This window comes from Acartia tonsa, chromosome 12 (assembly GCF_053477335.1).
Source record: "Acartia tonsa isolate MP-2025a chromosome 12, ASM5347733v1, whole genome shotgun sequence".
NCBI classification, from domain to species: Eukaryota; Metazoa; Arthropoda; class Copepoda; order Calanoida; family Acartiidae; genus Acartia; species Acartia tonsa.
Genome location: NC_137271.1, coordinates 17914367 through 17986455, shown reverse-complemented (window position 1 = coordinate 17986455; position 72089 = coordinate 17914367). Strand labels below are relative to the sequence as shown.

Here is a 72089-nt window from a genome sequence, read left to right as displayed (position 1 = left end):
ATTAGTAAAGGGAAAGAAAAATATAAACTTTCAATGATAAATTAAAACATTACTTGGTATAACAAGCTTTAATTTTATTTTCAAACAATGTAACCAAATATTTTAGATTTTATTATCAGCACAAGAGTCATAAATGTAAGTAGCCATATTGAACTCATGTTGATATGCAATTTTAATTGTTTATGTCGACTTTGTGGCTTTAGTAAAAAGTGTACTTAGCTGACATAATATCGTCCTATCATTATTCAACTTTACATGGGTTGATAACGTAAATTACTATGTATATTACTATTTGCCTATCTCCCAGCTTCTAGGGGACGGTGAAAGAGAATCAGGAAAATATTCCAAAACCACCCCAAAACATTTAAAAATCTTCCCTAAAAAGTCCAATAAAGGTTTTTAAACTTCAGACAAAAAAAACCTTGTTTTATTATAGAATGGGATATACATGAATACTAAAACCTTATTATGTTGTAACGTATGCCAACTATTTTGCAGCAACTGTAAAGTTTAAAACCTCCAGACAAAGGGTAATTGTAACGACAGTTTAATTTATTAGCCAGGGTTACCAGAAATTTATTTACCAGGGTTGTCAGAACATGTATAGTTATAGTGGCCAGGTTATAGGGTTACTAGAAATTTATTTTGGCAAGGTTTCCAGAAATAATTTGATCAGGGTTGCAATAGTTTTCATTTACATGAATTTAGATTATATTAACAGAGATCCTTTTATTTAGTTTTTGTTACAGCATTTCCATTTCAGTTTAATTTATTAATATCAGAAATTTTAGAGGGTTTCATTGAAATAATATTCTATAATTTTTATCAACCTTAAATTGTATTAAGAAAAACTAACTGATAATTATGACTGGCTGTAAAGGTTTAGGCAACAATCTTTAAACATAATATTCTAAAATATTCAACTTGATATAATTTAGAATATATCATAATTCCCTTTTCATCTATCTTTTTTTGCTTTACATTTATAATTCTGTGATAATTTTTGCCAATTTTTCAAAATATTTAACCTTTAATCAAAATAAATAACATAGAACTTAAAAATAACGGAATAGGTCTTTTTTAACAAAAAACAAATTTGAAAGCAATGGTCATCTTTTTTAAAGTTAAGACCTTCTGACCTAAATATTAATCATTAAAAAATTTTAAAAATAGATTTCTAAATAAAACGCTTTCATATATAACTGACATAGAGCTTTTAGGCTAGAAATTATTAACTTTTAGAGGCATTAATTAAGCTCAAAAACTAACTATTATAAAAGTATAAAATATTTAGGTTTATGTATTAATTAATTAATTAATGTTAATAGTCTGATAATTAATTATAGAACTGAAAAATTAACATCACACACATGAAATGATTAAATAAATATAATTATTATAATAATGCTAATTTCTAAATAAACTTGCATCATTAATTTGTGTTCTTTGTAAAAGCGAAGCTTTTCTATATATAGGGTCGGTACGTCCTTCATTAACGAATAACTCAGATCGTTAATTGAAGCATATTCGAATTGGAACTCGCTAATTGGTTAGTTCATCCAGAAGGATGGGAGGATATAGGGTAAAGGGGGAGGATGGGGGTTATTGTTATTTTAGCCAGCTACAAGTAATATTATATTTATTATTATTGGTATTATAATTGTCCTAGCTCATAATTGTAATGGATTTTAAGCAGTTTGACTTTGTAATAACATTTGACACAATTATACTAGACTAAATAGATTAGCCAATAGTAATGTACATATTATTACAGATTTTCATGTTCTCTAATGAGGTATATAAGGTGCGGGTTCAAATAACGACATTCCTTTTACCCCAATGAGTTCCATTTAAGCCACCTTAATTGACGACAAATTTTCCCCTGTTAATGTATCCACGATTCAATCTCGATACGTAATTATTTGTAATGGATTTAGAGCAGTTTGACTTAAGAATAACATTTGATATATTTATACCAGATTAGCCGATAGTTTTTGTGTGTGTGTACAGAAAGATCTCGGGAACGGATCGAATTCCCCAAAGATGATAATCCTCTCTCTATACTATTAATTAAAATCTAGGACTCTACTGTAAGTTAGGAACCAACCAATCAAAATTTAGCGATCAAACTTTGGGTACCAGTGTAATTTACAGCCCATAGTCCCCCTTTTCTGGTTTTAACTAACAATAATTGTAGAGAAACCCAATGTTTTCCCTTTTTTTTTTTGGATAAAACTGTTTTTCAAAGCCAGCTTATAAAAAACAATTCCGTAAATAGACGCTAAATTACATTGAAACGTTTAAATAAATATGAATCAGATATATATGAAAACTTTGCAGGATAAAAGAAAATTTATTACCATATATATGTATATAGCGCTCTAGCTAAGATAAAATATAATCAAATTCAGAGAATACCTTATATACCTCATTAGAGAACATGAAAATCTGTAATAATATGTACATTACTATTGGCTAATCTATTTAGTCTAGTATAATTGTGTCAAATGTTATTACAAAGTCAAACTGCTTAAAATCCATTACAATTATGAGCTAGGACAATTATAATACCAATAATAATAAATATAATATTACTTGTAGCTGGCTAAAATAACAATAACCCCCATCCTCCCCCTTTACCCTATATCCTCCCATCCTTCTGGATGAACTAACCAATTAGCGAGTTCCAATTCGAATATGCTTCAATTAACGATCTGAGTTATTCGTTAATGAAGGACGTACCGACCCTATATATAGAAAAGCTTCGCTTTTACAAAGAACACAAATTAATGATGCAAGTTTATTTAGAAATTAGCATTATTATAATAATTATATTTATTTAATCATTTCATGTGTGTGATGTTAATTTTTCAGTTCTATAATTAATTATCAGACTATTAACATTAATTAATTAATTAATACATAAACCTAAATATTTTATACTTTTATAATAGTTAGTTTTTGAGCTTAATTAATGCCTCTAAAAGTTAATAATTTCTAGCCTAAAAGCTCTATGTCAGTTATATATGAAAGCGTTTTATTTAGAAATCTATTTTTAAAATTTTTTAATGATTAATATTTAGGTCAGAAGGTCTTAACTTTAAAAAAGATGACCATTGCTTTCAAATTTGTTTTTTGTTAAAAAAGACCTATTCCATTATTTTTAAGTTCTATGTTATTTATTTTGATTAAAGGTTAAATATTTTGAAAAATTGGCAAAAATTATCACAGAATTATAAATGTAAAGCAAAAAAAGATAGATGAAAAGGGAATTATGATATATTCTAAATTATATCAAGTTGAATATTTTAGAATATTATGTTTAAAGATTGTTGCCTAAACCTTTACAGCCAGTCATAATTATCAGTTAGTTTTTCTTAATACAATTTAAGGTTGATAAAAATTATAGAATATTATTTCAATGAAACCCTCTAAAATTTCTGATATTAATAAATTAAACTGAAATGGAAATGCTGTAACAAAAACTAAATAAAAGGATCTCTGTTAATATAATCTAAATTCATGTAAATGAAAACTATTGCAACCCTGATCAAATTATTTCTGGAAACCTTGCCAAAATAAATTTCTAGTAACCCTATAACCTGGCCACTATAACTATACATGTTCTGACAACCCTGGTAAATAAATTTCTGGTAACCCTGGCTAATAAATTAAACTGTCGTTACAATTACCCTTTGTCTGGAGGTTTTAAACTTTACAGTTGCTGCAAAATAGTTGGCATACGTTACAACATAATAAGGTTTTAGTATTCATGTATATCCCATTCTATAATAAAACAAGGTTTTTTTTGTCTGAAGTTTAAAAACCTTTATTGGACTTTTTAGGGAAGATTTTTAAATGTTTTGGGGTGGTTTTGGAATATTTTCCTGATTCTCTTTCACCGTCCCCTAGAAGCTGGGAGATAGGCAAATAGTAATATACATAGTAATTTACGTTATCAACCCATGTAAAGTTGAATAATGATAGGACGATATTATGTCAGCTAAGTACACTTTTTACTAAAGCCACAAAGTCGACATAAACAATTAAAATTGCATATCAACATGAGTTCAATATGGCTACTTACATTTATGACTCTTGTGCTGATAATAAAATCTAAAATATTTGGTTACATTGTTTGAAAATAAAATTAAAGCTTGTTATACCAAGTAATGTTTTAATTTATCATTGAAAGTTTATATTTTTCTTTCCCTTTACTAATTTTAAAAGAAATAGAGTGAGAAAAAGTTTGATGGTTGAAGTGTAAAGATTTTTAATCAAATTCATTTTAATAGACTTAATTACTTTATTTCAATTTAAGTATCATTGGAAAATTAAATATAAGAATATATCACCTTAGATTATAAATTAGATACGAAAGTCTGTTTAATTCATAAAGTAGTTTCTATCAACAAAGATTTCGTTCATTGTGGGTTCGCTTATATTACAACCCTTATTATACTTCTCAAAAATTTTCTAAAGCATACCTTTATTTCAGCTGACATATTATAAGAATGAAATCAACAACAAAAAACTTTCTTCATGCCAAAATGTGTTCTAAATTTCTAACAAAAACTGTGCTTGATTTGAATCTTTGCAGTGTTACTATTGGTCCAATAAGGAATTTATCATCTACACTTTCTGTTTTTATTGAATAAAAAACATTGATGGAAAAATACAATACTCTACCTTTTCTCTTTTATTTAAGGAAATTGTGTATTTGTCTGTTTATGTGTGTGTGTGAATGTGTTTATTATATATTTATGAAAGAAGGTGTATCAACTATTTTTTTTATAGCTAGCCGGTTCTTTTAGTAAGTAGTAGATGTAAAATTTTTCATAGAATTCAGATATGCAATCGGTTTTTTTGTAGACCTCTTATTTTTTAAGTAATTTAAGTTTAAAAAAAAAAAAAATTAAGTCGATTTTAAGGTACTAAAATGCAACAAAAAAAAGAAAGAAAATGGTCATTATGAACAAAAATAGTAAGATCTTTAATTTGACACCTTACTTTTTCAATTCTGTCAGGTAATTATTGAAAAAATCGATTTTTTTAAACCCACGAGAATAAAAACTTTGAACTTAATTTTATTATTTCACAAATAAAAAAATATGGGTTCATATATACCATTAGAATCAGAAAAATATTACGAATCCATTGTAAGCAAAATTGAAAAAAAAAGTTTACAATATAGTATATAAACTACAATAAAAGGAATTATATGAAAATATCATATTATGTTGTACAGGCAACGTCTTAATTCTTCAATTGAGTATAAAAATGGGAAGGGGGTAAAGAGGGGGTAAAGAGGGGGTAAAAAAGGGAAAACAATAGTGTTGTCTGAACAAAAAAAATAATTGGCCATTTCTGTAATTTTTTAATTTTTTAATTTTTTTCAATTTTGCTTACAATGGATTCGTAATATTTTTCTGATTCTAATGGTATATATGAACCCATGTTTTTTATGTCTGTTTGAGAAAATATTTAGGTCTAAAGTTTTTATTATACCGAGGTTAAAAAAATAGATTTTTTCAATAATTACTCAACAGAATTTTAAAAGTAAGGTGTCAAATTAAAGATCTTACTATTTTTGTTCTTACTGACCATTTTCTTCTTTTATTTTGTTGCGTTTTAGTACCTTAAAACCGACTTAATTATTTTTTTAAAAAACTTAAATTACTTAAAAAATAAGAAGTCTACAAAAAAACCGATTGCATATTTGAATTCTATGAAAAATTTTACATCTACTACTTACTAAAAGAACCGGCTAGCTATAAAAAAAAAGTTGATACAACTTCTTTGTAAAATATGCCCAAACTTATTGTGTTCATAATACTATTCCCAACAAGAGAGACAACATTCTTTTTAAGATAAGATAAGAGTGCAATAGGGCATAAAATGCATATATTTTTAAAAAGAAGGTGTATCAACTTTTTTTTTTTATAGCTAGCCGGTTCTTATAGTAAGTAGTAGATGTAAAAATTTTCATAGAATTCAGATATGCAATCGGTTTTTTTTGTAGACCTCTTATTTTTTAAGTAATTTAAGTTTAAAAAAAAAATTAAGTCGATTTTAAGGTACTAAAATGCAACAAAAAAAAGAAAGGAAATGGCCATATGAACAAAAATAATAAGATCTTTAATTTGACACCTTACTTTTTCAATTCTGTCAGGTAATTATTGAAAAAATCGATTTTTTTAAACCCATGAGAATAAAAACTTTGAACTCAATTTTATCATTTCACAAGTAAAAAAATATGGGTTCATATATACCTTTAGAATCAGAAAAATATTACGAATCCATTGTAAGCAAAATTGAGAAAAAAAAGTTTACAATATAGTATATAAACTACAATAAAAGGAATTATATGAAAATATCATATTATATTGTACAGGCAACGTCTTAATTCTTGAATTGAGTATAAAAATGGGAAAGGGGTAAAGAGGGGGTAAAGAGGGGGTAAAAAAGGGAAGACGATAGTGTTGCCTGAACAAAAAATATAATTGGCCATTTGTTTATTTTTATATTTTTTTACTTTTTTTCAATTTTGCTTACAATGGATTCGTAATATTTTTCTGATTCTAAAGGTATATATGAACCCATGTTTTTTATGTCTGTTTGAGAAAATATTTAGGTCTAAAGTTTTTATTAAACCGAGGTTAAAAAAATAGATTTTTTCAATAATTACTCAACAGAATTTTAAAAGTAAGGTGTCAAATTAAAGATCTTACTATTTTTGTTCTTACTGGCCATTTTCTTCTTTTATTTTGTTGCGTTTTAGTACCTTAAAACCGACTTAATTATTTTTTTTAAAAACTTAAATTACTTTAAAAATAAGAGGTCTACAAAAAAACCGATTGCATATCTGAATTCTATGAAAAATTTTACATCTACTACTTACTAAAAGAACCGGCTAGCTATAAAAAAAAAGTTGATACACCTTCTTTCCAAAATTAACCACTGCTAACCCTACCTACCTATGACAGTTTCTTTCCTACCAAATTTTGTGAAATTTTCATCCCTACAGTACACGGTTGGACCCTCAGATGTCAAAACTTTATTTTAGTGTTTGGCCAAAATGACTTTGCAATTGTATCTGTAAGTACCTCTAATAACACCCTTTGCTATTTTTAAAATCCTAGAAAATTTTTTTTGCAAGAAAATTGCATAAATTCGCAACCTTTTTTAGAACCACTACATAACTCGAGTTTTAAAACTTTTTATATAAAATCCTTTTTACAAAAAATATCAATAATTACTTAAAATTAAACCTGAAAGAAAAAAAATCTCATTATACGTGTTAATTTGCATGTTTTAGGTCTTTTTTTGAGGAAAGTATAACTTCCACATTTTTGACAATAATTATATTTTTTTAACATTTCAAAGTAAAATATAATAAAACTTAAACGATTTTTCTTGAATTATCAGTTGAAAATTTCATCAAACATGCAATTTAAGTGATGAAAATTTAATAAAATCATTTTTTGAATGTTTAGAATTACCAATTTTCTACATTTAAAACAAAATGTTAACAAAATTTAAAAACATTTTAACATATAACTTCAAAAATCAATAACATTTTATAAAAAGATGTTTCAAAAAATAAATCATTAAAAGGTATTAAAATGCATTTGAAATTACTTAAAATTAAAACGAGAACATCTTTTTACAATGTATTCTGTGTAATAGAGTTTAAATGACATGATTAGTGAATGAAATATTTCCTAAACTCATTAAGCCTTTTTGTGACTATATTAAAAATAATTTATTTTGTTTTATAGTGTTTTTTTATTCAAATATTTGACAAAATTTTCCCTACGTCAATAAAATAAAGTCAGTTTTTTACTGTTTCCAGGTTTTTCTTTATAATTATAACAATTAAATATAATATAAATCTTCATTATCTTTTATTTGAATTATCATACACATTAAAATGTAAAGTATAAGCTAGAATAGCACTTTTTTTAACGAATATTTTAATGACATTATATCAAAATAATTCCTCTTAAATATCACACAACATATGATTGGGAAGTATAGCCATTTCTTGGAGGTATAATATTTACAAAAATACCATTAATTCTGTTTTTATCAGAAGTTAAAAAAAATTGAACAATTCTAAAACAATGGTTGGCTGTCTAGATATTGAGTACACTAAGACTACGGCTCTGTTCTATTGAAATAACGTTGCAAAAAGAGGGGTTCTGAAAGTAATCTACCTAATTATTTTTAAAGAACCAACAAGTACTGTCAGTATCTTTTTTCTTGTAATCTAGCAGACAATCAAATCATAACACAATTTTCATGATAAAATATTCAGGTTTCTACTTTACATTTTAAAAAATATACTGATCAATAAAATGTTCAAAATTTTACTTTGTACTAATTGAAAAAATATGTTGTAATTCTTATTTTAAAGTTACATTTTTATCCCTGACAAAATCAAAAACGACTTTTAAAGGCATCTTATCTAAACTTTTTGAAGAAAAACTTAAAAACGTTAATTAAGTATTAAAACTATTTTCTTCGATTTTTCTGAAGTTATTATCGCATTCTATGGGTTTTTTATTATCATTTACTTATATCGAAAGTGCCAAACATTGTACCCTAACTTATTCATTTAATAAAAAACCAAGCGTGAGTAGCCAATGGAAAATCTTACAATGGCCTTAAATTTATACAAGGATATTTTTAAAAATATTCTCTTAAACTATAGGGATGCAGAAAGAAGAATACAATCCACCCATATTTTATTGTCATGGTATTACTTTATATCCCAATCTTTAACTTGGGATGCTTTGTTTCCTTAGATAATATTTTGAGAAAAAATCCCTGTCAATTACAATAGATCCCAATTTCATGATCTTCAATTAAGGATAGGGATCAAATTTCCCATTAACAATAGGGATCAAATTTCCCATTAAGTAAAATCCTGAAAATTTCAAACAGGCAAAATATACTATTATTGATTTGACAGCCAATGGTTACTAATAGAAAAAAGGTGGTAAAAATATTTACTAGCTTTTTTGATCTTATTTTTTATATTATCATTTGCCCTATATATGATAAAGGTGCCTTTTTCCATATTTGATCTAACATCAAAAGAAAATCTTATTACTCTCTCTGACTTCCTTTTGCAAGAAAATACAGTACTGAAAATTTCCAAGCTTCCTAATTAAAAAACTAATTGTAAAACATAATCACATAAAATATAATTTCTATTTAAAGTTAATTAATCTGCATCAATTATAAAACCAAATTATTATTACAGTATTTCGCTAAACATTCTAAAAGCAGATTTCATTCACCTTAATTCATATTTTACCAAGTAGTTGCAAATGGCTTTGCATATAGTAAAGAATAGCTGTGTTAAAGTCAATAAGAATAAATTTTTGGCCATTACTCATTAACCAATAATATCAGATCTTGTTAATAATTGTAAGATTCTATTATATATTTATTGTTCAGATTTCAAATAATAATGTTGTTGAATTTCCTACACTGTTTGCATATTGTTCTGATTTTAAGATTGATATAAAGGATTCAAACACTGCATTTCACTCTATTTCAAGAAACCCAAATTCTATTGAAATACAAAGTTTGTCCAAAAAAATATCTATGTCATATCCAAAGGAAACCTTTAGCAGTGTTTTTATACCTTAATATTTTTTTTATCATTCATGAGAATTTAATAACACTGAAGCATATCTTTGTTATTACAAATAAATATAACAGTTAGGGAGTTGAATCCATTTTTATAGAAGCAGAACTATAATCTATGATTATGGTTTGGACCCTCTAAAACTATAATCTACCCTTCCACTTTCCCCTCTCTTGGTGAAGATAACTTCAACGCTGATACGATTTTTGAAATATAAGATTCCACTTTCAATAGGGGAAAAACTGAAATCATACATTCATGTTTACATATCAGCGTATTCATAAACATTGATTTCCTTATTTATATCGACATAATAGTAATGTATCATTCTACTTTCAATAGAGCCAAAACTGGAATGATACATTCAAGATAACATATCATATCTTTGAATCAAGTAGAAATTGTACATATTAGTTAGTTTTGTTTTATATTTTTATTAGTTTAAAGTTTTTAAGAAAAAAAAGGACCTAAAAATAAAGGTTGCTAACACTTAACAATCAGGCCCATTTCCGGACCTTAATTGTTCAACGCTCCCCCCCCCCCTCCCCACATATCATCTCGGCTCCTATTAGAGTTAGATGGCAAAAAAAATTGTGCATGTTCCCTGTTTAATACTAAATTTCCGACTTTAAGTGAGACAAAGTCATTTTTTGCTTACTTCACCCTTTCATTTAACAACTTTTTTTTAAAGGTTAATTAAAATGTTAAATGGATGTAATTTCCTTATTTTTGAAGCTAGAACAATTTTTTCAGAAAATGTTTATCTTAAAGTAAATTTTATATTAGAAATCTCGAAACATAAATTTTCTTATTCGTTGGCTTAACAACTTTGGGGACTTTTACTAAATTTTGATTGGTTGGTTTAACCACTACTATCTATAATACAAAGTAGAACGATGTCTGTCTGTCCATCCGTCTGTCCCTTAAGATCTTGGTAACAACTGAACCGATCGAATACTACTCTTCAGGGTATATACCTATTGGTCCTGTTGTGGTTTTAAGCTTTTTTCTTGGGGGGTGGGACAACCCCCCCCGCAAAAAAAAAATGAAAATTCCTCCCCCCCCCAAAAAAAATTTCTGGTGATGCCCATAAATTATGGTCGCAGCACCAGATTTTTTTTATATTTTTTTTTAAATTACCTCATGGGGCAAAGCCCATAGAGGCCAGGGGCGAAGCCGCTAGTACTTAAAAACCTAACCATTCAAAATCCAATAAAAGTCCCCAAAGTTGTTAAGCCAGCCAATAAGAAAACTTTGGGGACTAGTGTAATAAACAGTCCATTGTCCACCTCTCTTTCTGCTAGTTCCCAAAGTTTTATAATAACGTTTTCATTTTTGTTTGCTTAACATCTTTGGGGACTTTTACTGAATTTTAATTGGTTTGTTTATTTAGTATAGTGTCGAAACGTTTCAACCACTGATGGCAAATTACAGTAGGGGTATTTTTGGGAATGTACATCCATTTATCGGCTATTGTCTTATCCCTTTAGATCCCTGGTGGCGATAAACTTGAATTGAGGTTTTGGACCAGCTAAGAAGGTAATTTCAGTCCATTGTTCCCTACCTCCTTGGGTACAATAAAAAATGTCTACAGGGAGGGAAAAATGAACGAAAAATTAAATAAATTCTGTCTATAATAACATGAGAAGGACAGTAGCACCCTGTAATCGTTATCAGAAAGTCCTGAATGTCCATTTAAAACATTTTACAAAGCTTTTTATATTAAGAGTTATAACAATATAAATTGATAAGATACATACAAAATGTTATTGCATCTAAGCGACGTTTTCTACAAAAGGGTTGGTAGAAGTCTGTATGTCTAAAAAAAAATGACTCTTATGGTTTGCAGGTTTCTATAACTATTAAGATATATAAGTTTTCCGGAATTTTAAAGTTAGGGGGAGATTTGAAATCTGCATCAAATTTTGAGGATATTTTATAAAATTCGTTTTTTCTATAATTCTTTATCTAAAAGCGGAAATGCAATTTAAGTTAATTAATTTTGGCATCTGTGATTGGTGGAATTAAAAAATCTGCGCTCTGATTGGATGGCGTACATCATTCAACCAATTAGAGCGCAGGTAGTTTAAAATCCACCTATCCTATTGGTCAAAATTAATTAACTTAAAATGCATTTCCGCTTTTAGATAAAGAATTATACAAAAAACCAATTTTTAAAAAAAATCCTTAAAATTTGATGCAGATTTCAAATCTCCCCCTGACATTAAAATACCGGAAAACTTATATATCTTAATAACTATGTCTTTTTAATATGTTATTGTTCACTCTCAGCAAAATAAGAGAGGGTTTGAATTTCAGTAGTACCCAAAGTTTTATAAACATTTGTTAGATTTATAAATTTGTTTACTTTTATTTAATCTTAATTGGTTGATGAAAACTGGCATTGTCAAAACTAAACAGCCAAGATTAATTGTTTATTGCATCTGTTTTCCAGTTTTGTTAGTCCCGAAGGGGCGAAGGTCCAGTCTAACAAAACTGGTGTTCATATTACTACTTTTTACTTTATTATTTGTAGAAAAATGTCTATAATATAATACAATACATGGTTTCAAGTATGGATTAGACGGGTCTGATACAGCGGATATTAATTGGTTTCGTAGCCATACTGGAAAATCATAAAAAATCAGGGACAGAATGACGGACAGGCAGAAAAGTGAATTGTAGAGTACCATCGCATTTTACTCTTTCTTAGTTAGTATTTGTTTTCAGAGAGGGAGGAGACAATTGACTACTTATTACAATAGTACACAAAGTTTTACAATAACGTTTTCTTATTCGTTGGCTTTGATTGGTTGATTAAATTGTGTTTATAAACGTTTGAACCACTAATTTTAATCTACAGAAGGGGTTATTTAGTGCGTCATCATTATGGATGTGCATTTATTTATCGGCCATTGTCTTATCTCTTTAGATCCCTGATATGTTCCATAATTTTATTTGTTAAAGGGTGTGCAAAAAAATGCAGACATTTTTAAAATTCAAATTGCGCGGCTTGTGTTAATAGTACTAAAATGTTACGCATATCGTTAGAACCGTTAGGAAGTCTATTTTTTGGAAATATAAAAACGATTCCTGTGCTACGTATAGTTTAGGAGCGATGTGGTAAAATGTCCCAACTGCCTTAAAACTATACTTGAGAGTAAATCATTAAAGAATAAAGTATATAAAAAAATATGTACCTTTTTAAAATTCAAATTGCGCGGCTTGTGTTAATAGTAAAACAACGTTATGCATACCATTAGAACAACTATGAAGTCTATTTTATGGAAATATAAGAACCATTACTGTGCTACTTATAGTTTAGGAGCTACGTAGTAGAATGTCCCAACTGACTTAAAACTTGACTTGCAAGTAAATCATTAAAGATAAAAAAGGGTGTGCAAAAATGCGGACATTTAAAAAATTCAAACTGCTTGGCTTGTGTGAATAGTAGAAAAATGCTATGTATATCGTTAGAACCGTCATATGCTCTATTTTTTGGAAATATAAGTACAATTTTTGTGCTATTCTTTGTTTAGGAGCTGTATTGATAAGTGTGAAAAAAGTGAAATTTTTTTTTTTGAGTTTTAAGTTAGTTGGGACATTCTACCACATAGCTCATAAATTATCACAAGATCACAAATGCTGAGCTTCTAGAGCGCAGTGATATGTCAGACATTAACCCATTAGTGCCGAGCGCCACTTTTATGGGCCGATCGAGCTGTAAGTTTCAGGGAAGCTTTATAATGGTCAAAACGGAATTCGTATTTTTTTGTTTTGCTCTAGTGGCGTGCACAGGAAAGTTGCAAAAAAAACCGGTTCGGCTTGGCCATAAATACCAACCAGGCATTAACACCCGTTTTTGGTGCTTTCCCCCAGTTTTAAAACCCGGTTATTTTGACCAAAAATCGAAAAATGTAATTTTTGAATGCCAAAAGTGAGATGAACACTTTTTAGAACTTTGATACGATCCGTAATTGAAAACTACACAACCTCATGTAATCTAAAGAGCTACAAGTATAATACGCAGCGATTTATTTCAAATTTTGTGTTTAGCCGGCGATTTCGGGTAAAAAAACCCTGTTTTGTTGTTGTTGTCAAAAAAGATCTATTAGTGAAACCGGGTAATAAAAATTTCAGACTCAAAATGGAAATGCCGAACCGGGCCTATATAGGGCGTAAAAAAACGATAAAAAAATCATATAAAAAATTATAATTTAAATAAAACGAATTCACAAATAGATGTACTTGTCAATAAACTTTAGATTTAACGAAAAAAATCAGCGACTTTACTATACAAACAAAAAAGTTAGATGGGGTATTTTGAATTGTCATGATTTTCAAACTTTGTTGATCTATACCGGCAAACGGAAGTAAGCAAAACTGCCTGCTCCAGGGGGAAATGAAAGCCAGGGTAGTAGAGGGGGGATTCATACTGAGAATGATGCAATTATGAAGCCGGAAACCGGTTTTTTTTTACATTTTCTGGCACCGGGTTTTAAAACCTGGTTCGGCACTAATGGGTTAAACTGACAATAAAACAGAGAAAATGGAGATGGTTGGGGCACACTCTAAGGAAAGGGCATGATGATATAACCAATCAAGCCTTGACTTGGAACCCCCACATAGGAAAGAGGAACCCAGGTACACCAAAAACAACCTGGAGGAGGGAACTCTTAAGTTAACTGAAAGAAAAGAAAATTCCATCTTTCAGCAATGCCTCAAAACATGCCAAAACAAAGGAAGATTGGAGAACCATTGTGCATGGCCTATGTTCTGCCGAGAACTTAAAGGCAATGATGATGATGACATGAATAGTTCTTATATTTCCAAAAAATAGACTTCATAGTGGTTCTAACGGTATGCCTAACATTTTTCTACCATTAACACAAGCCGAGCAATTAGAATTTTAAAAATGTACGTATTTTTATTTGCATACCCTTTAATTTAATCTTTAATGATTTACTCGCAAGTTAAGTTTTACATCAGTTGGGACATTTTAACACGTAGCTCCGTAACTATATGTAGCAGAGGAATCGTTCTTATATTTTCAAAAAATAGACTTCATAACAGTTCTAGCGATATGCGTAACATTTTTCTACTATTAACACAAGCCGCACAATTTCAATTTTAAAAATGTCTGCATTTTTTTGCACACCCTTTAGCTTTGCTTAAGTGAAAGCTTTTTATTACATTAAATTTTAAGTCTTAAGTATGTGTTATAATGTGGTAGGCGGCATATGGACAAGCCTTTTCCAGAGTATGCGAAGCTCCGTGTTTACCAAATAACACCCTGACGCTAATCCCAGCTTATCACAATTCTGCCCAGCCCCTTTCTGGCCATTGTCTACACATCAGAGACGGCGGTCAACTTGGACACCGCTGATAATGGGAGGGGCGCTGCCCCTCTCCCCTTCATGCCCCCAGCAACCTACCCTTTTCTACCTTACCCCCTACGGGAGCCTACCACTCTACTGCTCACCTGGATGGGGCTTCTCCCCATCTCCCCCACACCCTTCTCTACCTAACCCATTTATAATCTATTTTGTATATAAACTAGTAACTTTGTTGTATTTGCATTCAGTTCAAATATATCTTTTAAACAGTAACTACTTGTAGTACTTTATTGATAGAATCCTTAAGGCTAGGGGCTCTTTTGAATCAAACTCGCTAAGTAGGGTTGAACTGCTTTACCCCTACCACAATTTGGTGTCAGCGTGTTCTATCTCTGGCCGAGAGATTGGACCCTTTTGCAAGTAAGGGGACAGTCAACTGACAGACTTAGAAGCACTCCTGGCCGAGAGATTGGACCCTTTGGCAAGTAAGGGGACAGTCAACTGACATCCAACAAGACTTCAAGAAGTCAACTGACAAGAGAGACGGCCTTTTTAGGCAACTTTTCCATCATTTTTGCACGCACCACGCAGGTACTTTTACCTGCTGCGGGTAAATTTTTGCCTGCTGAACGCACCACAGACAACCTGATTCTAGGGCTCAAAGGACCAAAGGTCTAGACACAACTGTAGCTGAAAGCCTCGTTCCTGAGCAGTTACACTAGCTGACACTCCTAAAAGCTTGGAAAATGCTAGCATAGTTGTAGTCCCCTCCTGCGAGTATCAAAGGACTAAAGGTCCAGACGCAGCTGTAGCTGAAAGCCTCGTTCCTGAGCAGTTACACTAGCCGACACTCCTAAAAGCATGGAGAATGCTAGCATAGTTGCAGTCGCCTCCTGCGAGAAACAACCTAGAGGGAAGTCTTGAATAGAAACGACCACATTTGCTGCAATGTTTTGCGATTACGCTTAGGAAGGAGCATATGAACGCATTGTCGGAAGTGTGGGGCACCTTCTGCGGGGTGTAACAACTGTGCTTAGGAAGGAGCATAAGTATTGCACCACAGAGGTGTCCATCATTTGCCACACTGTTGGGTAGTCACGTTTGGGGTGATACCACAGTGTTGGAAGTGTTGTCCACATACTTTTCCGCAATTACTGGGGAATTGTACACCACTTAGTACAGCATTTGCCACACCGCTGGGAAGCTGTGATAGGGGCACTGCCGTGGTGATTGGAAGTGTTAGCCCATACGGTTAGAGCGGGTTCTAACTTTGCATGTGCAGCTGGGAACAAGCCCCAGGGCACAAGTAGGCCAGACCCATGAGACAGAGTGCTGCGTAGCTGGTCTCCCCCCGAGAATCTACGAGACCAGGCAGGCCTCCAGAACCGCGGAGAAAGGCAAAATCTAACGGAGAATTGTGCGTTAGACGGCTGAAACATGCCCACTGACTGGCTGAAACATGCCCACTGACTGGCTGAAACATGCCCACTGACTGGCCGAAGCAGGCCAAATAGCTGCGAACTGGCAACGTGTCGGCTGGACAGCGCCCTGACATGAGTAAGCCCAGACCCCGAGACGGACAGCTGATTAGCTGGTCCCCCTGAGAAGGCGATGTGTGGCTGGGAAGCTCCAGCACACAAGTAAGGCCTACCCCCTGCGTCAGACAGCAGGACACGCACCCACGGCGCCTGCAGGACGAGTATTCCCTGCCACCACTGCTTCTAGATCGACCGTGTAGCTGGGACAAGCCCCAGGACACGAACCCATGGCGCTTGCAGGACGAGTGTTCCCTGCCGCCACTGCTTCCAGATCCACCTGTGTAGTTGGGACAAGCCCCAGGACATGAACCCACGGCGCTTGCAGGACGAGTATTCCCTGCCGCCACCGCTTCCAGATCCACCTGTGTAGCTGGGACAAGCCCCAGGACACGAACCCATGGCGCTTGTAGGACGAGTATTCCCTGCCGCCACCACTTCCAGATCAGCCTCTGGAGCTCTGTGCCCCCACCATAGTAGGAGAGGGCACCATAGCTGCGGCCCGGCTGTCGCCGATTTCCGCCCGACGCCAGCAGAACGCGAGAACCCCCTGTCTAGTGGCCATTTTTTACCCTTCCACATCAGGGTGCGGTTCCCCACTCACAACCCTGCCCAGCACGTGCAGGTCAACGCAATGATAGACCCCGGCAACCGTATGCCCGGGTCTGCAGTAATGGGCGTGCAGAAACTGCTGATTCCAACATGTACGCGTATCATAACTGCCAATGAAAAGGGGCAGTCCCTCCAGGTAATTGGCAAACTAAGCGAGCTCTATATGGTGGTGAGCCATTCGCTCATCCTCCATTTGTACCGCGTGACTGTGGTCAGGAATCTCTCGCACCCACTGAGCTTAGGGGGGGTCTTTCTGTGTGAGTTTGGAAGTAGGCTTTGTTTTGACATGCAGACCCCCTGCCTGTGGGTGCGTGGGGAGTTTATCCCCCTCCATGGTGTCCCAGTGGACCGCGAGACCGCCAAGGGAGAGTTAAGCTACGAGGGGCCCCCAGAGGCCGAACCCGTCGAGTCGCGGTCAGCTAAGTCTGGGACCAGGCCTGTCAAGTAGCGGCCTGATGCCCTTGGTGTTGCGCTCGGCCAGCGGAGTACAGCCACCCCCGGAACCGAACCCGTTGAGTCGCGGTCAGCTAAGTCCGGGACCAGGCTCGTCAAGTCGCGGCCTGAGGCCCCCGGTACCGCGCTCGGCCAAGCCGAGCCCGTCAAGTCGCGGCCGGCTACGCACACCTTGAACGCCGTGTTCCCCTTGAATGGGCACGCTTCCCCGCTGATCACGGCCAAGCAAGTCACCCTACCAGCCTGCAGCCTCACGATGGTCTCCGTCCAGCTACTTGGCCGACCCCTTCAGGCCGCAATCCGCTTGGCTGTCCCAGCGCAGCAGTTTGGGGAGCACTACCTCCTACTGGATGCTGGCCTCCCTGTGGCTAAGGAGCTAGTCAAGCCTGATGTTCTGGAGGTTTCCACAAATCCACCCCAACGTCTACATGCCAGGGGAGAACATCCCACCATGCAGCAAGAAGTCAGGGATGGCCAGCTTGGGACCCTCAACCACCTGGCATCAATGGCCACCGCCTGGCTGCCTGTCATCGTATTGTTAATGTTGAGTGGTTGTACCTGGCTCTTACCCCTACATCTCTTGATGTTCTTACAAATGTTCATCCGGATTGGAAAGTCAGCGACTGAGTACAGCAGCGGGGGTATATGGCAGCATAGGAGAGTCCAGGCATCCAGCCTGTTGCCATATCCGGCGCCATCACAGAAACCCAGAAGATCCCCTGACCAAGGCTCAGGGGGTTCGAACCCATGCCAGAGAATTGGTTGCCTACGAGAGAGGTACCAGACCCCCAGGACGGGCCAGAGGCCACCAGAGGTTGATCACCAGGCCAGCCCCGAGCAGCTGCCAGCCATTGCAGCATCTCAATCTGCCCTGACCCAGTGCCACCAAGGGACAAGCCCCCCAATGGGAGATGTGATGAGAGGAGAGGTGGCCCCTGTCACCACCAAGGAGAGGAGAGGAGCAACGTTCGCTGCCGCCACGGAGAGACCAGACCTACCGTACAAGCCAAGAGGAGGAGTGACCACCATTGCCCCCAGGAAACCAGCCAACGGGGATCTGCCAGAAGTTGGAGACCCTGCTTGGACGCTGGGGCCCCAGCCCAATGAACCGAAGGAGACTTTAGCTGAGGCCACCACCCCCAGCTGTGGACTGGGTCAGAGGTGCAAGGGGATAGCAGAACACCACTCCCCAAGAGGCCTAGAGGCCCCTGTGAGACGATTGGCCACCTGCCTCTGCACAGACCCAGTAGCGACCAACCTGCCTGTTCCTGGGAAGGATTCACCAACTCTACCCTCAACTGCCAACGAGTGGTCACCTCTAGCCAGACACCCCTGTCCAAGGCCAGCCAAGAAGAACTTGCCAGCCAGGGGAGACCTTCCAAAACCTACGCCACCAGCTGATGATGTTTGGGAACCAGGAATACCGACATCAGCCACCTCCAGCAAACTTGAAGACGCCGCCTGGGGAGAGAGAGGATATGCACCCAGTAACAAGTGCAATGGTCAAAGACCTTGTCCTAGCCCAGATGGAGACAGAGTGCCAGGTCACCTCCCGGCTAGGGGAGAGATCTCAGGATGTGGTACCTTTAGTCCCCTCACAGCAGGGACTAGGGAGCTGTCTGCCCAGAGGCCAGCCAGATCCCCGCCGGACCTCCAGACCGGCGCCGACCCCCAACACAGAGAACTGACCTACCCCTACACTGATGATCTAACTGCCAGTCTCCTACCTGCCCCCGTCCACGACAACCCTAGGGGAGACAAGGTGGCAACCAAATTGCCACCACCACCTGCCAGCGTTGTCCAAGACCCTAGAAGCTGGATACTCTCGGACCAGTCCAATGGTGGAACGGTTGCAGCAACCGTACCAGCTAGCAGTCAACCTGGAACCATTGGCCAACTGCCCCTGTACCAACCAGCCGAAGTCACTGTCCTGCCACCGCCAGCTGTGGACAGGAGTCTGACCAGCAACCCTACAGAAGGAGGAGAGCAGTCTGGACCTGCGCCTGCGCCGCCAGCTGGCGCCATATGTAATCCAACGGACGAACTAGAGTTTGAGATACCTGAGAACCACACCCTTCTCTACCTAACCCATTTATAATCTATTTTGTATATAAACTAGTAACTTTGTTGTATATGCATTCAGTTCAAATATATCTTTTAAACAGTAACTACTTGTAGTACTTTAAGGCTAGGGGCTCTTTTGAATCGAACTCGCTCAGTAGGGTTGAACTGCTTCACCCCTACCACAATAACATATAACATAGGCCAAAGTTAAACTTAATCTAAGAGTGATAGGACAATGGCAGATTGGTTATCATAGCTTTTTACATAAAAATGAAATGGTTTGGCAAGGATAATAAATATTCCATCGTCCTTTACCATTATCCCAAAGTTAATTAAATCTATAAGGCCTTTGAATCTAATTTATTAGGCTATTTGAAATATATCTAAATCTATTTTTACAGTTTTAAAGAATCCTGAGATAAGAATTACCTTTACATAAATTCAATCCACCTACAATGAAAGCCAAAATTGACAGGCAAAATTTCTGGATTCTATTTTGTACTTCAGTTTGAATTTTATTGGTTTGAAATAAGTGCACATTTAAAATTTCAAAATTTCAAAAAACTATTTTAGGTTAGGTTATAGGCTAGGGAGCCAAGCGCTGTGGCCAGAGATGATACAACTGATACAAGCAACTTTTACTATAAATGTCTAAGGATTTATTTACTCCATCCACTTTTAACTTACAAATCAGACTAAATTGTTCAGTAATTGATCAGTAATTTACCACAAAAATGCACAATTAAATAAGCAATTAATCTCTTAGTGCTTACTTACACGGTGAGAGATTACTAGGTAAATATTAAGATGAAATAAATTGAACAAAAAAATTACAAATATATACAATGGAATTAATTAATAAACTGTAACTACTTTTATTAGTTACATTGTTAAATTGTTTATTACTTACCCGATCGTCAGCAGTTATTTATATCACAAAACGACTTTTTAAAAATAATTTTGAATACTCATTTGATACCCTTTTAAAAGTATTTTTTTAAAATAAACAAAACATCTTTTATATACGCTCTTTGTATGTTTTGTTTATTTAATTAAGAATATACAACAATGTTTAAATTATATATTAAATCTATGCTTTTTTTCACAATTGACATAATTTTAAAATAGTATGGTACATTTCTATTATGTCGATGTTAAAAAAGGAATGGAAGATTACAGAAACATAGATATTAAAAATGTAAACCATGATTCCAGTTTCGCCTCTATTGAAAGTGGAATCTTACATTTCAAAAATCGTATTGGCGTTGAAGATATCTTCACCAAGAGAGGCAAAAGTGGAATCTTACATTTCAAAAGTCGTATCGGCGTTGAAGATATCTTCACCAAGAGAGGGGAAAGTGGAAGGGTAGATTACAGTTTTAGAGGGTCCAAACCATAATCATAGATTATGGTTCTGCTTCTATAAAAATGGATTCAACTCCCTAACTGTATAATATAGAGTATATATTAAAGCAGATAAAGTATTGTATAGCAGACAATATCGTACCAAATTATTTTCCAATACGGTAAGACTAATTATTTTAACTGATAGATAGCCTGATATCTAGTTGCCGAATGTGTACGCAGTTTCCTGGGTGTTTCCTCATCCTAGCTCAATATTTACTACTAGCTAAAAAAGCTTCAAACTTCAAAAAAAAAAAAAAAAAATTTAAAAAATTCAAATTTATAATGTATATTGTATAAATCGTTTACACATTCAAATTTTGATTTTTTAGCTGTAGCTAGTAGTAAATATTGAGCGAGGATGAGGAAACACCCAGGAAACTGCGTACACATTCGGCAACTAGATATCAGGCTATCAACTGATAACCTTACCATAGGTATCATACAAAACTGCAGAGAAAAAAATGAAAATAGGCTAATTTTTTAATTAATCATTGCTTATGTGATGTTTTTTTTTAAAATATAAACTATAACTAACCAAAAATAGCTCACCAATACCATAAACTGACGATTTTATATAAACATTTGGCAATTTAAAGACCTCTAGAAATTTCTGAGCTGGTTTTCTTATGCGAACTAACATACTACGAACAAATAAATATAATGTGAAAAATTTAAGGATGAAATCTAACAAACAGATCTATAGTATAGATATATATATACAGACAACTACCTCCCTTCCTTTTTCAAAGACCTATTTCATCTGCTTCTAAATTATTTTCTGGTACTTGGCTGTGTTGATATAAGCGACACCCTTGGTTGACTTTCAATGACCCAATAGAAAGGTTAACCCTTTCTCCCTCTTGTGTTTTCTCTAATATCTAACTAACTACTACCAAAATTCATTATTTTGATTTGTGGTTTTTAATGTACAACTTAACCTAACCTTAGATCAGCTGAAATAAATTTCCTATTCGAGCCCTAGTTTCCTAAAGTGTACAGCAGATAACCCAATTATTGCAGACCCTATTTTCAGCGACTCCGGTCAAATGGAAAAGCGATTTAATGTATAAACGATTTATACATTATACATTTAAATATTTTAATTTTTCAAATTCTGATTTTTTTAAGTTGAAGCTTTTTTAGCTAGTAGCAAATATTGAGATAGGACGCGGAAGCTACGCACACTTTCGGAAACTAAATTCAGTTCATCTAACCTTAGCTAGTTTCCTTAGACAACAAAGAAACAGCATTTGCTAAACATATGATAAATTTTTGTATATCAAATCAACTTTAGAAAAGAAAAGAAAATTTTAGACATCTCTTGTAGTTGCCAGTATAAAAAGAACCTTATTTTGTAATATATTTGATTAGAATTGATTTTTGTCAATCAATTTCAACAATTGTAACCTTAGAATAGAGAGTGGGGTTAGCTTATTTTCCTAATATATTCTTAGCAATTGTGTCCTACATTAAGTGTTAATATTCCTTAGAGCTTATAACTAAACCTAATAAAAACTAGAGCCAAACAATAAATGTATAGGTACTAGGTACCCCCACTACCCTATTATTTTAAGAGGGGGTGTATTTTTTTCTAGGGCCTTATTGATGAATAGACATTTTTTTTGTATGTTAAACACAATCATTCAACTTATTAGCATTTAAGACACTTAACTGTGACACAATGACAAAAAGGACCATGAACCTGGATTTTAACCTGGTTGGTAAAATCCAGGGATACGGGGATTAGACAATGGAGGAAACATTGATCATCTTCCTGATTCTTTGGGTGAAAATTTGCCTTTAAAAGTAACATATACTGGGGGGAAGAAAGTAAAGTAAAATGGTTTCAATTACCGTCATATTGTCCCCTCCCTCCCTGCTAAATGCAGATATGAGGATGGCATTTGACTGCATTACTTACCGCAGCACAAACTACAACAATACATCCGGGGAAGGAATAAATCCTTAAGACAGGAGGGGGGAAAGATTAAAACATCCCTAGGGAAACGATGTATATAAACAAGGAGAATTCTATCCGTAAGTAACGCAGAAATAACAAGATTGATATTGTTTAAACAAACAATACATCTTTGGGTAACAATAATTATGTTATTAAGTAGTGCATCAATTATTATATTATATAAAGTTTTGAGATTTTAATTTTAAAGATCTCACTAACCACTGGACCAATTGAGTTTTCAGTGTTTTTTTTGGAAAATTTACGTGAGTCCAGGGATTGTTTTTCGCTGGTGTTAGGCTGTCGTCTGCCTCCCACCTACTCCTTTCAATTCAGATCTTGATCTCCAAAATGTTAAGGGTAGGCCCGCTAGTAACCAGGATTCTAAAGGGATAAGACAATGGCCGATAAATTATTTTACATTCCCAATGATGTTGCACATAGTTACCCCTTGTAGATTAAAATTAATAGTTGAAACATTTGAACACTCAACTTAAATAATCAACCAATCAAAATTGTTGGGTCAATGAATAAGAAAACCTTATTATAAAACTTTGGGGACTAGTGTAATAAACAGCCACTGGGGGGAAGTAATATTTTACAATGAAAAAGGGGTGAGTATTCATCCTCTTATCCTTTTTCCTTATGTGTATTATTAAGCTCCAAAACATAAAAATACTTACATTTAGATAAATAAGCATTCCATTGCAAAAAACGCGATCTTTGGTTTGTTTAAATGTCCATTTATTTAGCATTTTTCAAGAATGTCAAGCGTGGGAAAATTTTTCGAGTGTGGGAACCATTTAATTTGATATAAATGGTACATATGATTTTCATTTAAATTCATTTTTTGGACCCGTGAGAAAATTTTTTTAATGTGAGAACCATTTAATTTTCATTGAATTTCATTTTTTGGAAGTGTGGGAAAAAATGGGAGAAAAAATATGTTTTAGTATAAAGAAATGTTCTATCAGTTTCAAACCTTTTTCATTCTATAGATCATACTGACTTTGGAAAAACTGTCAGACCGATTTTTGAAATTCAATCTGTGAAAAAAGATATTCAAGTTTAATTTTTTTGTTTTGAAAATATTATTTTACATGTGTTGACGCCATCTTGGATTGTGATAATTTTTTTTTGTTAGAAGATTTTTTTTCTAAAATGTTTTTAAAAAATTAACTTTTTACAATAAAAAAATCTTTGAACTTAAATTGACCAATAATTCAAAGATTTTTTCTCTTTGATTTGGAAGATTTTTTATGATTCTTATTTTTAATGTGAAATAAAAACACAACAGTGAAAAAAATGAAAATTAAATGAAAAAACGTTTTATGATTTTATTCAAGAAATTATTTGCTAACATCACCTTTTTGTTGCAATAGAATGTTATTTCAGATTTATTTGTTTAAACATGCAATCTCTAAAAACATAGTTAGTTAATTAGTTTAGAGTACTTGTTTAAAACTATGACAATCTGTCGAATGCATGTATTTGTATGTCCAGTATGTCCATATTTTCATTTCATCCTAGTGTTTCATGACTTTATGCAGTCTTGCTCTTTCCAATATGGCTGCAATCCGGTTAATAACCGTTTCTCAGCCATATCAAAAATTTCATGTACCGCATTGTATTACAGACAACTTTTTTTGGAAATATAACTGGAATTTATCTTATAATTTTTGTTTTTACTTCTGAAAGCTTTCTATAATATGATGCTATAATAGTCATTTATCACATTGAATTATGGAAAATTGTCTTTAATAAGATGCTTACATGATTTTTTAGTAATGTCGAGAACTGGTTCTAATCCAGCGGATATTGATCAGTATTGAAGCCTTATTGGAAATAACTATAACAATATGAAAGAATAGTTATTTCTCGTATCGTATTATAAACGGCTTTCCGCGGATATAGAATGTACAATTATAAGATTAAAACTAGTTTTTTTTAGCCCCGTGGTGCCGTGGTTATGACTATTTGCAGTCCTTTGACAAAACAAAAGTTTAAAAACAAAAGAATGTAAAGTTTTATTTAAATTGATATTTTGGTTTTATGCAAAGATTAGAGGATATGCAGTTGAAATATTACTTTCTCTAACGTTCATGCAAAACTGATTAAATTTTGAAGGTTAAATACATCGTTAACCACTAAACGAGTTTGGCTCTTCTTTCAATGGAACATCACACCACCACTTGGAGCAAAGCTCCTTTAAAAAATCATCTCTTAGTGAAAAAAGCCCCTAGAAGCTAGAGAGGTAGCCTTATATATATAGAAATAAAGATTTCAAAGGCAAAGTAACTGCTAATTTTAACAGTGCCTGCAGAGTAATAACTACGACATAAACCAAATTTTATAGCTGTAATATGTTATCCAATATCGCCTCGAAACAAAGTTTAGAACCCCTCAACAAAACCTTTGTATCATTGAAAAACAATTTTTGAGTGAAAAATATGTGTTTGGGGGGGGGGGGTTCTATGGGGCGAAGAATAATATTTTCACTCAAGCATTTCACTTACAAGCAAGATGTTATGTCCAATGCAAAAGATAAAATGATATTGATATCACTAAATATAAGTTCCACAAACATTGTCTTCACACCCTGTCATGTGGACCTAGGTCTCAAGAAAATGTCATCCAAAAGTTGGATCCTTCAAAAAAGGTCAAATTCAATGTCTAATTATGTACAGTAAATATCTTAAACTTTGGTTATTAATCACTACTAATATTTTAAGAATTTGTTTACAAAAGCTAGCGGTTTTCCTCAAAGTGCCTTATTGAGCAAACCTTTCCCCTTATTTTGGAATTAATTGAAATTATGAATGGAGGTTGTTTTGTTTCTGCTGTTAATTGTTACCTTAGACTAGGTTAGGTTAGGTTATATTTGATTGGTTTCTTAAAGTTAGGTTTCTAAAACTGTTAAACTATTCTTTTAATTCATATTTTTATTTGAGTATTGATCCCGAAAAATGCATATTATATTTTGTTTATTTTCAGCATACATGTTTTTAAACAAAACTAAATAGGTAATCATAATATTTATGAAAACCTTTAATTCTAGATCTTTTAAAATAGGTGTTGAGCATTAGCAGAGAAAAAGTAAATCTTAGCGTTATTAATGAAAAGTCGTCTTTTTGTTGGGTAGGTTGGTTTCGAATCTGAACCCCGCAGCGTTATGCTAGAGACATTAAAACTTATAGTAAACTGCTCCTATGTCTGTAATAGCAATAATAATGAAAGTAGAGAGGATTCCTTGGCTCTTTATAAGGTGCAGCAACTGATTACCATACATAGTTTGTATTTCCTTACAAAGGTAGTGCAATAAAAGGGTTGGTTGTCTGTTGGGTGTAACAATTTCATATCTGTTGTTTGCAAAGAAAAGGAGATATTTATCCCTTAGTTCTTAATAATTGGGCGTTGGACATTACAACACCTGTCCCATAATATATTTTTTTAAGCGAAGCTTTTCTTTGATTAGGGTCCGTCTGTACGTAACGGATAGCCTTTTTCGTTAATTTAGGCCTGTTAGAATTTCCTATCGATTTCATGATGATTCATGTAGTAGTTAGCTATGATTTAGAAAGCGTAACAACTCTATAATCGTTATCAGAATGTCCGTACGTCCATTTTAAACAAGTTGATTTTTACTTTTTTTTTATCAACAGTTTTTATGTGATATAATAATCCAATTGATCTGATTTTTGGAGTACTGATGAGGTGGATTCTTTAAAAAAAATAAGGCTCGCTACTCGCTAGTGAGGCAAAATTATTTTTGTGAAAAATCCTCAAAAATCGCATAAAAAATCTACTAAATTAAATAAAATCATAAAATGGTTGTTAACATAAGATTTTGTTAATTTGCCTCGCCAGCGAGTAGCGAGCTTAATTTTAAAAAAATCCTATTACATTAAGGTACAATATTATAAGCGAAGCATCTCTATATTTAAGTCCTAAAAACGTCAGTGCGCCTTAAATAGTATTATGTATTTAAAAAGTTTTGCAATAAATTTACGTGTATTTTTTTCAAAACTTATATATTTATATTTTTTATATACAGATTTGACACTCTACAAGTGGTAATGTTCGTTACTTCTACTATTTTAGAGCTTTGCTTTTATTGATGTTGGCATCCTTGTTAGATAGTTTTAAGTATGATTTAAAATGTTAGTTAAAAAAATCTTATTCATGTCTTAAAAATAATCTAGGATAAACTTGTGTGTCAGTGAGAATTTAATTTCACAGGATTAACATGTCTAAGCATTTTTAAAATTAAATTAAAAATAAAAATTAGAAAATGGAATACAAAATATATCTTTAAAATTAGACCTTAGACCTTTTTCACTTATTGCTAGTACATCATAAGTTATCTCTTTAATAATATAAATAAATTAGACGTTAAATTTTGTTTTTTAAAAGTGCTGCAACTCTAAAATTAGACTTTATCGTAAGTCATTGCATCAAAGAATAGTTATTCATCGCAACACATTATAGACAGCTTTCCTCAAACAAAACTGGTATAGATTTTGTGTTTTAGTTTCTTAATCGTAAAAAATGTGTAATAGTCCGATGTGATACATGATTTTTCAGTATACTGGAAAGTATAGGTTGTTTAGAAATTTTTAATATACAAATAGAATAGAAATTAACTGATACTAAAAGTTTTTTTTACCTATTATTATTTCTGGGCTACTTATGGATATGATTATCCTTGTTTCATAATACATAGTAACAACTTACTAGAATAAATGTTATACAATAACAAAAAAAAGATAAGCTTAATTAAATGAAAACAAATAATCCCTGATAAAAATAAACAAGACTTTTCTTATATTATTACTAAAATTTACCAGAATAAAACTATATTTTTGACTCTTTTGTGCTTAAATAAATCTTTTTGAAACATTACACGGCACTAATGTTGAAAATAGATTATCAAAAAACACATAGCTTAAAGCAGTAATAGTTAATTATCGCATCGTATTATAGACAATTTTCGGCTGATATCAAAATAAATAATTATTGGATTAAAGTCAGTTTTGTTAGCCACAAGTGGGCGAAAACCTGCTGCCAGTTTAGCTTGATTTTTGAGCATTTATACTTAAGTCCTGTAAATGAACCTGGATTAATAGAATGTTTCTCTGTACACCTATGGCCGCTAGTTTAGGTTGATCTGAGAGCATTGATACTGAAATTCTATGAAAGAACCTGGATTTATAACAGGTATGTCTGGACATCCCGTGGCTAAATAAACAAAATATATACCTGTGTACTGATCTGGGTTAAAAGCAGGATTGCTTGAACACCTTTACTGCCAGTTTCATTATATTAGAGCAGATTTGTATCAGGACTTTCCTAACACATCTGTCTGCTAGTTTAGGTTTAGAACAGGTATGCCTGGACATCCCTGGCTAAATAAACAAAGTTCCTGAGCACACACCAAGATTTATAGCAGATTTTGTCTGAACACCTCTGGCTGCCAGTTTGATTATATTAGAGCAGGTTTATAGGACTGTCTTAACACATCTGGCTGCTAGTTTAGTTTTATAACAGGTATGTCTGGAAATCCCTGGCTAAATTAACAAAATACCAGTTTAGTTTGATATCAGAGCAGTTAAACAAAATTTATCTGGACTAATAGCAGTATTGACTGGACACCTAGGCTGCCAGTTTAGGTTGATATAAAAGTATTTAAACTAAAATCCTGTGGAGGAACCTGAATTTGTGGAAGAATTGTCTGAACAACCTTAGATAAGATAAGATAAGATAAGATTTATTTTCCTCAATAGGTACAACATTTTTATTAATTGATATGCGATATAAAGGTTACTATGCAGGATCTTTGATCTTTGATTCTTCGTAGTTCAGATTCTTCGTAATTCAGATTTGGGCATAATAATAATAATAATTGCATAATAACATGTTTACAAAGTACCTAGCATGGAATTGACTGAACTTCGTCTCCTCCTCCTTGGCTACCAGTTTAGGTTGATATCAGAGCATTTATACTTAAATCCTGTGTACTTAACAAGACTAATAGTAGAATCTGAACATCTTTGATGCCAGTTTAGGTTGATTTTAGATCTTTTATGCTAAAGTCCTGCATATGAACAAGGATTTAATGAAGGTTAATTTGAACATCCCTGGCTAAATAAACACTTGGATTTATTGCAGTATTGACTGAACACCTCTGCTGCCAGTTTAGGTAGATATCAGAGCAGTTAAACCAATTTATTACAACCTTCTCAACAATATTAACAGGGAGCAGTGATGACAGTTATATTAATATACAACCCATTATTCCTCCAATCATAAATTCAAGCGTACAATTTAATTTGGGGTTATGAATAATTTGATGTTCATTGCCCTGTCTCTGGATCCCTGAATATTTCAAACTTTTTATTGTTTCCAGTTCCATCTTTTGTCTATTCATTTTGTACAGGTATCTAAAGGGATAAGACAATGATTGATAAATTAGTGTACATCCCCTTTTATGATACCCAATATTAATCCTTCTGTAGATTAAAGTTAGTGCTTGAAACGTTTAGACACTCAACTTAATGAGCAAACCAATTCAAATTCGATGAAAGTCCCTAAAGTTGTTAAGCCAACGATTAAAAAAACGTTATTGTAAAACTTTGGGGACTAATAAAATAAACAGCCTATTGTCCCCTCTCTCTCTCTCTGATTCATTTTGTATCTTTCTATCCCGATCTACAATCTTTATATTTATATATATACTAGCGGCTTAGCCCTTAGCATCTTTGGGGATCTTTACTCTAATTGCGAATGAAAGCACAAAAAATTATATAGTTTTAAACGATTCTAGGAATAAATTCTAGAATGAAACAGCCTAAAAACCATCCCGCAACCTATGTGAAGCATCCCTAAAATTGAGTATCACGTACAGTACAGTACAGTGGTTAGCGAGATAATAACGGAGAAAAAATCCTTCCAAATGGTTCCGTAACAAGCATAATTCTAAAGAAGAATCATATCGGTCCAGTGGTTAGCGAAATCTGAAGCTACAAACACACAGACAGATAAACATCTTGTTACTTTTACATAAGGATTAACTTGTATCTACCTGTCTCTCTGTTTATATATCTCTAAGTGAAATTTCAAATTAAATGTAAACTTTTCCTCGACATAAAATTGTTTAAACAGTACTTTTTATCTCAACTTTCATATTTGAATTATATAATTGATTCTATAATTTCCAAGATAAGACATTAAATGAATATAATTTATTTTACCAGTAAAGCTATTCTATAAATCTTTGATTAGATAACATAAAAAAGTATCCTTTTGGATAAATAATCATTTTTAGAGGATGGTGCAAAATGTTTTTTTTTTCTTTGGGAAAGCATTTTTGGTGTCAGTTGGTTTAAAGAAATCGTAGCTCTACGTGATGAGTCGTAAAACTATTAAAGTATAATAATAGAGCGATAAGGGGTTAAATAACTGTATGTCCACACTCCGTGGACCCTATGCTGACTTTCAATTGGGTCTTTGAACGTCAGCCAATAACGTCGTATATATTAAGCCAAGGGGCTACGAAAGAGCAGAAAGCAATTTGCTAGTAGACAAAAAAGGTTCCCACTACTGGATCCAGGTAGTTGTCTGGATTTTACTTCTATACTTAATACATTATTGGTAAACTACACAAATTTCCACACCTAGAATTAAGATTTTTTTTCGATAGAATAAAATATAACATAATTGTCCTTGTTACTTATTTATTTAACTTTCATGAATTTAAGATAATATTTTCATAGAAGCAGGTGTAAAAAATTATGTCAGTAAGGCTACAACCTACAATGTTTTCTATAGCCTGTCTTATATTTGTGATATTAAATCCTAGTTTTTCTTTGGGCCAAGAGGATCCTCTAAAAGGAATAAAGTCAAAATTTATATTGACATTTGACATTGAGTCAACTATTACAGGGAAAAGACAATGGCCGATAAATTAATATACATTCAAAATGATGATACACAAAATTAACCCTTCTGTAGATTAAAAATAGTAGCCAAAACGTTTGAACACTCAACTTAATGAATCAACCAATCAAAATTCACGAAAGTCCCCTAAGTTATTAATATAATGTCATTAATAATTACATTCTTAATCGACATAATAAATGATTTAATGACAGCTTTTGAAAAAAATTCTTCCCTCTTTTTTAGGTGCTAAACTGAATTTTAGATTTGACTTTTAAAAACCTATAGATCCTGAGTTATACCTAAAGTATGATGTGAAGAAAGGGGCCTCTTTAAATTCAGGTATACTTTTACCAAGGACAATTATATCCATAAGTAGCACAAGCAAATGAAACTCAACTACATTTCATTGAGGTCTAAAAAGTACTTTTGGAAGGGTGAATTTTACTATCAATTTTAGTATTAAGAAAAGAAGTAAAAAGGCTAAGGGAATGGTTTTTTAGGGGCGATTACTATTGGGAGGGTGCAGGTACCCTCCTTAAAAGTAGTTATTTGTTAGATGTTATCAAACTGTTGTTTCTTGAAACAGTTCTTTGAAAGCCAAGCAGTAAGGAAGGGAATATTGGACTGTAAATCATTCTGGTACCCAAAGTTTTTAAAATACGATTACTCATTCATTTTCTCAATTTGTTTCAATAATCTCGTGATTAGGTTGTACAAATTTTGAGAACTCAAACTTTTCCACCAATGATTAAAATTTTTAGATTATGAAGCTGTTGGATATTGGAATGGTTCTGTTTATGGATGGCAAGTTACAGAGGAAAAGATCTATTGATAATTAAAATTTTTAAAAAAAGATACTAGGGTCTCCGCCTTAAAGACACAGCTATGATTGTTTTTTTTTAAATATAATAAGAAGGATGATAGTATCCATGAAAGCGAAGGACAAACGGGCAATAACTTTTGTAGAGTGTCAGAACGTAAAAGACAAAACATTAATTTGTAAGTCTAAACAAAATTGAACATAAATTTGTTGCTACATTGCATAATAACAGGATACTGTATGCGGACATGCCTTCATTTTATTATTTAATTATAGAGATGCTTCTGATATTGGACCTTGTTATCCTGCAAATTATTGGCCGATAGGTTTTTCCGTTTGAAAGATCTAAATCTACACACAGAAAGTCATTCAAAGGTGCTGAAGTTTTTGTAGGTGGGGAATAAATATTTCAATGTACATACAACTTAAACATGTTGACTTCATCCTTAGTCGCAAGAGGCTTTTCAAAAACAAGGATGACAACATCCATAAAAGCGAAGCACTGAAACGGTAGGACAAACGGACATTAACACTTGTATAGTTTCTAAACTGAATAATCAGAATATAAATGTATAAGAGTCGAAGCAAAATTGTAAGTAAATTTGTTGAAAAACTGCTTGATACAGGATAATGTTTATGGACATACTTACATTTATAGGACTTGATTATAGAGTTGCTTTGCTTATAATATTGTTCTTTGTTGTTCCAGGAATCAATATACCAAAAATCAGATCAAAAGGATAATTAGATCACATAAAAATTTGTTGTAAAAAAGTAGAAAAATCAACATGTTTCAAATGGATAGGACAATTCTAACATGCCTAAATTTACGAATAAAAGCTATCTATCTCGGACGAACGTACGGACGGACGTACGGGCCGACCCTAATTATAGAAAAGCTTCGCCTTTAAAAATTGGCAGGGAAGAATCTTAAAAAATTATTATTGATCTTTAAAATTAGGAGGGAAATTCAGTCTATACAAAGCTTTTCTATTTTGAGGTGAGCTATAGTAGCTAAGTTAATCTACAAGTCAATTGGTTCAGCCAATGTTTGTTTGAAATTTATTTTATTAAGGTTTCATAAATTATTGTGAATGGTTTAATACTTATAACAATAATCTTTCGCATCGTATTATAGACAGATTTGTTTGTTCGAGGGGCCGTCTAATAAAACTGGTATTAATTTTATGATTTTCATCTTAATATTCGTGGAAATTTGTTATACGTTGCTGTACATAATTATTCAGTATGGCTGAGAACCGATACAATTGGTTTCGAAGCCATACTGAAAAAAATATATACTATTATTGAATCTTTATATCTTTATGTTCAAAAAGCATAGAGTAATACTTATATTATATTGTATCAATTTGTGATCTATACCCAGTAGTCCGAAAATGTACGCAAATAAAAAAAAGAGAAATTAACAACTAAAATACTGCTTCTAAAAGTGAATTTAATTGTATCTGGAAGAATTTCTTTGCTATGAAAATAAATGTAGAATATACGTAGATATTATGACAAGGTAAAAATTGTCGTCAATTTAGGTTGCTATTCCCCTGTCATAATTGGTCAATTCTTTCATCCAGTAGCAGGGGAGAATATGAATTAAAGGGGGAGTTGTTATTTTACCCTGCTGCATGTTTGTACTAAATTATAGTACATGAAAATCTGGTTTAAGATCAAAGTAATTATAAGCCCATTATCGAGAACCTGTTTTTAATCCTTATAATAAAGTAACAGGATGTCTGTTTGTGTGTACCGAAGGATCTCACTAAACGCTGAACATAAGGAAAAAGGATAAGAGGATGAATACTCACCCCTTTTTCATGGTAAAATACTACTTCCCCATCCCTAAATTTAGAAGCAGACGAAAATCAAAAACCGCCCAGGGCTTTTTGTAAGTCAATCATAAATAATAATGTGAATAAAAAGAAAAGCGATATTTAGCAAACAGCCATGGGCGGTCAGAATCAGCTGAATGTTTATTATGAAAAAAATTTCCCCCTTTTTAGAAATAAAAGGATTCATCTTTCATGAACAAATTTTTTTAAATAAAAATAAAATTCTATGTAATTTTTTAATAAAACATTAAAACGAAAATATCTAATCTAATATTCTTGCCCTAAATATGGAAATAGTAAAAAGTAAAAAAATATTTTTTAAAATAATTTTTAATCCTCCCATTTGAAAAGTAGTAGAAAGCAATAAATTTTAGCGCGGCAACAGCGCTAAGTAGGCCTCTAGGCCCACTGCCTATTTTCGTCTTCTAGTTGCTTCAATTCCTCTCTTTTATTTTTTTCTCTATGACGCTGAACCAATCGGGTTCTCCTTAACAGGGTAGCTTCTCATAGGTCCCGGGAAGGTTTAAAACTAAAATTAAAAATGGGGCGGCACCCCTCCCCCCGAAAAAAAAGCCCCCAAAAAAATTCTTTTAATTTTTTTCTTTGAAAATCTAAAATAATAAATTTGGTTTTCAAGTGCCCCTAGAGGCCTCTAGGGGCGTAGCTGCTAGTTATTTGTTAAACTCTAAATATACAGAATACAGTACAAAATTGGATCATTAATTTGCCTATCATCGTATAAATGAATGTATATTCTACTCAAGTGTTAATGGTAGAGTATGTTGAGATCATTATTTTGTCTGTCCTAACTATCAGGAATACGGGGATATGATAATGGACAATAAAACAATCTTTTTTCCCTTACTGGAGTAGCTGGATATCTGTCGGTCTAAATGTGTATGTGTGTATCTGTACTGAACCTTTTATCCTTTTAACCAATATAGTTCTCCTTTACAATGGCGTTTCTCATAGGTGCTAGGAAGGTTTATAACTTTTTTTTGGAAGGGGAACCAACTCCCTCCCAAGAAAAATCACTTCTAGATTAAATGACCTCCCAAAAATTTAAAACTAAAATTAAAAATTGAAGGTCGACTTCCCTATTTCCGTCTTGATTCAAAATTATATCACACTTTGTTGTTCTTTTTTCATACAAAAAAATAAGTATATTTTCGTTGTACTAGTTAATGACATAATTTTCGATTGCGTTCTTTTACATATCTATGATATCCCAAATGGTAGATAAATGTATATATGTCATATGCATATAAAATACTTATTTTTCCCTCTTTACATTAGTTTTTGGCTTTGATACAATATGTGTAGATTGCTAATGATTTTTTACTTTAATCTATATAATATATCTTTGGTAGCTTATAAAGTACAAGTATGCTTAGAGGATTTTTTTGTGATTTATTGTTGTTATCCTTAAAATGAAGTAACAGGCTCTATGTCTGTCTATCTATCTGTTTGTTTTAACCGCTGAACCGATATGGGTAGCTTCTCAACGGTCTTGGGAAGGTTTATAACTATTTTAGGGGAGGATACCAATATTACCCTCCCAAGAGAAATCGCAAAAAGAAATAAACTAGAATAGTAATAACTGAACCCACCTACCCCAAACAAATACTTTTGGCAACAAAACTATTATACAGGCTTTATATTTTATACATTCAGTTTAATTTATTTTTCTTTCGTAAATATTAACGTGCAAAGTGGATAACAACTTTATAATAATTACCATGAATTCCTATTTAAAATAAACTTATTTGTTTATTTGTAACTTTAACATAAAATTCGATATAATTTTCTTTAGAGAGAGGGGAAAATGGACTGTTTATAACATTAATCCCCAAAGTTTTATAACGTTTTCTTATTCTTTAGCTTAGCAACTTTAGGGACTTTAGTAAATTTTGATTGGTTGGTTAATTTAGTTGAGTTTTCAAACGTTTCAACCACTAATTTTAAACTAAAGAAGTGGTGATTCTGTGTATTATCACTTTTGATGTACATCAATTTATTGTGTTATCCCTTTAGATCCCTCGAAATATCTGTTTTTATTATTTGTTATGGCTTCACTTTTACTCAATGTTATCATCCTTGTTTGACATTTAAGGGCATGAACATCCGAAGCGTTGAAATGCAAGAGGATGGCTCCTATGTTTCTCTTTCAAGAGAGGTTTCTCTATACAGAGATTTAGATACAGGTTAGATTTTCAATATCTTTATATGTTATAGGAAAGACAAGGATGACAACATCCATAAAAGCGAAGGTCTGACAAACGAGTGTAGAGTGTCAAAACTTGATAATCAAAACAATAATTTGAAAGTCTAAACAAAATTGTACATACATTCTATAGATAATATCATATTTATGATTTGATTATAAAGATATATGCATTGCTTATATATTGCACATTGTTGCTCTAGGAATCATATAAATAGGACAATTATATCATACAAAAAAAAATCATCCTGCTTTAAATGGACATACGAACTTTATAAAGTTGCTACGCTCCCTAAATATTATCTACCAGTTAAATGAATCATCATGCAAAGTTTGAGATAGATAGGATAATTCTAACATGTCTAAAATAAAGAAAGACGGACTGACACATAGTGTATAGTAGTGTATATACAGGAGTAGATAGAGAGGTATTTGCTGTTACTAATGATCCTGTAAATATATATTATATAGGAGATATACTAGAGGCATGGAGTAGTGTATATGCAGGAGTAGATAGAGAGGTATTTGCTGTAACTAATGATCCTGTAAATATATATTATATAGGAGATATACTAGAGGCATGGAGTAGTGTATATACAGGAGTAGATAGAGAGGTATTTGCTGTAACTAATGATCCTGTAAATATATATTATATAGGAGACATACTAGAGGCATGGAGTAGTGTATATACAGGAGTAGATAGAGAGGTATTTGCTGTAACCAATGATCCTGTAAATGCTCTTCTTTACCCAGGTACAATTATAATTAAGAGTTCTTTTGTAGTAGGATAAAGGGATCTAAAGGGATATGACAATGGCCATTTAATTGATGTACATCCCCAAAGATGACACACATTTTTGCACTCTGATTTATTTAAAATTTGCAAAAACGGCTTTTAATTCCTGATGATCTTGATGTATAAAACTGATAAACAATTTGTATTAGATTCTGGAATGTATGCGTACACATCTCAGCATTCAGCTTTCATGGGAAACTTCTTTCTAGGTAATAATAATTATCTCCAGTGTGGCATTGAAATGCACAATATCCGCAGATTTGGAACCAGTTCTTAGCGATACTGATAAACGTTGTATCGCATTGTATCTTAGGCAACTTTCTACGAGGTTTAAACTTGAGGCTAGGGGGAAGTCGACGCTTCCCACTTTCAATTGAAGTTTTAAAAAGAAAAAGTAAAGCAAATGTTTTTTTTTGGGGTGGGTGATTTTTTTCTAGGTGCAGTTTATCTTGGTAGAGTGGTGGTACCCTCCAAAAAATAGTTACAAACCATTCTAGACATATGAGAAGCTACCCTGTAAAGGAGAACAGTATTGGTTCAGTGGTTAGAGATATCCTTTTAAATCAGCTCTTGCCGACGTATAATTACTAAACTTAAAAAGTCATAGAGTCTCAGCTCTCTCTCCTACCTACATCAAATTAGTTATTCTTTTTAAAAGCTTATGGTGGTTTTGGGATTATGATCAATATTGTTTATTATGTGGATGTAAACATCAGGTTATTAAATGATTGATCAATAAATCATACAAGATTTATCAAGAGCATATGGGGATCTAAAAGGATAAGACAATGGCAAATAATTTATGGAAGTCCTCGAAGATAATACACAAAATTTTCCCTTCTGTAGACAGACTACAATTAGTGGTTGAAACGATTGGACACCCCTCTAAATGAATCAGCCAATCACATTACAATAAAAGTCCCCCAAAGTTGTTGAACCAAACAATAAGAAAACGTTGTTAGAAAACTTTGGGGACTAGAGTAATAAACAGCCCAATGCCCCTTCCTTACCTGTTATGAGATGCAATATTATGTAAAGAAAAGTTGATGATATAAAGGAAAAGTTGAAATGTAAAGTGTACTAACAAGATAAAAATTAGCATACTTTCATCAACTATGGATCTCAAGGTTTACCAGCCGCAGATATATATTCAGCCAATATGATTATAAAAATCATTTTGTAATCAGAAACAAAAACCAAATCGTAGCATTAAAAAAGCCTGATTCTCCTGTATATTTAATCTACAGCTGCAGCAGCAAATATTGCAGCTATTGGAGGCTACTTAAACTTCGATGAAGGCTGGATAGCTATTTTTTTAGCTATCAAAAGTATAAAATAGGCATAGTCATTTTTTTCTTCAATATATAGCCTTATTACTATTTTTCAGTGAATGCAGCCAGTTGCTTATATTGGCAGCTGCAGATCCATTGTGTCAACTTTATCTTTGATAACTGTTTGTGTAACTGTTATAAAGTTTTGATAAGGTAAATGCAAAAATAGATGTAATAAGTTTTAATAAAAAAGGAAGAGGTATGATCTAAAAATATTAAAAAATCACTCATCTTTTATGTAAATTTTTAAAACTATCCTATTATATAAAGTAGTAAGCGTTTTTTGTCTGTCCCGAAGGATCTCGCTAACCGCTGAACCAAAATTGTTCTCCTTTACAGTAAAGCTTCTTATAGGTCCTGGGAAGGTTTTAAACTATTTTTGGGAGGGTGTTTTCAACCCCCTCCCCCCTAAAAAATATTTTTAAAACCTTTTGAAACTCAAATTTAAAATGGGATGAGGTTTTTCACCCTCCTATCAGTGCCCCTAGAGGCTTCTAGGGGCGTAGCCGCTAGTCTATAATACAAAGTAGCTTGATGTTTGTTCGTCCGTCTGTCCCTTAACCACTGAACCGATCGGATTCTACTCTTCAGGGAATATACCTACTGGTCCTGGTTTTAGGCCAATTTCTTGGGGGTGTGACACCCCGAACCGCCAAAAAACAAAAAAAAAAACAACCCCCCTTTTTTTTAGGTAGGCTGTAGTACTAGGCAGCCAGGGAGTAAGGGAGGGGACAATGGGCAATTAATTCAATTTAAGAGTTTTTGAAGAATGGCCATGAAAACCAGAATAATCCTGAAAATATGGTGGAAATTGTAAAGTGATTGTTGATTAAATCTAGAAAACCATAAACTAAGAAAAAAGTTCCAAGAAAAAAAGCAATCATTTGAAAATAAGATTACCAGTATTACAGACTGACATAACCATTCTGTAATTAACCCTTAACGGTCGGGGGGGGGGGGCGTTGAACGCCCCCCCATCCGGTTTTTTCTATCTCATTTTCGGTGTGTGAAAGATAAAGAGCCCAAACTGCGTGACTTTTTAAGTTTGGGTATGACACATAACCGAGAGTTGGAATTTTTTGAATATCTCCATCCTGGCGGGCACAGGATGCCAGCAAACCTGGCAGGGTCATCCAGGTAAAGAGCAAAAATATTTTTTTGACTTAAAAAAAACATTTTATCTTACCAAAATACTAAAATATCCTCTAGTAGTACATTCTCATATTAAATACAGGTGTTCAAGTCAATTTCAGGTTCCAGGTATGATCCTGCAGGTCCTGATCCTCCAGGTCTCCAGAAATCTTTAAATGGCTCCTGTGGCCTCAATTTTTGACTTAGAGACTTCAAATTTAAAACTTTAGCTTTTCTTACATGTCTACATAACGTATTAAAATTTCATAAAGATCCGCCGCCGTTTTCCCGCCGACCGCCGACTGCGGCGGCTGGCAGCTGCAAGGTACAGCTGCGGCCGCTGAAATTTATATTTTGATATTTGAAACATAAAATTTACATAAAGATTAACATTTTCTGCAAAAAAAATTTTATCTAGCTTAAAAAACAAAAAAATTACAGCCGTTTGAAATTTTTAAGTAAAAAAGGACCTAAAAACAAAGGTTGTTAAATAAAAGGGTGAAGGAAGCGAAAATTGACCTTGACTTACTTAAGGTCGGAAATTCATCATAACACAGGGGACTTACACAAAAATTTTTAGCCCTCTAGCTCTAATAGGAACTGAGATAACATGGGGGGGCGTTGAACGCCCCCCCCCCCCCCCGACTGATTAAGGTGCGGCAAGGGGCCCGACTGTAAAGGGTTAATTACTAGAAATATCTCCCTGGATCTCTTCAGATGACAGGGAAAGAAAAAAGAGATTTGGGGGCAAGTGATGTGAACACGGAAAAAGGGGCAGGCAGGCGTGTAGCTGGATGGGCAAGTATATGACCCGCACGCCTTCCTGCCCCTTTTTATCCTGTTTATTTCCCCCACCTCACTTCTCCATTTCCCTTTCTTGTCTACTTTTAAAAAGGAGGTGGGGATGAAGGGAGTGAAATATAGTATGGGAGGGGGGCCATGTATTTATATTTGAACTACTCTCTGTCTGCAAAACTATATATATTCAAAACTAACATAGCGAGTAACGGCATTTCTTGCACAAGTCCCCAAACTCAGTCAGAAACAGCTAAATTCTTGCACATTCCCTTTAAGCCAGTCCCCAAAGTCTGAGACTCCTAAAGATTGATATTCGATCCATTGTCCCCTCCCTTACTCCCTGCTAGGCAGCAGCCTGTAGCAGTGCCTATTTTTTAACAAATTTTGCACATAGGAGGGTTGACTTCCCCTTACCTCATGGGGCGAAGCCCCTAGAGGCTAGGGGAAGAAAACGTTAGTCTTTAATAATATGTTATATATATATATATATATATATATATATTTTTAGATTACCCCAACCCTCTGGACCCAGAGGAGTATCCAGCTTTTTCTAGTGGCAAACAATATCAGGGAGAAAATATTTATAAAGATTAAAATTTAACAATGGAATTTCTCTATGACTGTTCGTTTGTCCGTATTTTGCTAGACCCAGGGATCTTATGCAGGGAGTAAAGAGACAAAGGATCAAATATTTAATTATTAGGGGTCTCAAACCTTGGAGACCTGCTCAAAGTGTTCATGAAGGTTTTCGAAAGATTTTGGGGACTAGCGCGCATTGTTGCTTCCCTTACTCCCTGGATCTTATGGGATAAGACAATGGGCCAGTGTAATTTACAGTCCAATATCCCCTCTATACCTTGCTAAATAAAATCATCCTATGATACGAATAAGAACGCTGTCTGTCTGTCTGTCCAATCACATTAATTTGGTTAGAAGGTTGACTTATTTTTTTTCATTGAACCATATTTAAGTCAGCCATAAATAGTTTAATTTTTTAGGAAATTATTTTGAGGAAAATTTCGTTGCTGGTGTAAGTGGATTGAATTATATTTTAACAAAAATTTCTTACAGTTAGGATGGTGAAATCATTTTTATGAAAGCATGATTTCAATCTTGTCTAAAAAGGCAATGTATGATTCCATTTTCACCTGTCTCCATAATGATATCATCTTGGCCAATTCAATAGTGAATTAACCCATTAGTGCCGAACCAGGCATTAAAACCCGGTTCCGAAAAATGGAAAAAAAACCGGCTTCCGGCTTCATAATTGCATCATTCTCAGTATGAATCCCTCCTCTACTACCCTGGCTTTCATTTCCCCCTGGAGCAGGCAGTTTAGCTTACTTCCGTTTGCCTGTATAGCTCAACAAAATTTGAAAATCACGAAAATTCAAAATACCCCTTATAACTTTTTTTTTTATAGTAAAGTCGCTGATTTTTTTTGTGAAATCTAATGTTTATTGACAAGTACATCTATTAGTGAATTCGTTTTATTCAAATTATTATTTTTTATATGATTTTTTTATCATTTTTTTACGCCCTATTATGACCCGGTTCGGCTTGGCCATAAATACCCGACAGTTTTAAAACCCGGCTCGGTTTCGTTTTTTATTACCCGGTTTTAACTTTTCAACCAATAAAAATAACAGTTTACGTCATTAGTAAGGGTTTGAGCCACCCTAATAACCCTAGTAATCTCTATAGGTGTCACCAAATAGTTTTATGCTCGTTTTCTGATATGTAACACCCAAATTTTATGTTCTTTTTTTTTAGTGTGTGTCTTTTAAAACTTCGAGCAACGGGTTTTTTTACCCGAAAACGGCAGCACCTATAGCCCAAACACTGAATTTGAAATAAATCGCTTCATATATTACTTGTAGCTCTATAGATTACATGAGGTTGTGTAGTTTTCAATTACGGATCGTATTAAAGTTCTAAAAAGTGTTCATCTCACTTTGGGGTTCAAAAATTACATTTTTGATTTTTGGTCCAAAAAACCGGGTTTTTACTACAAAACCGGATTTTAATGCCTGGGGAAACCGCCCAAAACGGGTCATAATGCCTGGTTGGTATTTATGGCCAGGCCGAACCGGGTTTTTTGCAACTTTCCTGTGCACGCCACTAGAGCAAAACAAAAAAATTGGAATTCCGTTTTTACCATTATAAAGCTTCCCTGAGATTTTCAGCTTGATTGGCCCATAAAAGTGGCGCTCGGCACTAATGAGTTAAAGCGGAATGGTGCATCACAAAAATCGTATCGTCCATATGATATGATTAAGTTAAGTTATTTAACCCTTTAGACATATGATTTACAACAACCACCCAAATTTTGACCATTTTGACCGCCTGTATTGTTATCAAACTAATTTTCCCCAAAAAAACTCATTCATTTCTGGACAATGCACGAAGATACTGCTAAATTTTATTTGAAAAATGTATATAAATAACGATGTAAGTTGTTTTATTTTATAGAAAATTTTTTATTACATATTTTAAATTTACATAGTCCTGTTGTTACTACGCTTTCTGTTGATATAATTGTCCTTGTTGCTTTAAATTTTGACCATTTTGCTTAAATGATTTGTTATGTTATTGTGTATATAAACATTTCTTATACTTTTTTTGTAAAAAAATTGAATATTTTTTTAGACCCTGACGATGTTTATGCCAATAAACAAAAATATTCGGTACCTGATGTGTTGATTTTTCCTTGTTGGAGAATAGAATAGTTGGTGCGTGTCCTTTTTATAAATATAATGATTAAGTTAAGAAAGAAACAAATGGAATGGTGGATCACAAAAAGGGGAAAATGGAATCATACATTACCTTTTTTTAGAGGTACGAAACTGAAATCCTAGATTATGCTTCTGCTTTGATGCTGTACATATTGGTGCAAAAAAATGGGGACAATTTTTAAATTGTTTATTTACGTCACAAGTGAGGGGAAAGAAAAGGGAAGGAGGAAAGAAACCCCCTAGAAAAGAGATGGGAGTATGACGTCATACGCCAAAACAATATGAAATTTGTCCCCATTTTTTGCACCAATACGTACAGCATCTTCTGCTTTTATAAAAACGACTTCAACCTCCTAACTGTTTAAGTTGGCCGGATTATTGTGACTGATTAGCCATCTAGAGTAATAAATCTATTAAATGATTGTATGGTTCAAATAAACACATAAACTTTATATTTCTATGTATACAGGGGGGAGAGTTATTTCTGACTTATGCCAGAAATTCTAATCTGTATAATGAGGACTTGTCTGAAGTGGGCTATATTGGTTCCTGGTCAAGGATTGGTCCCTGGCTTCCCTGGCTTGAAAAGGTAATTAACCCTTAACGGTCCCCGGTTTTTTCTATCTTATTTTCTGTGAGTGAAAGATAGAGTGATATAACTAAGTGACTTTTTAAATATGTGTAATGTGTATGACACATAACTGAGATTTTTAATATCTTCATCCTGGCAGGCGTAGGATGCCAGCAAACCTGGTAAGGTCATTCAGGTATAAAGGTGGAAAATGTTTGACTTAAACAAAACATTTTATGTTATCAAAATAATAATATATCCTATAGTAGTGCATCCTCAAAGGAAAGTGGATATACTTATCTATGTATCGAGTTGTTTAGGTAATAAATCCCCACATTTTTTTGGAGGGGGGGTTATCGAATTCAACTCCCCTCTCCTCAAGTGCCCTTTGAGGCATCTAGGGGGCTTATCCACTAGTATTATGTAAAGAAAAAAGTATGATGAAAATTATACAATGAAAATAGCTATAAGATACACGTAAAATAGTTCTTCTTTGGGTAAAATATAATCAAATGTTTATTTTTTAGGGTACAGAGTTGGGAGGAAATATCTATAATGCTCCCTTCTTTAAATTTGATAAAATGGAAGATCTACCTGAAACCCTTTATAATTGGATAGTAGAAGAGGTAATTTACAGTTTTCCTAGGGATCTAAAGGGATTAGACAATGACTGATGAATTAATGAACATCCCCAATGATAATACACAAAATTATCCTTCTGTAGATTAAAATTAGTGATTTAAACGTTCGTTCACTCAACTTAAACCAAAAAATCTAAATTTAGTAGTCCCCAATGTTGTTAAGCCAACAAAAAAGAAAGCATTATTATAAAACTTTGAGGACTAGTGTATTAAACGACCCATTGTCCTCTCTCTCTCTCTCTCTGCAATTTTCCACTAATTTTGTTTGGACTCATTAATTATGGAAATTTTCACAAGAAATTTGCCTGTAAAAAACAACCTAGAATATCCTGTAATCATACGGACATAAGTACGTCGTTGAGTAGCTGCAACACCAAAAAATATTATAATAAGGGAACAATGAATATATTTCTACATAATCAATATAATAATCTGTTATGTGGGCGGGGGTATTATTTATGTTCCAAATGTAAATATAAAGATACTGTGCAAGTAATCTAGTGTTCATATGGATGATTTATGTTTTAATAAACACCTTTATTACACTATACAGTATTCATTCAAGTCCACAAAAGCTTTAGAATAGGAAAAATAGTATAAAAGTTTATCTAATGTTAACTACACTTTTATTATCAATCCAATAACTATAAGTTTTTCTTATATGAACTTAAAGAGATGGATAATTTGCTTTTACCAAACAAATTAAAAGATGTAGAAAACATTTTAAAGGGGTGTTGATATTATCCTGTGGCCATTACTTTACTCTATAATAGATGAAAACTTTTAAAAAGAGTCCATTTTAATTGGTAACATAATTGTTAGAACAGTTTGACTTTTTAATAATATTTGATGAATTTATACTAGTATTTGTGTGTGATATCCACGTACGTATATCCTATATCCATTGTATTTTAGTATCCTGAATACCTGCACCCTCCGAAGAACTACACAAGACCTAACATGACCTCCTGGAGGGTCTTCAAGAATATTGTAGACCAGAGAAGAGCTAATGGTCAGTTAATAATGGATATAAAATACACGTGGACATTGTTACAGGGGGAAAATTATTGTCAATTTGGGATTCTACTATGAACTAGGGTTGGGCCGGATATCCGGTGTGGCCGGATATCCGGCCATTTTCAATATCTGGCCGGATACCGGATATTGAAACTATCCGGCCGGATATCCGGCTATATAATTTTGTATACTTTACACCAAAAATCTCTGCTTTTTAGAATTTTTAATGGCTATAACTTTCTTATTATTGAAGCTAGAAGAACATTTTTTATCTTTATGTTTATCTTTATGTAAATTTATATAAGATTTCTGAAGAAATTTTTTTTGCTACTTTAATATATGGTAATTTGGCCGGTTATCCGGCCGGATATCCAATAATTTGGCCGGATAACCGGATATTTGCCGGATTTCCGGCGTTAACCGGATATCCGGCCGGATACCGGATATCCGGCATTTGAAATCAGCCGGATATCCGGTATCCGGTATCCGGCCAAAAAAGTATCCGGCCCAACCCTACTATGAACATTCATTTATTGGTCAGTTCGTTCAGACAGCAGAAGGGGAGGGGATGGGGTAAAGAGGATGGATGGGGGGGGATCCTTATTTTAGCCAGTTCCACTTTATTAGAAAAATTAGTTTATGTTTCACAGCTATTCTGCAATTCACAATTGTCAGTCGGTTTGTCGAACTGTAATGCTACTACAAACTTTATACGTAAGTTTTATTTAAATTAGCATATTCTAAAAATAATATTTCTTTATATGTATAAATTTACAATCCAATCATGTAAAACCTTTTTATTTTTTTTTGTTGGGAGGGGATTCATAAAATATCACTAGGGGATGGTAATAAATCGAATATTAATCGAATATTATTTTTTAGTCAGGGGGGCCTGCGGTACTCCTAAATTCTCTCTTCCCCCCTTGCTTATAATTTTGATATTCTTTCCCTTGCTTTGATTTTAACATTCTTGTTATGTTTAGGAGAACCTGATATCCAAGTGCCTGAACAACCTCCTCCATCCAGCATCAAAGGTACAGCTAGGGACGGGACAGTGGATAATAAATTAAGCTTCCCATAAAAAATTTCTTTTGGTAGTCATAAATATTGGGGAAAGAAAGGGTTGTTGATTAATTAAACCTACATTGTCCTTTCCCTTGGATATTAGATATATCCCACGAAGAAAATGTAAAAAAATTTCAAAACCGATTAATATCCATTGAATTAGAACCAGTTTTCAGCAATACTGAACAATCATGTATAGTACCCCATTACAGACAATTTTCCACGAATATTAAAATAAAAATTATAATAATACCAGTTTAAATCTTATATTTCATTTTAGTATCTGTGGAAAATTGTTTGTAATTCGATGTGTTAAATATCTATTCTTGTTTACTGATTAACTGGACTTTACTGTTCTTTTCGTCTGCTAGCAAATTGCCTTCTATTCTTTTGTAGATACTCGACTGTGTTTATATTTCCGACGCTATTATTGTTTTCAATGACCCAATAAAAACTCATGACAGGGTCCCCAGGCTTGTGGGCAGAGAATTAAATACAGCTCATGCCCCCTATAATCTTTTACTTTAATTTTAGAACCATTTTTGGATGAAACTCTTATGAATGCTTTGTGTGAGAAAGAAATGACAACCCTAATCATGGAAGGCAAAGTTGATTGAAACAAAGTTTATTTTAATCGCGGATTTTCAGTTAATTGGGCCTTACGAAAAAAATGGCTTTTCCATGTTCACAAGAGACGCTTTTATAAACAATGCAATGTATGTATTTAAGTGTGCAAGTGTGTAAAATCAGAGAGAGAGGGGACAACGGGCTGTTTATTAAACTAGTCCCCAAAGTTTTATTATAACGTTTTCTTATTCGTTAGCTTTACAACTTTGGACATTTTAGTGTATTTTGATTGGTTGATGCATTAAGTTGAGTGTTAAAATATTTCATCGACTAATTTTAATTTAATTTTGTGTATCTTCGTTGTGGATATACATCAATTTATTGGTAATTTTGTTATCCCTATAGATCGCTGGGGAACCCTCTTTCTTCCCCTGAATCATGAAGATTGAATCCAATACTAAAATTTTTTTCTGTGCTACTTATGGACGTTATTATCCTTGTTAAATCAACTTTGATTCTTAACTAAGGGCATACTCATGTAACATACGAGGGGGAGACAGGACAAGAATTAATTTGGAACCAGGGACAATTTTCTTTTAAGGTAAAATCTAATTTTCAAAATCAGAATCTTTTCTAAAGAAGGTGTATCAACTTTTTCACTTTTTATTTAAGATAGCTAGCCGGCTCTTTTAGTAAGTAGTAGATGTAAAATTTTTCATAGAATTCAGATATGCAATCGGTTTTTTTGTGGACCTCTTATTTTTTAAGTAATTCAAGTTTTAAAAAAAATAATTAAGTCGTTTTTAAGGTACTAAAACGCAACAAAATAAAAGAAGAAAATGGCCAGTATGAAAAAAAATAGTAAGATCTTTAATTTGACACCTTACTTTTAAAATTCTGTTGAGTAATTATTGAAAAAATCAATTTTTTTAATCTCGGTTTAATAAAAACTTTAAACCTAAATATTTTATCAAACAGACATAAAAAGTATAGGTTCATATATACCTTTAGAATCAGAAAAATATTACGAATCCATTCTAAGCGAAATTGAAAAAGTTTTAAAAAATTGTAATAAAAAATAAAAAAATAAAAAGTTTTTTTAAGAATTTTAACTACTAAACTAGCCAATCACAAATCGCGAAAATTGACAAATCGCGAAGCTTAACCTATAAAGTTAACCAATAGAATTGCCAAAAAAAAAGGAGAACGTTCATACAATACATACAATAGATACTACAATAAATATAGTGATATTACAGAACATGTAAAGAATGAAAAATTATGAACAAATATGCATCAGTCTGTTTATAAACTTCAAAACAATGCAGTTAAAAATACATTATTGTTTCTTGTGTTTAAAAAATATCTGCTACATTGCATTGTCTTTTGTTTAGGTTTTGTTCAGGTTTTATTCAAGCTAACCCTTTAAAGCCGAAAATTATGATTCTTAAAATAAACTTATATTTTTTATTTTAGTTTTATAAAAGTTTTTCAATTTTGCTTAGACTGGATTCGTATTATTTTTCTCATTCTAAAAGTATATATGAACACATACTTTTTATGCCTGTGAGAGGATATTTTTAATTTCAAAGTTTTGATAAATCCGAGGTTAACAAAATAGATTTTTTCAATAATTACTTAACAGAATTTTAAAAGTAAGGTGTCAAATTAAAGATCTTACTATTTTTGTTCATACTGGCCATTTTCTTCTTTTATTTTGTTGCGTTTTAGTACCTTAAAACCGACTTAATTATTTTTTTTTGAAACTTAAATTACTTAAAAAATAAGAGGTCTACAAAAAAAACCGATTGCATATCTGAATTCTATGAAAATTTTTACATCTACTACTAATTAAAGAGCCGGCTAGCTATCTTAAATAAAAAGTGAAAAAGTTGATACAACTTCTTTAGGATTTGTCCTTTTGTCTATTAAAATGTTAGATTTTTTTTATATACTTAAAACAGGGTTCCGTAGCCGCGTATAAGCCTTAGTAAAAAAGTCATATTATAATTTTAGAATTTGGCTGAGTGTATAAACCAATTGCTACGTCCTGGGAAGGTTTTAAGCAATTTTTCTAACTACCTCAAATACAGAGCCTTTAGACGCTAAGAGCGTAGTCACTAGTAGATCATATATTGTAAGCAATTTTATTATCTCTATATTTGAAATCCGCCAAAAACAAGGGATATAAAATCAATTAGTTTTTTAGTCATTAAGTAACGGATTTTTATAGCCTTTTCTGACTTCTGTAGATTAACTTTGTTGGTTGAAAATTTTATGCACTACTATTTTGTACCAACCAACTCTAGATATGAAAAACATACCTTTTTAAGCCGATGAATGAGCCGTATGGCGACAATAGATCCTTCGATTTTTAAGGGGTTTCCTTTTCCACTTCTCCTCTCATCTCTCCCTTTTATGACAATACCCTTCCTTCCCTGTTAGTTATAGAAAAGCTACACTTCTAAGCCAGGTAGACCAAAAACAAAAAATCTCATCTCTCAGCGATTTCTCAAATCGTGCCAAATACAAAGAAGATAGGAGAACCACTGAGTGTGGCCTATGTTCTTGGAAGAAATAACTGACAATTATGATGATGACACTATTAAAAACTCAATATTTTAGTTGAATGATTTTGATGGGACATATTCGCTGTTTATGAAAGCTAGCGGTCAATATTTTACACCATGGCCAGGTACAGTAATGCAGGGATACAGTGATAGGACAAAAGACGATATAGAAATGTCTTCTTTTATACAAAAGTTGTCCACGGACATATCACTCAATGTAGCTTTTCATAGGACCTGGAGAGTTTTTTTTTAATTTTTGGGTAGGGGATTTAACTTTTTCTTTGGGGTCGAATTCAACACTTTACTACCTCAAGTTCCCCCAGATACCTCTTGGGCCGTATCTGCTTGTAGCTTTAATAACAAAATTCTTGACCTCCCCACCCCCCCTCAAAAAAAGGGTATTTTTAGTTCAAGCTTCCCTTATTAAAGTGCCCCTTAAAGCAAAAGAAAACAACTGCCTAACAATTATTCTTTTTTTAAAACATGGCAATGTTTAAATCAACACATAATAGGATTAACTTATTGTTTGTTTGTTTTTTAGAAATGACAATTATTTCTGGTGATTCCTGGACAAATCCAGGTAAACTTTATCCTTAACATCTATGGTTAAATTTTCTATTTATATTTGCAATTAAAATGACCACAAGAATTATGCTTGAAATTTACATTGACCAATTGTTTAAATGTATACTTGCTTATCATTTGTCATTCGTACTGTATGGCGTTATTTTTATAAGTCACTATAAGCTGCTTCATTATGCTCAGTTGCGGATCTTGGACAAAGTAGCTTCGGACAAAGAAGCTTCAGACAAAGTAGCTTCAGGACAAAGTAGCTTCAGGACAAAGTAGCTTCAGGACAAAATAGCCTCCTGAGGAAAGAAGCTTTCACTGTTACTAAAGGTCACGGCCGCAGCGCTCGAACCCCTAGCCTATAACCTAACCTAACCTATCCAAAAAAAATTTAAAAACATTATTAAAAATTGTAAAAACAATATTAAAAATTGTAAAAAACAATATTAAAAATTGTAAAAATCTATCAACCAATTTTTGCAAAATCCACGAAATTCTAAACCACCTATGTATTATCAGTTGATTATATTTTTCTTAAATAAATGTTCTGAGGCTATCATAGTTTAGGTTAGGTTAGGTTATAGGCTAGGGAGCCGAGCGTCCGCGGCTAGGCATGCCAGGGGACTAAGCGTTGCGGCCATATTGGAGACTACTTTTCTTTGGACGCTACTTTTCTTAAGTAAATGTCCTGAAGCTACTTTGTCCTGAAGTTACTTTGTTCTGAAGCTACTTTGTCCGAAGCTACTTTGTCTAAGATCCTCAGTTGCGGCTAAGATGATTGTATAAGTAACTTGATTTTTAAATTTTTCATTTAGATGGTGTGGTTGTAGAACAAGTACCCGAACTTGACACTTTTATCACTCTTGATCGAGGTAAACTTACTTCTGTGCTCCTTTTACATTTTTAGGTATCAAAATTAATATGAAAAGATTATTTACATATCTTTTTATTTATCTATTTACCTAGTAAGTTACATAAAAGTTTAAGATATGAGCATATATCACTTTGTTATATTGCATAGATTTTGCAAGCTAAGATATTCTGCAGAATCAATTCATAATAGTTGCAACACAATGTGCATTTCTAGATTTCAAAGATAAAATTAATTAATCAAGAAATTAATAAATAACAGTTGCAACAAAAACTTTGCAGCAAAATGAAGATATTTAAAATAAATAACCACTAATAAATATGATTTATTAATATTTTTTATTTAGTAAGTAATGAGGACTGTATAAGTAATAGAGTAGTTTCTGATTCACTCACCTACCACCTACTAAACTGTGAATTTGTTTTGGATAACACGATAATGTTCCTCACTTTATACATTAATCAGGTAAAGCAAATATAATTGGAGATGGATGGATTTATTTCTTACAGGATAAGACAATGGCTGATAAGTCAATGATTTGAATAAATTACAATAAAATAATTTGTCTTTTATATTTTATTGTATAACGTCTCCGCCTACCACGGAGAATGGGGTGAGCCATGCTCATTTTAAGTTTCAAATATTGGGTATATTAATGGTGTGAAGATTTATTTATGCTATATTGTTATTTCGCTTTAATGACAGAAAAACAGGAAAGATACGCAGCACCAACAAATAAAACAAACATGCGAAATTCACTTTCTTGGAGCCATTTCAGCTTGATGTTAGAATTGTAGGTTTTTATCCTGGACCAAACAGGGTCACACTCATAGACGTCCAAAGGGGGGGGGGGGGTAAAGGGGTGATTACCCCCCCCCCCCCAAATGAATTTGGGGGTGCCCAAAATTTTAGACTTTTAATTTTTACCCCCCCCCTCCAAATAAAAAAAATGCCTCTATGAAATAAAGATTACCCCCCCCCCCCCAAAAAAAAAATTTTATTTTCAAAATTTTACCCCCCCCCCCAAATAAAAAAGCTTGGACGCCCCTGGTCATACTACAGAAATTAAAAATGGTACTTTCTATATTTATTTTTTTTCTTAGGATAATATGGATGAGATGGTTGGTGGAATCACAATAAAGAGAAATGTTGCTGACTGGATGCAATTGCAAAGACCTGCCTATCTTATTGATAGATATATGATTTACAATTGAAATTGTTATGTATATTGTTTTTTATATTTAGTAAAAATTAATTTTCTTTCATCATCATTTGTTAGATAATTTGTGTTTTTTAACAGACCAAAATATGTTGTACATATCCTTCTAATTTGAATTGCATTACAGCCCACAGAATTGTTGGCTATTTTAGACAATAATAGTTATTTCTTGCATCATATTATAAACAGCTCTCAGCGCATAAAATTTACAATTATAGGATTGAAACCAGTTTTTGCCCCAACATGCCGAAGGCACGGGCTAAAAAACTGATTTTAATCTAATGATCGTACATTTTTATATTGGCAGAAAACTGGATATAATACGATGCTAGACATAATTTTTCAGCATGGCTGAGAACCGGTTCTAATGTACCGGATTTTAATCTGTTTCAAAGCTATATGAGAAATAAAGATATAGAGTAGCTGCAATAATATAGTGTTCTTTTAATGATAAAATATTTGAATGAATATGTATTCCCATAGAGTACTCTTTTTTCTCATTTTTTTAGAAAAGAGACAAATCTTGGGATAAAACAAAATTTCAAATTTGATCATTTCATTATAATTTAACATGGCATTCACTAAAGGTGCTGTTCGTTTCTAGTATTTAAAAATAAAATTAAAACAACACAATAGATAAAACTTACACAAAAGAATGAAAAGGCTAAAAAACATAGGAAGGTTCTCTTAATAATATTATAAGCAAAATACCAAATTTTCAGGTAAAGTATTTGTAGGCTGTAAGCAATTTTTTGCATAGATATGACACCAAGAAAAACATTAAACCATCACCCTCTTCAAAAAATGTTATTAACCAATTATTGAAGGGAAAACCCTCCATTCCCTCTTCACAAATAGTTAAATACTAGAGTATTAAATCTGTTACTTAAAACCTCTTTTTAGAATGCATATTTCTTTCCTTATTTTTATATTCCAACATCATACAAAACTGAATATATAACATGACATTTAGAAATGCTAGATAGGAATTTGTACTGGGGAACAAAAAATGGTCCTATTATGAATTGCTTGCATCAATTTAAAGACTGTTAGATGCATAATAGACCTGTTACTCAAAATACACTTATTCGAATTTAATTTGTTTTTGGTTACCTAAAAGTTACTTTAGGGGCCTAGAAATACATGTACAAAATTTTATCTCTCTATCTCTATTGCCATTATTGAGATCCCGTTATTTCATACAAACATTTCAAATGCATACGAGAATGGCTTGGAGATTAATTTAGGTGTTCTGCATATTTTTTAGATTATAAAATACGATTAAAATTGTTTTGTCTAATGACGAAGCCCAATCTGTCCCACTTTTGAGGAAGACGATTCCCTTTTCTTCCATCTCTTTTGAAGATATTTTCTCCCCCCCCCCCCCCTTACCTTTTTCTTTTCCCTTTATATGACGTCATATAGGAATCGTCTTGATCAAAAGTGGGACAGATTGGGCTTCGTCGCTGGCAATGTCTGTTTTTTTGACATTTTTCAGCATTTTTTTTAAGAAAACTGTAGAGTAGTCTTTGACAAAAGATTTTTTTGATATCATATTTTTAGCCTTGTGTGTTTAAGTTGAAATATGCAGAAGAGCTAAAACATGCACATTGCTGAGAAATTGTTAAAACCACCATGATACAGTTATCTGTTAATTTTTTAGAGGCCTGGCGCTAGGTAGCCAGTAGAAATAGAGAAAAGAAATTTTGTAAATTTATTTCTAGGCCCATAAAGTAACTTTTTAGGTCAGCTGAAGAATTAAATTCAAAAAAAGTGTATCTTGAGTAACAGGTCTAATGGACAATGCCTTTTGTTTACCAATTGGACAATTATGAATTGCTCAATGTTTTGATAAAGACATAATACTTCAACTAATCATAATTAATTTGGCTTCAACTCAATCTAAAACAACTGACAAACAGTTTTGTTCTTATTTTGTCTGAAATCTAAAAAGAATAAACTAGTTTACTATAAAAAAAGGGGCCAAATACATAAAAAAGATAGTAAGCTATAAAAGCATTTAACTAAGTATGATAGATAGCCAGGCTTGAAATATTGATACCTAGTTTAGGCAAAAGCATAGAATGCTAGATAAGTTTAATATTGAAGCAGATTTTACATAGTGATTAAAGTGAAGTAAAATTTGTACAATGTGGTAATACAAGCATTTTGAAATAAAACAAAATTAAATTGTCATTAAAATGCATCAACTTTCTTTTTTTTGTAAAAATTAATATTTGTGTTTTAATTCATGTTTAAAATACAGCATACAACATGTATGAATGTACAAAATACATTTCATTCTTCTCAAAAATATTAAATAGAATTTACAATTGTTTAACTTTTTCTTCTTATCTTCAAGTTGAAGTAAACATTTAAACATTGTATGTACATTTAACTTATATTATATAATAAATTTCAAATACATTAGCCTGACTTAAACATATTTTTAAAAATAAAAAAGCTATTACCTTGGCTGTTTTGAAATTTTATGTAGCCGGCATATAGCAGCTTTTTTAATTTGACATTTTGACCAACTTAAAATTCATGTACATCATTCTAGCGTAGTTTTAGTTTCTGGTAAAGGTACCCTAGGTATCCTATTGAAGAATGCTTGAATTGCTTAAAATGCATACTTCAGGAATTTGCTGGGCAGGTAAAAAGGAATAATTCAATGGATGATAAAATAATCTTCCCGAACTTATGACAAATGTAATTACTCCTTTGGTAGATTGAAAAATTCAGTTTGCCCTATTCAATCCTGATACAAAAAGAGTTTAAATCAACTAAAGTGAATGTCTCCAACTGACAAAACATTTTTGATTTGGTACTTTTTTGAGCCAGTGTGTGTATAATACATATATGCACACAACATTTTTTTATAGATAACAATTTAAATTAGATTCATTTTAATTTTAAGATTATATTTTGATTTTTGTATTAATGATTCAACCATTTCTTTATTATAATATCTAATAGTATGTCAAGAGTTATTTAGTTACTAAAAAAAACTCACCTTTCTATAAAGGAAACTGAAGATATTGTCCCGATTTTGTAATGAGTCTTTTGTAGCGACGCTATTTCCGACGCTATTGGCTGATATTCAAAGACCCAATTAAAAGTCGGCACAGGATTCGTATCACGTGGGTAGAGTTTCATATAACTTAAATGTCTTAGCTATGAGTTTTAATTCAATATTTAATCCTATGTTTGGGGGGGAGGGGGGATTTGCTCCTCTCACAATAAAGGATATTTTCTAACCTATTCTCATGATATCTTTAATGAAAATCTTTTTACTTGGACCTTAATACAGAGTTATAGTTACATTAGAGTGTGCATAGGAGGATATGATTAGCTACTCTATAACTAGGATACGTCTGTATGTCCGTCTATTAGAAATTGACCTTGGCTCCTATATAATTAGGTTTTGTCTGTAATTAAATCTTTATTGTAAAAATGAGTTAAATTGTTTCATTTAATTTTAAATCTACACTGTCTTATAATAATAACATTGTCTTTTCCCCTTAGATTTCTGATTAGAATGTCTACTCAAAAAAAAGCGAAGTAACGACATTCGATTTTAGAGTTGCTACGCTTCCTAAATCGTACATAAATGATCATGCAAAGTTTGAAAACGATAGGACAATTATTATATTCTATATTAACGAAAAGAGCAAACTGTGCTGGTCGCTCGGACTTACGGATAGTCAGACCGATCCTAATTATAGAAAAGCTTCGCTTTTAAAAAACAAGGAACTATAAATTATTGTTTGTGATTATTCTAGCCTAATATGTCTATTTCGCCTTGTAGGTAGGGCGAAAGTTTTTTTTTACATTTTCCTGTTTTACTTATAACATTTATTCAAGTTAGTTTTACATCTTCCTTTATACTTATAGTATTATATATAGAGAGAAAGGGTTAAATAACTGTATCTCCCCATCGCAACCGTCTTGTGCAACCTTTCTATTTGGTCATTGGTATTGCTTAAATTACACAGCCAAGTAGCAGAAAATAATTTAGAAGCAGACGACAGTAGTAGACAGGGGCCGTGATTCAGCAAATTAATTCCATTTGAAATTGCTGACAATTTAAATATTTTAGTGGTGTAATATCTGCATAAAACTTGTTTTAGGCTGTAAATAAAGGGAGGGGGAGGGGTAGAAGGAAGTGGGTCATGGGTAAATTTCCACTTTTTGTAAGAATCCTGGTCCCTTGTCTCTGTTAGTAGCCAAGTAAAACATCAAGCTTTATTCTTTATTCCTTCCGTAACGCTGAGGGGTTAATAAATATAAAATCCCACCCCCCCCCCCCCCCACCAAAAAAAATAGAACTATTACCTCACTTATTAGCCGACACTTTTTCCCAACAGCAAAGGTTATTTATCCTATAAATTTTCATTTTCTTATCCCAGACAACGGTCTAGAAAATGTAGAAAGTACATTTGCAATATGTAATTTTAGATACGCTACGGATGAACTGAAATTAGTTTCCGAATGTGAACACATTTTCCTAGGTGTTTCCCAATCCTATCTTAATATTTGCTACTAGCTAAAAAACCTTCAAACTTCCAAAAAAAAAATCAAAATTTGAATGTATTAACGATTTATACATTATACATTCAAAGTTTTAATTTTTCAAATTTTGATTTATTTTTGGAAGTTTGAAGGTTTTTTAGCTAGTAGCAAATATTGAGATAGGATTGGGAAACACCTAGGAAAATGTGTTCACATTCGGAAACTAATTTCAGTTCACCATGCTACGCTAAAAACTTTGTGCCCCATTTTCATAGGATCAGCATTTTATAAATAAAGTCAACAGGATTATGTTTGTATTTGAAAGACAATCTATTTTGAAAAACATAACGATTATTGAGTAGCTATTTTGTCTTGATTATATCACACTGTTACATGAATCATCACACAATTTATAACAGAAACTGTATGATACATGGAACGACCGACACACTGTAATTGTAGAAAGCTTTGCTTGTGGCAATTAAACATAAAACATGTTGTTTGCCTTATATATTGGGTATTAATGTATTTTCTCGTATCGCTTCGAGACCTATTAATATCCATGCAGTGGATTAGAACCGGTTCTCATCCATACGAAGAAAATTATATCTAGCTTCGTATTACATCCAGTTTTCTACGAATATAAAAATGTACAATCATATGATTAAAACCAGTTTTCAAGCCCGTGTCTTCTTATAATCGTACATTTTGTATCCGCGGAAAGATATTTATAATGCAATGCGAGAAATAACTATTCTCTAATAATTTTCTGATAATTATATTAAGAGAAAAGAGAATGTTGACATTTTCCTTTTTTCTCTCAGTCATGCCCTGGAAAGGTTTGGATATTTATAACATGTTTTTTTTTATTTTGTCTCCAAATCCGATTAATATCCGTTGGATTAAAATTAATACTAAAACCATACTAAAAACTCTTATATTTCGCTTTATAGATAATTTTTCACGAAAAAAAAATCAATTGTAAAATTGATCCCTGTTTTGTAAGACACGAGGGGGGCTGAAACATTCCTTTTTATGAATTTCTATCTAATATTATGTTTCATTATCACGTAATACATTATCGAACATACAAAAGTAATGACCTTTATAAACCTCCTGTCAATTTTACAAATGTTACTACTGCAGTACGAATGGTCATAATTGTCCTTGTTTTATAAAGTTTAAAAAAACATTAATTGGGTGCCTATGCGTTTAATTGTATTCCATGAATTGATTTAATAATACTTACACCAGATTTCATGTTCTATAATAAAGTTTACTCTTTAGCAGGCTAAAAAAAAGATCTCCCCCATCCTCTCTCCCCCAGCTGGATAAAAGGTCCGACCAATAAATGCGAGGGGATAATGCAACATGAATTGACTACAAATTTTTCTCCTGCCATATTATCCTGCATTCTTGGTTCCATGGTTTAAGGGGTTAATCCCTCCCCCATATATTAGTTGCCCCTGGAGGCTAGAGGGGCAGCCAGTAGTAACATTATAATTCTATTAATACGAGATGATTTTTCCAGATTGGATGTTTTCATTTTATTTTAATCAACAGTAATATATTATTCATAAACAGAACTAAAAACTGAAAAGATGATTAATTTTTTATGAATTCCATCATCATGGGTGAAAATATAAAACAGCTAAATTTTAGCGGCTAAAAAATAGCAAGCAGTTTCTTTGAAATGGCAGTCGGCCACTACTTTGACTAACCTAGAAACAGCGTATCTATATACAATTTAGACAATTGCCGATGAATTAATGTAATTATGATAATCTAGTAGATTAACTCAAAACCAAAATATGAATTTTACATATTTATTCAGACATTACAAATTGTTTCGTGCATGTTTGCACTCTTCAGATGTCAATGTAAAACTTTAGACTTAAAAAAAATCTAAAGGATTTTTATAAATATTTTGGAAGATTTTTTGTACATAATAATTTTTTTAAAATATGCATAGATAGCAGCACCAGAAATTCAGTCGAACATGGGTAAAAGATATTTCTTTCTTGAAATTTTTTGTTTTGTTTTGTAAGCCATGAGAGGACCAGTTTTTTTTCCAGTTTTGTCAGGTGCTTCGTGAAGATGGTCAGAGGCTGGGGGAAATTTTTCTTCTGGATGGTGGTTGAAGGAAATATTTTTGTTTCAGAGCTTTGATTCTATTTTAATCAAAGGTCTCAACTATTCTAATAACAGGAGACTAGTTTCAATTATGATAATCAATATTATCCCTTTCTGTAGATCTAAATAGTTGGTAGAAAAGTTTGGACACTGAATCAACAAATCAATATAAGATAACAGACGTATAAGCTTACAAGTAAGAGAATGGGTTCACAAAACTTTGGGGACCAATATGTATTTTATTACAATGTCCCCTTCCTCTCTAGCAAATTGTTAAAAAATTATCTGAACTGATCTAAAAAATGGGTATTCCTTTAGTTTAAAAAAAAACTTTCGGGTGGAGGTCTTTTTTTCTAGGAGTAATGAGTAATTCCTACTTCTACCAATAAATACATAGTGATTATGTTAAAGAAAATTTTTTAGCTGTTTTTAATAATATATGCTCTATCAGAATTAAAATGAAATATTAACAGTATAAAAAATACATCATCAAATTTTTTAGATACATTTTCTATTAGTTTAAGATATTTTTTTAGTCAGGGGTATAAAGGGATAAGACAATATAACTTTAATTTATGTATTTATACACTTAATGATGATAAACAACATTTCCCTTTCTGTAATTGCAATATGACAGTATCCCTAAGTAGCGAAGCACAAAGAAATCGAAGATTGACAAACGGAGAAAGAGATTTAAAAAGCAGATGTTAAGCGGTCATAAAAAAAGAAAAAGAAAAATCGAGTATTTGTGATTATTAAAAAGTATAGAATTACGAAACTTAACAAAATATTTCTCTTTTATAGCATGACCAACAGATACCTTCACCAAAAAATTAGCAGTCTTTCTTATATAGTAGCTAGTAAAATCTCATTTTCTCCACAGCGTTATGAACATACGGACGAACAGACAAAACTAATTATAGAGTAGGTTCGCTACTAATAATGTTAAAATATTTTAATAACTTTTTTTCATACAAAAATAATCTTAAAATTCCTCTGAGCTTGAAACATAGACGTCCAAGGGGGTAAATTTTTGGGGGGGGGTAAACAAAATTTACCCCTGCCAACAGATTTCAGGTGGGGTAATTACCCTCCCCCCCCCCTCCCAAGCAAATTTTACCCCTTGGGTAAAAAATTTGAGGGGGGGGGTAAAAAAATTTGCGACGCGCTTCGCGATTTTACCCCCCCCCCCAAAAAAAAAAAAAACCCGAATTACCCCCCCCCCCCTTAAAAAATTTTTACCCCCCCCCCCCCAAAAAAAAAAGCTTGGACGCCCCTGGCTTGAAAGATAGATAGATGGTTAGATAGATGATAGAATACTGTGGAATCCAATAAAAATTCTTGCCTTTATCAGTAATAAAAAAATTCCTTACTTGGTACATTCTTCAAAGAAAATATATTAGAAAAAAAGAATGAATTGAAATCTTATACTGCAAAATATCAGCAACTATACCATAATCAGCGTAGAAATGAAAGACAATATTATAAAAAGGAATGTTTCAAACATAATAATCCTATATAATAAAGTAGTAAGGTTTTATTCTCATCTAAGATCTCACTGACCGCTGAACCAATTGAGATCTTCTTTTCAGGAAAATATCAAATAGGTTCCAAGAAATTTTTTTTTTTATTTTTCATATAAATTTTAGAATGGTTCTTGGTTTTTATAGAGTAGTCTAGTTGATACTTTGTTTTTTATCTTACCATTTGCTTCGCCCATAGCCCTTAGGGGAGGCAGGGTGAGGCCATTAAAATAGCTTAAAACCTCCCTAAGATATCTATAAGTTACAAAGTACAACCAATTCAGTGCAGCCATTACCGAGATTAATAGCTTCAACACAAAAAAAACCTAATACTTTATTTTATACTAGCGGTTTCGCCCCCTAGAGGCCTCTAGGGGCACTTGAGGAGGAGGGTGTGGAATACCAAAACCCATTTTTAAATTTTAAATTTATAAAAATGAAATAAAGAGGGAGCGACGCCACCCCCTCCCCCCACCAACCCCCCAACAAAAAAGAACAAAAAAAACAGACAGAAAGACATCGTTCTAGTTTGTATTATAGATTATAAACTTGAAACAAAATAAAGATAAAACTTAATATCATTTCTTGGCGTTATCCTCTTAGACATTTTTTTTCAATTTTTTTCAATTTTGTACAAAAAGGCGTTCAAAAAAAGATTTGATTGAATCGCCCAGATTATATCTAAAGATCTGATTAACGTATGAAACGATTGAGTTTTACTTCTCAGAGAATAAACATACTGGTCCTCTGGTGGTTTCAACTTATTTTCCGGTTGGAGGGACACCCTCCATCCCTCCCCTTATAAATATCAAAAAATAATAAAATGATAAAAGTAAAAAGAAAAGTTTTTCTTTTTTTCAAAATAAATATTAACTCCTAGATGGTAAACGAATAAAAATTGTAGATTTAATTTAGCTTTATTACCACCCCCTTCCATTTGATTTAACAACAAAATTTGTCCACCAAAGTGTCCTTTTCACCCCTCGGTATGTTCTCATTAAATTCCTTATTTTCTTTATCAGGGAGGAAAGGACAATGATGGTTAAAAATTGATCCACAAAATTTTATACTCCCATAATAACTGCCAGATACCCAGGGATTAGATAATGGCCGATAAATTGATGTACTATGTATACATAAAATTACCCCTTTTGGAGAATTCAATAGATGGTAGATGCGTTTGATCACTCAACTTAATGAACAAACCAAAAAAAAGTTTTTGAGCCAACGAATAAGAAAACGTTACTATAAAACATTGAAGACTAGTGTAAAAAAACAGCTCCCTGGATGTTGATAATGTTTTAGATAATTTAAGATTAATTCATCATTAATTGTCCTATCCCTAAAACCTCTGGTTGTTAATAAACTTTTAATGATCAAAGTTGCTTTATCTTTCAGAGCGAGAGGGGACAATGGGCTGTTTATTATACTAGTCCCCAGAGTTTTATAATAACGTTTTCTTATTCGTTAGCTTAACAACTGTGGGGAGTTTTAATGAATTTTGAATGGTTGGTTTATCAAGTTGAGTGTCCAAGCGTTTCAATCCCTAATTATAATCTACAGAAGGGGTAATGTTGTTTATCAACATTTGGGATGTACATCAATTTATCGGCCATTGTCTCATCCCTTTAGATCCCTATTTTTTAACAAACAGGGATATGACAAAGGATGATAAATAAATCTTCCTATAACTCTAATGTGTTCAATTCTACCTATATTAGATTTACGGTGGAAAGGGTTGGAGATTAGTCTAATTTTCATTGTTTTCTACTTCCACCTCTAATTAATTTCATTGGAGTAAGAAATTTTTTTTATCTTGTATGGCTTCGAAACCGATTAATATGGTTAGGATATAACCGGTTCTTAGCCACACTGAAAAATCATGTTTTGCTTCGTATTAACAGACAATTTTCTACGAATATTTTCCACCAGTTTTGTTATCTCATCTCGGGACTTCGTCTCTATGGGGCTAGCAAATCCAGTTTTATATCTATAATTTTACATTTTATTACTCGCAGAATGCTGTCTATAATACGATGCTTATATATGGAACACAAACAAACAAAATCTTAATTGTTCTTGAATTTTGTCATATTTATTTTTCTTTTTATAACCCGCAACGCGTCATAATAAAGACTGTTTCTAAATCAAGCTCATGACATCAACAGTAGGAGCAGGGGAAAGTTTTTTCCAAAATTGCTTCGGAACCGATTAATATCCGGTTGATTCAAACCATTAATCAGCCATATTTAAAAATCATGTATAGCAACATATTACAGACAAATTCCACGATATTAAAATAAAAATCATAAAATTAAAACCAGTTTTGTTAGCCTCCAGAAGCCAAAGGTTTGCATCTTATATTTTTTCATTTTAATATCTGCTGAAAGCTGTCTATAATACGATCATGCGATAAATAACTATTCCCATGAATAGTCGAAACACACAACTAGAAATAACATGTAAAGGTCATACAATCAAATAGTTGCTTGTTTTACTGGCATTTTTTGTGAAAACCCATAGTGTTTTTTCATAATGCTTTTCCATCCTTTCAAAATCCACTGTATAATTTGATGATTTCTCAAAACTTTTGAAGATTTGATTTAAATTTGAGAAAAAAAGAACTAAAGAATTGTTTTCTTTAGAAAAAATCAATCTTTTTCTTCTTTGAGGACAGGGCTTGGTATTTAGAAGAACAAGGATGACAACATCTACAAAAGCGAAGCTTTAAAAAGCAAAACGTAGTACATATGAATAACAGAGAAAGAAATTTAACAAAATTTTCATTTTGATAGCTTAAATATAGAATGCATATTATAAACGTAATTATATTTTTTCAAAGTTTTTAGAGATTTTTCTTTTATGATATTGTACTTAATCGTTCTAGGAATCACCATTCAAAATATTATAAATTATAATTCTTTAGTTTTCATGTTTTTTTAATAATAATGTTCACTTTCATTTTATCTCTATCTCGTTCATTTGAATTGAGAAAATTGTTTTGAGAAGTTTGAAAAATTATGCATTTCTCTAACATTTATTTATAATTTTCTGATGGTTCGGATCTATTAAACGAAAAATTTAATTTTCAGTGAGTCTTCGAATTAACCGGTTCTCAGCCATACTAAAAAGTCATGTATTATACATAGACGTCCAAGCTTTTTTTTTGGGGGGGGGGTAAAAAATGTTAAGGGGGGGGGGTAAAATGCCGAAATTTTTTTCCCCCCTTCAAAAACATTTTTACCCCGGGGGTAAAATTTGCTTGGGGGGGGGGGGGGGGTAATTACCCCCCCTGAAATCTGTTGGCAGGGTTACTTTTAGTTTCCCCCCCCAAAAAAAATTTACCCCCGGGTAAAATTTTAGGGGGGGGGTAATTTAGATTTTATTAAATATTTAGTGCGAAGCGCGAAAATTTTTTTTTTATTAGAGATTTTTTATTTTGGGGTGGGTATTTACCCCCAAAAAATTGTTTGGGGGGGTAAATACGCCTTCCTAAATTGTTGGGGGTGACTACGGCACCCCCAGGGTAGGGATAAATTTTAAATGGGGAGGGTAAAATGAAAAAAAATTTTGGGGCACCCACCAAAATCGTTTGAGGGGGGTAATCGCCCCATTACCCCCCCCCCCTTGGACGTCTATGCATGTATAGCATCGTATTAAAGACAATTTTCGACGAAAACTAAAGAAAACATATTTTGATTAAATTGTAACAAGTTTATTTCCCTGCGTCTTACAGGCAGCTACCGATACCTAAGGTGAATTCTTAAAAAAAACTTTTGCCTCACTAAAATCAGTGAGGGTCGCTAAAAAATTAGAGGGTATAATTTTTCCTCACTAAAATTTTAATGGGGCAAACTGATTTTAGTGAGGCAAAAGTTTATTTAAGAATTCACCTCTGGTATTAACTATTTTTAAAAGTTAATTTTGTGATTAGATCTTGTATTTAAATCAAAGGCGATTAAGACTATTGCTCTTTTGGGTAAGAAATCATTATTAGATTTTTATCAAAATTTGCATTTTGCGAATATCTTATGCAAATTTAGAGGGATTTGCAGCGCAACTAAGACTTATTCCCAAATTGTTACATCGAATTAACTATTCATCAGACTTTTTACAGTTAATAATAAATTTAAATATATATATTTAAAAAAGCCATTATAAACTTGGTTATTTATTTATTCAGTGGCGTGCAAATGGCTTTCCAGGGAGGTGTAATTCTTGTAGGGGCGAAAAAGGGGAAGGCAGGTTGTCGATACCCCATTTCCGCTTGTTTATGCAAGATAAGATGAGCTAGCAGATAGGTCCCTGGGGGCTCTGTATTCTAAGGAAGAGAGGGGCTATAAAAATAGCTTGAAACCATCCCAAGACCTAAATCTGAAAACAAAATAGCCTCTAACCATCACGAGACCTATGTGAGGCTTACTTAAAATAAAGAACCCAATTGAGATCTTAAGCTTTCAGCCAAAAAATTTCTTCTTACTTAAAGGATATAATTTTTTTGTTTTAAATTTTACAAAAATATAGTTAAATATATTGTTGTACTATAAATGTTATGTCGACATGACATGTATTAGGGACAGGTACTCAGTAATTCAATTTGGCGATATTTGTCTAAATATTTTGTCTACTATAAGACGTGTTCGATAGTCATTCAAAATGAATTATAATATTTTTGAAAGATTATTTTTCTTTTTTCTAGCTTACATATAAACACTTTTCTATCAAAAATGTTATTTGATTATTTCTTATAAGCTAGTATTTTATATTTTCAATATTCAGGGATTTTAGGGGATAGGTTGTGTGTGCGAATGGGGCGTTTGTCCAAATTTAGGTATGGAGACCGCTCTTCTATGAGTACTACTAAAAACCTACTTTTACTGCAATACACATAGACATTCTCATCGTCGGTTCGTTTGTTTAGAATGCTTAACCCTCTATTCCCACAAGTATAATACGAATTTGGTTGAGCTGGTGGAAGCTCAACAAAAGACCCACGCGAAGTATTATGTTGCTTTAATCTAAGAATAAATGGTTGGTTTTGATATTCGATCGGAATTATATAAGTATATTAAGTATTAAGGAAGGAAAATGTTTTTATAAAGTGTATTTATATTACAAGTGCATAAGTTAAGTATGAAAATATTTACAGGATAAGTGTTAAAATTATAAGTAGAGTAGGACAGAAATGTGCCCTAAGTCAAAAGCAGTGAATTGTGCTAAGTGTTAGAATTCTAACATAAGGCCTAAGCTCAATTCATGCTAAGTACCAAGGGGCCTAAATTTAAACTACAATGCATGCCAAACAACTAAGTCATTACCTTTTAAAGCCAGAAAGAGAAGTTGATGGTAGGAGAGTCAATAAATAACTAACTAAATTTAAGAGGTACATGCTATAACATTAGCTTTGGACCAGGATCTTAGTGTTTGTCTGTACAATTAAATGTCTGTATGTTAATATGTGACGTAAATCAGGCATGGTTGTAGGCATACATATTTGTACTGATTGTTTACATGGTTACTTTAACAATAAACATAATGTCTTTAATAAACATATACTATTAGCAAATCACATACAAATTACCATGAATAGGCTAGCGTTACCCATATATGGTGTCATATAGGTAGAGATAGGCCTATGAATGCATAAAAGGATACAAATAATGCCTTGGGCCTAGCTAAAGTAATTGTGTCTTGCGCCTGATTGCTACTGGATAATTGCGGGGCACACGTCAATCAAATATTCATAATCTGCTCTATAAAGTGTTGACTTTATATCAAGCATAGATAGATAGTTTTGGATGCGAAGCATTTCTAAAAAAGTCGTATATGTACGTTCAAAGAATTTGAAAATCGAGGATCGCATCTCCAATGGGGGTAAGTTGTTAAAAAAGAAAAAAGAGAAAAAGAAAAAGTTTAGTAGTCCCAGTGTAGGCATATATAATAAACTATAAGTATGTATTCCAAGCTAAGTTAAATACGCTTTCCATTAAGAAAGTAAGCGTTGCGTATTTTCATGGCTGGGTATACAAGATGATAAACCTCCCAATTAGAATACATTCTTTTCTTGAGGGGTTTAGTTTTATCTAACATTGTCACATCAATAAATGTTTTTGCTTCGGTTAATCTGGATAGTTCAGCTTCTTCTGATGATGAACTGGGTGGTGAAGTAATCTCTTTCGAAGTGTAGACTGAGGTTGGGGGTGAGGTAGATATGTAGCTAAGGGCGTCCACTTGTGCTACCTCGTTGCCATTCTCGTCTAAGGTGATTGAGTGATTTTCCAGGTCATAGTAGAGTTGGTTGAGGTCATCGGTAGAGAGGGATAGTGTGCTGCTGGAACTAATATCACTATCGGTCTCCACTCTACTGTCTTCTCTGGTATTCAGGACTGTATTTAACAAGAAATTCCGAATGGTGATGGACAGGTTTTCTGAGAATCCATCGTAATCCGGTGTGGTGATAATGTTGTTTTTCTCGTCTATAGTATCAAGGTGTTGACAGGAACACAACCGTAATCCGTCCAAGGTAGGGTGGTGGTAGGGCTCCAATACTCCATGGTCATCTAGGTTATCTCCAGGCTGGTCCATGGTAGATCCTAAAAAGAGTTAGTGCGCGTGCTCCAACCGGTTCCTTGGGGTATCCTGGCTATGGTAATCTAAACAAAAGAACTTTTAATAATCTTTTATTAATCATTTTATCCCTGGGATATTCTAGAAATTCTTTTCGTTACAGATAGACCTATAATGGATTGATTAGTTATCTCTATTTCTGTTAAATATAACTGTCTCCTGAATTTAAACAATATTTTATATAAAATTATAAGTACAATTAATATTGACATATCGTATGAATTTTTTTTTTGGTTAAAGTACTCGTATATATATATAAGTATAAGGTTTTACCAACAATAGTTGGTAACCCTTGTTCGTATATTTTGTATATATTCATATGGTTTATACCTTTATTGGTATTAGCTGTATTTCATTTTATTGTTAATATGAATAACTTTTAATCAATTTGAAGCTAATATCTTACGTTACATCGCTGTCAAGTATATCTATTAGACCTAATGTCTATGAAATATCTCGCTCGACGTCCGTAATTAAAATTTGCGTAACAATAAGTTGTTAACCCTTTGTTTATGTTTGGGCGGTCAAAAGTGATAGGGGTTGGATTTGAGCGAGGTTATAAATAGCTGGCAGCCCAATAATTATGCTCATTTTAACAACAATTGTCTTTGCGAGCGGAGCTTGCGTTCGAGTGTTTAATTTTACCGCTAATTTTAAGAGAATTTATATAAAAGTGATAAAATATCGTAATTCGTTTGTTTTATATAAATGTTTTTATGTTATAGATTGTTGATATGCTCATTATTGCATTCGTTAGCCACTATTTAAGACTCAGGAAGAATATTTTCTTTGTCGATAAGGCCTTTATCACTATATTTTGATCAAAAGTGGGTTAGAAACAATATGGGTATATCTTCAATCTACGACGATTTTGTTTTATATAATATTTGTAGTTTTGATAGGACATATCTGAGTCGTCAGGTAAATTGACGTACCTTGTTTTGTTTACGTTTTCCGTCTGCAAAAGTTAAGTTTGGTGTCGTAAATAAAACTTATATTGACGCAGATATGTTCCATTATTTTATTCGTTTTAACTTTTGATTACAGCGTCCCTTTTTTGTAATCAAAACTTTATTGAATATTGACTTGAATCTTCTAAAACAAATTTGCTATAGATTTTAAAATAAGATTTTCGTTTTACTTAATTCAGCTATAATTACGTGTAATTAGTAGGTTATTTACGTTTTAAGTAACTCAACTATATTTATTTTAAAATGGTCGCTTATAAAAATTATATTTAGCTAGCTTTATCATAGGTACTTTTAAATAAATAGTTCATAAGAGTATGTTTTAGGTAGCTCAATTATAGTTACTTTTAAAACACTATGTAAAAAAAACACTCAGGTTTAGCTAGCACATAAGTTTTATTCGCTTGATACCTCATAATGAAAATATTTAGATAGCTCAACGATGGCTATTTTTAAGCGTTGAATTATGTAAAATTAATTACACTTCTATTAGCCTAATTAAATCTACTTTTTAAATGACAAATCAAAGTTTTAATGTTTAGATAGCTTGACGATAGCTATTTTTAAGCGTTAAATTATGTAAGATTAATTACACATTCTCTAACTCAAGTAAGTTTACTTTTAAATGATAAATCAAAGTTTTAATGTTTAAATAGCTTGACGATAGCTATTTTTAAGCGTTAAATTATGTAAGATTAATTACACATTCTTTAACTCTAGTAAGTATACTTTTAAATGATAAATCAAAGTTTTAATGTTTAGGTAGCTCAACCATAGTTGCTTTAAACACTAGATTGTAAAAATGTTTGTGTGTACAGTCTCTTTCATAAAATTAATTTTACTATATTGCCTTTCAGAATCACTAGTCCTTTATTTAAAATTTACATCCGCTCATTATGTATATTCCGGACAGCCTGGACGCGCATCAGAATATTAAGGAGAGATTCGAGGAGTCGATGAGAGCGGCTGCGGCCACTCTCGCCAATTCCTCTCTTCTCGAAACCTCCTTAGACGACTCGAATTCAGTGTACAGCGACGCGTCTGAGGTACCAAGCCTTGCTGACGTTGATGACTATGGGAGTACTTACGATGCTTCTGAATCCGAAAGGTATCAAGGGGAGATGTTTGGCAACGAGCATCTCTCACTGATGCTTAGTAGAACGATACAGATCATCTGGTCTCTCCTCGATTCGGTGATGCGGAATTCCTGCGGTGACATTGGTGACAATGTTGTCGGAGGTGATTCTGGGTCTGCCGAGTCGAGGAGAGACCAGAAGACGAGTCTGGACGCACTCAACATGGATGGCTTGTTCAACATGTTGTTGGGTTTAGGCTTGTTTTCTTGTGCTCTCCTAGTTGTCTTCTTTGGCGCTGTAGGGCTTGAGACTTTAAATCGTTTAGATAACACCTCAGACAGGTCGATGTATGTAGGCGCCTCCGTGATATAGGCGTCCGGACCATTGAGCTTCTTCCCTGCAGTCGCAGGACTAGATCTGGAGTTGCGTCGCCGACCGTGGAGCCGTCAGATACAGGCATTTACGAAGCCGCGTCTTCTGTGATGGATGATATTCTGTCAGATACACAGGTAAACTTTTCTTCTTTTGTACTATTTCTTTTCTGTTTTATATATTTTTTTTTTGTATAGCAACCCATTTTGTCTAGTAAAGCATCATGTTGTTGCAGAATTGTTCTGTCCTATTCTCACTTCCTCAACGTTGACTTTCGGCTCTTCCATATATATCGCTCACCGCTTGTCATCGTTTTATGTCACCAGAGAAATCCGCTCGGTTACCGCAATCAAATTGAGATACCAGTTAACTTTTACTATAATTTTAATTAGTAAACTAATATTATTTCCTTCTGGGAAAGTTGAGAGTCTGCTCGTGCCACACGCGTCCCATTGGGGATTACCGAAGTTATTACAAGACTTTAATATTTTCCTTTTGTTTTAGGCTCCCTCTGTTAGTCCATCAACTCCAGCCGAGGTGAGGTCCAGAGTCGGGCTTTTTGCTGTACACAGCCTTTCTCCCACCGAGGATCGACCTACTGGAAGTAATGTGCCTGCGGGATTGGACAGCCCATCAGGAAGTCCTGGCTTCCGCCCGTTGATATTCGATCAATCTGAGCGTCTTCATGTAAGTATAGATGCTTTAGTCTTTTCTATATTAATTTTCAGAAAGAGGTAGTACCTTCGTACACGTATCTAGAAGTGTTGGCAACTAAAATTCTTATATTGGTAGAATGTTAACCTTAAAACATATGGTTGCGTAAGTAGTGTTGAACCGTTTTAAGATTTTAATTCTATTATAAAGTGAGTTGAGTCACTACCTAATCATATAGCTTTACAGGAATTTAGGCATTCTCATTTCCTGATTTTTCTGAATTCTGTTTTAGTGTTGCGATTAAACTAATAAAATTTATTCTATTTTAGGCTACGAATTCAGTTAACCTGGTGCAGCATTATACAACCATGCAGAGGTTTAGCCCGCCCAGTACTGGAGGGTCCGCGGAGAGATCCAGCTATAGTTCATCTTTATGCCTTAGTCGCATTGATTCTCCATCTGCAGCAGACCTTTCAGCGGTAAGTTTGCTAAATTCTTTTAATATTCTTATTTGCAAAAATTACGTGACTTAAAATAAAGGATTTTGTGGGTTTAGCTATGCTTATAGACAATAATTTATTTTAACTATAGTTTTGTCCCTTTTCAATGGTTAATATTATGACTTTGGATGATTTATGTAATAGTTTTCTTTCTAAAAACATCAGGATTGTCCAACAACCTGTATGGATAGACATTATTATATTTCTCCCGAATATTTATTAAGACTTTCTGTCTAATTAATATTTCCTTCCCTATTTTAGGAAGCGGAAAGTACAATTCCTCTGGTGGACGTTTTCGAGATCGATATCCCATCCAGCCGGTTCGGTTCTATGGGTAGTGAGATTCAGTTCCCTTTACCGGAGAGAGTTGTTGGAGGCTTAGAACGGCTGCGTCTTACAGTTGAGACCCCAACCCCTGCCCTTCCGCCAGAGACTGCCTCAGAGACGGCTAGCCTGAATTCAGTTGCGCGTTCTTCAAATAATAGCAGGGAGGAGTCCGATGCTGAGGGCGTCCCTCGGCGACGGGGTTCTGCCTGCTCTAAGCGTACGCGTTGAAGTGGCGATTGTTAGCATGGTCGTAGACATATGATTTTATTAGACAAAAACTGTTCAGACAAGTGTGACCAAAACTCTTATTCTATGTAACTAGTCAAGTAGTGATCACTATTTAGTAAAATGTTACCGTTATGACTTTTATACTGTACAAGACCAAATAATTTACACCGTTGCCATTTTGTTATGTATATACATGTTAGTTTGTAAGGAACCTAGTATGTAAGGAAGAAAAGATGTAAGGTTGTATTTTCTTTTGCCCATAATTTAAGACTTCATTTAATCTCAATTACTTTCTTCGTAAGCGAATTAAATTTCTTTTCTCAATAGTATATTAACAACTTTAATTACAGCCTTATGTCACAATTTATTCATTCTTGTTAGCTTTTAAGGGTTATGTATATATAGATATTTAATCGAACTCGCGCCTCAGTACCTTTTCTCTAAAATTCGTTTATATCCATCCCTGTGCATTAATCGTGAATTTTAATTGTGCTGTGATATAGAGAGGACTTGTAAATAGCATATATATTTTTTTTTGTAACCAATATCTAAGTAGACTGAAAGACTGACGCTAGACAAAGTTATATAAATACGCTTATTCAAGTACTTTAATAGATATCATGTTAAGACTGTTTGCAATTCTAATATTCGAGTAATTAAAGTAATATTATTGATCGGGTGATCTCATTAAGGAAGATTTGTTTAATTGTTAAGGCTTAGAATAAATAGCCTTTCCCTTTTTAAATTTAGAGAACTTAACATCCCTTTAAATCTTAATACAATAGTCGTAAAGCTTAAGTTTCGGAGTAAAAATTTTCTTATGTCCTTCGTTAAAGTTAAATCTAAGTTTTATTTCCACCAAGTAGAGTTATCCTGGTTTGAGTAGAATCGTTAATAGGCTATGTGCCTATATATATATATACAAGTTTTTGCATTTAGCGCTCAATTATTTTTAATGATCTCGAAGTTTTTCTTATGTGCCAGTATACAGCTTAAGTCTAAAAAGTATATTAACTAAAATTGTTTAAAACTTGTCAGAGATTTTTCTCATTATCACAATTTTATTTCCAAAGATTTGTTAAATAAAAATTTGTATTCTGTTTTCAAAAATTGTTTTAATTTTATATTTTCACCAAAGAGAAATATTTGTCAAAATTTTATACCTTTTCTAAAGATTATCTACTTTTGTAAAAATAAATATAGAGATTTTTAAGTAACATATATACTGTTAATTACTGATTTAATATATGTTGTGTAAAATTCCCATCTGCGTAGCTACTCTATAAGTGTTACTCGTTCGTTCGTCACGTTAGTAATGATAATAATTAAATTGAATTGTTACCTTTGTGAAGCGTTTAGCCTAGCTTAAAATTCGCTTATTTTTTAACGATTTACATAAGTAATACCATTACCTGCTATGTTCTTCCGGTATC

At 33.0% G+C, this 72089-nt stretch overlaps 3 protein-coding genes and 1 long non-coding RNA gene across 5 annotated transcripts in view; all 4 read left to right on the top strand.

The window, feature by feature from the left end:
- LOC145334682 (CUGBP Elav-like family member 1) overlaps positions 1-1430 on the top strand; it is a 130124-nt gene extending 128694 nt beyond the window's left edge. For both annotated transcript variants that reach the window (XM_080180249.1, XM_080180248.1), the window contains exon 21: positions 1-1430. This exon is cut by the window's left edge and continues 3160 nt beyond it. The gene's annotated coding sequence lies outside the window, so the exon portion shown is untranslated.
- Positions 1431-30788: 29358 nt separating this feature from the next.
- LOC145333225 (uncharacterized) lies at positions 30789-40501 on the top strand. The gene is made up of 8 exons (XM_080178365.1): positions 30789-30915; positions 31249-31302; positions 31725-31782; positions 32747-32783; positions 35741-35831; positions 36509-36604; positions 36797-36856; positions 40416-40501. The coding sequence occupies exons 1-8, from the start codon at positions 30816-30818 to the stop codon at positions 40499-40501; spliced, it is 582 nt and encodes a 193-aa protein (XP_080034491.1). The 5' UTR covers positions 30789-30815.
- Positions 40502-43114: 2613 nt separating this feature from the next.
- Positions 43115-46608, top strand: LOC145333026 (uncharacterized). The gene is made up of 5 exons (XR_013884409.1): positions 43115-43231; positions 43741-43839; positions 44770-44866; positions 45855-45905; positions 46471-46608. It is a non-coding gene; the product is annotated as an uncharacterized LOC145333026 (long non-coding RNA).
- A 393-nt stretch (positions 46609-47001) lies between these two features.
- Positions 47002-51782, top strand: LOC145333025 (uncharacterized). Its single transcript, XM_080178177.1, has 6 exons — positions 47002-47104; positions 49129-49198; positions 49615-49653; positions 50459-50515; positions 50861-50979; positions 51618-51782. The coding sequence occupies exons 2-6, from the start codon at positions 49162-49164 to the stop codon at positions 51726-51728; spliced, it is 363 nt and encodes a 120-aa protein (XP_080034303.1). The 5' UTR covers positions 47002-47104; positions 49129-49161; the 3' UTR covers positions 51729-51782.
- The last annotated feature ends 20307 nt before the right edge of the window (positions 51783-72089 follow it).

What these genes read in the sequence shown, in the direction of transcription:
- LOC145333225 (XM_080178365.1), top strand. Translation starts at nt 30,816, where the DNA reads ATGTCAGTAAGGCTACAACCTACAATGTTTTCTATAGCCTGTCTTATA. An exon ending in AGGGGCCTCTTTAAATTCAG is followed by an intron (nt 31,303 to 31,724) that starts GTATACTTTTAC and finishes TAAAATTTTTAG; the next exon opens with ATTATGAAGCTGTTGGATAT. An exon ending in ATACAGAGATTTAGATACAG is followed by an intron (nt 35,832 to 36,508) that starts GTTAGATTTTCA and finishes TATATTATATAG; the next exon opens with GAGACATACTAGAGGCATGG.
- LOC145333025 (XM_080178177.1), top strand. Translation starts at nt 49,162, where the DNA reads ATGAAAGCTAGCGGTCAATATTTTACACCATGGCCAG. An exon ending in TGATTCCTGGACAAATCCAG is followed by an intron (nt 49,654 to 50,458) that starts GTAAACTTTATC and finishes TTTTTCATTTAG; the next exon opens with ATGGTGTGGTTGTAGAACAA. An exon ending in TCACTTTATACATTAATCAG is followed by an intron (nt 50,980 to 51,617) that starts GTAAAGCAAATA and finishes TTTTTTTCTTAG; the next exon opens with GATAATATGGATGAGATGGT.